The sequence below is a fragment of the Protopterus annectens genome, chromosome 3.part1 (genome assembly GCF_019279795.1).
Source record: "Protopterus annectens isolate FY-2018-M chromosome 3.part1, PAN1.0, whole genome shotgun sequence".
In the NCBI taxonomy this organism is placed as follows: Eukaryota; Metazoa; Chordata; order Ceratodontiformes; family Protopteridae; genus Protopterus; species Protopterus annectens.
The window spans coordinates 383,795,283-383,867,371 of NC_056732.1; positions in this window are offsets into that span (position 1 = coordinate 383,795,283).

Consider the following 72,089-nt stretch of genomic DNA (forward strand, 5'->3'; position numbering starts at 1 on the left):
ATGGCTTTAGTGACTGCTTCAAAGAAGTCCATCAGGTTCAGGAGACATGATCTGCCTTTTACAAACCCGAACTGTGTGGGGTCCAGAGTTTGGAGATCTCCAATGTCTTTGTTTATGAGTTCCATGATGATACGTTCTATGGCCTTGCAGACCAGGCTCGTCAGGCTAATGGGGCGGTAGTTCCCAGGGTCTGTTGTGGCCCCCTTTGTGGAGTGGGATAACCATCACGGTGTGCCATTCAATAGGGACAAAGCCTGAGGTGAGGCTATGATTGAACATGGTATTTAGGTGGGGTGCCAGTTCATTCTGTAGTTCGTGTAGAAGGCAGCCTGGGATGTTGTCAGGTCCCATGGATGCTGTGTCCTTGGCTTTGAAGAGTGAGGTTTTTATCTGTGCAGCCGTGATTACAGGAACTTTGCATTCTTCCAGTATAAAGATGGGCCCTTTAGGGGGCGAGAGGGGGATAAAGTTAGCACTGAACCTATCTGCCAGGATGTTGGCAATATCAGTTGGTTCTGTATATTTAGTATCATTGTGCTGTAACTCAGAGCAGATCTGAGTGTTGCCATTGAGATTCTTGACATAGCTATAGAATACTTTGTGGTTGTCTTTAGAATCCGTGGCAATTTTGTTTTCATAACTAGCATTGGAGGATTTTATGACAGATCTCAGCTTCTTACTGAGGCTGACCAGGGAGTTCCTCCAATCGTGGGATTTTACTCTTTTTTGCAACAGTTTCTTTCTTCTGTTGTAGAGTTTGTTTATGGCAGAAGACCACCAGATTGACTTCCTTTTTTTGGAGTATAGCATCTTGGTTCTGTTAGGGATAGCACGTTCCATGCACTCATGTAAGTGCTTATAAAGTGCATTTGTGTAGGATTCAGTAGTCGTACCTCTATTGTCCATCTGCATGGGTGTTGTGAAGTTTGCCACTTCTGTCTTAAGAAGCGTGAAGTTGGCTTTGGAGAAATTTTTTACGGTTGTTTTCCTAATGTGTATTTAATGTCCCCAAAGCAAACAAACTACCACCAAAAGCTTATAATGAAGTTGTCTTTGCAGACCACTCTTTTACCCAACAGACTTTTTCAATGCACAAGCCAGCATTAAATGAAACAAATTAGAAACACCTGCCAATATATATATATATATATATATATATATATATATATATATATATATATATATATAACAATACATCTTTTGAATGGGTAAGTCCACTTGACTCGGGTGATTTGGAAGCACACTGGGTGGTTAAGTGACTTGCTCAGAGTCACACAGTAGGCAGATGGAGATGGAATGAATCAAACTGTACCCTGGAATAAGGAAGACGTTCATTAATAGTTCAGAATCTTAGTCTTTGCACTAACTACCAAATTGCTTTGTGCTATAATTTAATGTAAAATAGTTCCTCCACTCATTTTAACTAACTGATAGCTGTGCAGGGTTATAACATTTTAATTGTGAGGAATTTCTGTCTGAAATTTACATGGTAGCATGTAAGGGACTCTTGTTAAAGTGCTGTTTGTTATTACACAGTCCAGTGTAAGAACAGGTGCTAACACTACACAATACCTCACTTGAGTTCTAGCAGATGAATGAGTCCAGATAAGTAGGGTAAGATATCATTACTACAGTGATTCCTGAATATAGATATATTGCTTTCTAAGTAACACAGCCACAAAAACAGTCACAAGAGGAAAGATTCTGCTGACAACTCCAAGATTTGAAAGACGCATAAATGCAGGCAGTCATGCTCTTCCCCATTACTTTTTGTCACTTCAGCTAATGACACACTTGATGCACTCTAAAAATATTCACAAGGATAGTAATTTGTGTGGTAATTCCCAAGAAATGAAATATGTAAGCAGCAATATTTTCTCCACTCCAATCATTTTCTTTAAGTTGGTTTAGTTGATAGTTGAAGTTCCTATTATTTAACTGTTTTTATGGTAATTTTTATGCTTGCTTTACTTATATATATTAATATGCACTTGCATTCTTGTGGTGTACCTTCAGATTTACCTCTTAGTTCAAACAATGCCTGGCAGATTCTTCATACTGCATTTATGGGTGTCAGTCTGTGACTCCTGGGTTAGAATAGCTGTTTTCTGTTGTTATGGTGACTGTTTTGGCCTTAAGTTATTCACTTTCTGTATGTTTCCACAGTGTTTCATTTTCATGTTTGTGGAGTTTATGCTTTTACTTTCTTCAGGATATTATTATAGGTTCATAGGTTCATGGGTGTGTACTAGGCTAATGACTCTGGAGCCTATATAAGCCTACCCCAAGAAGATTCGCTGGCATCATGCCGCCCAAAGTTAGTTCCCAGTACCCCTGTCAATGAAGGCCACTAAAGTGATCCCTGGGATGAACTTCCTATTGCCCACCCACTCATCAAGATTTCTCTTAAAGAGGGCCAGTGAAGTCCTCTGCTTGACGTGAATGGGAAGTTTGTTCCAGAATATGGGAAGTCTCTAGGTTAGGAACCTGTCCCTCCAGCATGTTCTGTTTATTGTGGTAATGAGTTAAGGTCCCTGGAGTGTGTGGCACAGAGGGATTGGGATTTCTTTAGGTATAGCATATCTAGCAGCTCTGGGTCAGACATGGCTTTGTAGGTCAAGCAGAGATCGCCTCTAAGTAGGCGATAAGAGACAGAGTATAGCTGGAGTTTTTTGAGTCTGTCCGTATAGGGCATGTGTCTAAGGCCTAAGATCATCTTAGTGAGATATTTTTGTGGCCTTTCCAGTTGTTGTAGGTGTCTAGTGAAGTACATACCAAATGGGGTGTTGTATTCTATAATAGGTCTAGTGAGTAGATAGGGATTATGACCTCTTTCTTCCTGGATGAGAAACCTTTTGTAATGAGATGTGCCACATAGAAGGACTTTCTGACTACAGTGGCAATGTGGTGATCAAAGAAGAGGTTGCTGTCAACCTGTGTCCCCAGGTCTCTTATCACACCTTCGGTGTTTAGTGGACTACCGCCTATGTGGTAGTTCATGGGCACAGAATTTTTCCCAAAGGGAATGGCAATGCACTTTTTGGCACTGAGCTTAAAGCCATGGTTCTGGCACCAGTTATTGGTGTCAGTGAGGCCTTTTTGTAGAATGTCTACATCCGATGGAGAATCAGTAATGGCTCCCAGTTTGTAATCATCTGTGAACTAGGTCAGCCAGAGTCCCTTTGTGTTGGCTTGAACTTAGAGAAGTAGATGCCAAACAGGAGAGGACCTAGGACCGATCCCTGTGGGACACCACTTGTATCTCGTCGGTAGTCAGATTTGGAGTCCACTACTTTCACAGTGTGAGTTCTATCAGTGAGCCAGTTGGCAACCCATCTTATTACATAGGGGTTTATGCCTAGTTTAGTGAGTCTATCTATGATTCCTGTGTGAGGGATGGTGTCGAAGGCCTTGGCAAGATCTAGGTAGGCTGTGTGAACTACCTTGCCCTCATCCACAGCTCTGGTGACAGACTCAAAGAAGTCTATCAGGTTAAGCAGGCATGATCTACCTTTCACAAACCCATACTGCATGGGGTACAGAGTTTGGAGATTCCCTATGTCCTTATTTATACGGTTCATGATGATGCGCTCCATAGCCTTACATATCAGACTCATCAGGCTAATGACATAACTATAGAATGTCTTCTGGTTGTCCTTAGAATCTGCAGCAATTTTGTTTCATAGCTAGCTTTAGAGGATTTGATGATGGATCTCAGTTTTTTGCTGAGTTTTTCCAGTCTTGGGACTTTGCCCTTTTTTGCAACAGTTTTTTCCTTCTGTTGTAGAGTTTGTTTATGGTGGGGGACCACCAGATTCGCTTCCTTTTTTTTGGAGGAGCACGTCTTGGTTCTGTTTGGTATGGCCCATTCCATGCACTGGTGTATGTGCTCATACAGTGCATTGGTGTATGAGTCAGAAGTCATAAACCTATTTTCCATTTGCATGGGTGGCGTGAAGTTAGCCACCTCTGTTTTTAGAAGCCCAAAATTGGCTTTGGAGAGGTTTTTTACGGTAGTTTCCTTTGGGGGGGTGAGTGTGGGATGTGGATATCCATGGTGATTAGCTTGTGGTCAGATCTGACCAGGGAGGAGTTGATTATTGGTGTAGAGCAATGGTTACTCATGTTAGTAATGGCCAAGTCAAGGATGTTCTAACCCTGGTGGGGGTAAGAATGAGTTGGTCCAGGGCATTGGAATTAATGAATTCCAGAAAACTTTGAGCAAGTGTGTTGGTACATGAGTAATTTTCCCAGTTAATGTAGGGGTAGTTAAAGTCTCCCGGTACAAGGGTATTAGGTTGTACCCTAATATTTTCCAGTGTGTTTAGGAATGTGGAGTGGGAGTCTTGGGACATGGTGAGGGATCTATAGTAGGCTACAACCTGGACTGCAGTTTTACCCAGTGTTAGTTGTACCTGAAGTATCTCTGATGAGTTATGTTGGGTGACTAGCCTGGAGGTGTGCATATCCTTTATGAATATGGAGACACCACCACCTTTAGTGCTTCAGTCCAGGTTTAGGGGCCGAAAGGTGTGGTATGAATTATAGCCTGGTAGTGCTTAGGTGCTCTCCGGAGCCTTGAGCCAGGTCTCAGTCACTGCACAGATGTCGATGTTCTCCATTTTATTATTATTATTATTATTATTAGTTATGGCTTACATGATGTTGTTTACTATGCATACTCATGTACTGAAGAGTCTTTAGTGATGTTATTATCATAAAGTATGTTTAATCTGTGATTTTGGAAGATGTTAATGTGTCTTTCAAATCTTGGAGTTGCCAGAGAGAGAGAAAGAAAGATGAAAATAGCACAGGATGCTTGGAAGGCACAGATGCTAGAAAGGCAAGGGAGCTAATGAAATCTGGCCATCTTCAGATGTGAAAGAAAAGAAGTTATGCATGTAAGACAGTAAACCTATGGACAGAAATTGATTCTTTTTAATGTTAGAGCAAATAAAAGAAGTTGAAGGTGGGAATTTGAGAAGAATTTTTAAAACCATTGAGTCGTATGGATGGATGGATGGATGGATGGACATATGGATATGAAAATACAAATGCTTAAGGAATGAAAAGGTATCACAAAATTAAAGGGGAAGAACACCAATGAGGAAAATGTGAAAGAAGAGATAGACATTCACCCCTGGCTTGGCACTTACATATGTCTCTAATGGACACAGGCAACCTGTAAATGTTTAATTTCTCAAGCCCCTGCTTACACTTATCAAGAGTACCAGAACTTATCAGAGATATGTGATGCATGGCTAGGCTTAAAAAGGCCCTTGTGGTTGTTAGCCTAGTAGACACTTATGAACCTATGAACATATTCATATGGTTATTTTTATGAACATTTGACAGGATGGTAGGCATATTTCACAAAGAAATATACGAAAATGTATGTTGTGCTGGAATTAAGTAGTACAAATATAGAGAAAAAGTGCATAATAATTTTAAAATGGAGCTGGAAAGGAGACTAAAAAGTGATATGGAATATACAGAGAAAGAAGCAGAACTATAAGAAAGACATGGGAAAAATGTTGAAAATTGTTACATAAGCAGTGTATCTGAGTTGCAAGCTCTTATGTTGAGTCAGTCCTACCTCATTTGCCACAACGACATGGTTTCTTTGAGAACTAATCCTTCTTTTATGCGTAAAGTGGTAATTGAATTTACTTTAAGCCAAACTATACATCACTCAGTGTTCTTCCCTGAACCTAAAATGAGGCAGACAGCTCAGGTCCTAACTTGACAGAACTAAATATTTCGACAAATGGTGTCAAAACAGATTATTTTCAAATGTTTTTCTAAGCCTGTTACCTTTTGTTGTACTCACCATGACACATTTATTCCAGGCAAGGTCAAGGACCATTCTACAAGGTCCTTGGCTTCTAATATGGCTTTTTGGAAAGGGTTGGCTTCTAGAAGTATTTTAGAAGTTGCTACTTGGTCCTCTGTACATACTTTTATATAAGCTGGATTCCTTCTGTAAGTCCAGATCATGCTTTGCTAGGACCATTTTCCAGGGGCTCCTGGACTCTTCTCCTTCCACCTCCCAAATGTAGTTGGTTAAGGCAATCTACCCACATAGCTAAAGTTACTGCAGCAGTGAGCAACATGAAGAACATAGTACAGTTGTGTAAGCTGAACTTACTATAACGGTAGATGTTCAAATGATCACTGCTGCAGTAGCCGCTCCATCCTTCCATTCCCCTTGTTTTTTTTTTTTTTTTGCTAGGGTGTGGACATTTATTTTTGTTATTCCTAGCATCGCCCTTTCAGGGCTCAGCCTCCCTCTTTCTTCTGGCAGGAAAGCTCTGAAGGGCTTCGTGTCCAAACTTGTCTTTTAGTCAGTTCAGCTTGATATGCTTGACAGTTTGGGTGCACAGAAGGTGCCCTGAAGCTTTGGAAGCTGGCCAAAAGTAAAGTAAAAAAATAAAAATATATAAGAGGAAAATAAGATGCATCACCATCTTTGGTTAAAACAGTAAGAAATATGGAACATTTAATAGAATAAATAAAAGATGAAAAAATGATGGAGTAGAAATACATAAGCAAAAGGCATTATGTATCTAATGCTGGAATATGTAAATACACTTTATAAAGAGGAGTGAGTAGGGGAGGTATTAAAAAAAGTTAATGATTTATTAAGTATGGCTGGTTCGCATTTAAGTAAAGAAAAATGTTTGGGTGACATGGTCAGGACAGAACATATTTAGTTCTCAAAAATGAAGTGTCATCATTAGGAACAAGATTTGAGAAAGGAAAACGGCGAAAGAACAATGGAAATGTGTAAGTGATAAAGGACACTAGTGTACTGTACAAGGCTTTAGGTTATCCTTTAAAAAGAAAGCATGTTTAATAAATTCAGTAATTCAAGGGAGATAATATATCTAGGAAGCATCTCTGTGATAGCAGATATAAAAGAAAAAGAGTTGTTGCAGCTTGTTTTCAATATAATATGGAGTTCAAGACTGACCATGGTTAAAAGAGGAGTTTTATATGTAAAGGAAAAGGAAAGGTGTATAGGGTTAATAGACTATGTAGAATCATTACAGTTGTACTGGATTTGTGAAATAAGAAAATATGAAGAAAAAGTAAAATACAGAGACTTAGAATAAAATAAAAGTTTTAAAAATGGAAAATAAAGTGGAAAGTGAGGAAAAGACGGGATATCATGCTAAAACTTTTCAGTGGAAAGTTAAAGTAGTGTGCATTGTGAAAAAAAGAAAATAATTGTATAAAGAAATTATGAGGGCATTTTATAAGGTTAGCCCTTGACCAAAATTTGGGGGTGGGAATATTATTAGGGCATGTAATAGAAGAAGACAAAGTTGTAAGAGATTAAGAATGTGTGAGAATTTTTTAATGGGGGCAGAATATAGATACGGCTACCTGTCAAAGAAAATATGTTGCATAAAGTAATAGGAGAATGCTTATATATTTTGCATGTAAAACAGAGGAAACATCAGAACACATATTTTTGCAATGTGACAGAGTTAGAAATATGGAGTGAAGTCTTTAAATAGAAGTGGTTAGATGGTATTGAAAATCTTGATTTGAAAAATGGTGCTATATGCATTTCATGAAAACAGAACAGATGAGGAGGTTAAGTTCATAGGTTAGTACTAGGCTAACTGCCCTTGCGAGCCATTTTAAGCCTAGCCAATTATCCATTGTGAGACTCAAACCCTGCACCTCGTGTGTGTAAGGCAGACACTTTACCCATTAGGACACCCTCCTGTTTTATATCATGTGGGAAATGTAGAAAGAAATGTGAGTTGGTGAATACTTTTAGAAAAGTAAAGGATGTGGTTATGGTGGAAAGGATTCCACTACGAGTGGCCCAATGACAATTTCTTTAAGTCACAATTCTGCAAACTCAGTTCCTAAAAAAAATATAAAACACCATTTTAATTGTTTTTTGAAGGGCACAAACTCCCCATACCCCTCCAAACTAATATTTATTTTATTTGACATTTATTGACCGGGAAAGTCCGACTGAGCTAGTGCCCTTTTTCAGTGGAGGCCTGGGGAGAAAAGCTCCTCAGAAGAAACAAACTGCATAATAATGATTCATAAGCTCACAAAGAAACAAATAAAAATGCAAAATTACAATTTATGTAGTTCATAGAAAGAAAATGATATGTACAAAGTGTCAGGTAGTATATCATACAACTGAACTATACAGAAAAGGGAAGGAGCTCACGGGCATAATAAAAATCTACAATGAGATTAAAATGACAAAAGCATGCAAGCATATGGAATAGGAGAACAGACAGGGTTTAATAGCTCACAGTCAAGTAACTATGTATAAAAATTATGAGAGGAAGTTGGTGGTAGTTCTGGTTTGACAAGGCTGGTAGGATGAGAGACAGTATAGTGCTGTGTCTAGGTTTAGAGAAGTGTAGTAAGAGTTTGTCGCTAAGTGAATAATGAGAGCATTATTCAGAGTAATAAGGAGGGTCTGGTAGATACTAGTAAAGTGAAAGTGGCACAGATAATGTCACCATGGTTACACAGTACAGGGAAAGGGTGCAAGCACCAGGAAATGGCACTTTGTGCCCGCATGATTCCTCAACCATGCTTTTCAATGGAGATGCCACTACTGTCAGGGGAATTGAGTTTTGGGAAACTAACATTCAGGGAATTAACTTTCACAGAGCAATAGTGAAGCCAGTTGTAAGAGTGGGAAAGTAAATAAAAATGTTATATTTTTAATATTCTGCTCTGATCTGTTGTTTTAATAATTTGAAATATAATGTAAAGTAATAAGTTAGAGAACTGTATAAGGGAAACAGATTCTGCCACATCCAGCTCTGACTCCTGCCTTTTCGACAATTTGAAGAATATACAGAACAACATAAGCATGTTAACCTCTAAATATGTGTGTGTGTGTGTGTGTGTGTGTGTGTGTGTGTGTGTGTGTGTGTGTGTGTGTGTGTGTGTGTATATATATATATATATATATATATATATATATATATATATATATATATATATAAAATACAATACTTTTTTTGTTACTTGTATATATTTTATATATACCTCTACTACAGGATATGTACAAGGGTAGTGTGACATTGGTGAGGACTGTGGTGGAAGTGGCAGATACGTTTAAGGTGGAGGTGGGATTACATCAAGGATCAGCTCTGAGCCCTTTCTTATTTGCAATGGTGATGGACAGGTTGACAGATAAGATTAGACAGGAGGCCCCGTGGACTATGATGTTTGCAGATAACATTGTAATATGTAGTGAGAGTAAGGACCAGGTTGAGGAGACCCTGGAGAGGTGGAGATATGCTTTAGAGAGGAGAGGAATGAAGGTCAGCAGGGCTAAAACAGAATATATGTGTGTAAATGAGAGGGAGGGTAGAGAAATGGTGAGGATGTAGGGAGTAGAGTTGGTAAAGGTGGATGAGTTTAAATACTTGGGATCAACAGTTCAGAGTAATGGTGAGTGTGGAAGAGAGGTGAAGAAGAGAGTACAGGCAGGGTAGAATGGGTGGAGAAGAGTCTCAGGAGTGATTTGTGACAGACGGGTACCAATAAGAGTGAAAGGGAAGGCCTACAAGAGGGTAGTGAGACCAGCTATGTTATATGGGTTGGAGACGGTAGCATTGTCGAAAAGGCAGGAGTCAGAGCTGGACGTGGCAGAGTTAAAGATGTTAAGATTTGCACTGGGTGTGACTAGAATGGACAGGATTAGGAATCAGTATATTAGAGGGTCAGCTCAGGTTGGACAGTTTGGAGACAAAGCAAGAGAGGTGAGATTGCGTTGGTTTGGACATGTGCTGAGGAGGGATGCTGGGTATATTGGGAAAAGGATGCTAAGGATGCAGCCACCAGGTAAGAGGAAAAGAGGAAGGCCTAAGATGAGGTTTATGGATGTGGTGAGAGAGGACATGCAGGTAGTTGGTGTGAAAGAGCAAGATGCAGAGGACAGGAAGAAATGGAAACAGATGATCCGCTGTGGCGACCCCTAACGGGAACAGCTAAAAGAAGATGATGATGATGATGATGGTATATTAATTAAAACAATTATTTTAATGTTTATTACTTATACATTTAACCAAAATGTTAATGCTAAACTGTAATGTCTCTCATGTATTGTTTCTGGATGCTTTTATCCCTGTTTTCTCTCTGTTATTTTACTGTGGATGGCCAAACTGCAAAACCTAGAGCATCGGAATGCCAAAAAATAATGCTTAAAACACAGAACAAACTAAGAAAACTTCAAGTGTTTTGGGCAGTTGGGAAAAAACCCATACACCTGACACCCCCCTCAAACTAATATATACCAACTACACAGTCGCACCAGCTTGAAAAAGAGAAAATATCCCAAAAGACAGAAATCATTGTCACTGATATTTGTGCAGTGACAATGATTTCATATGGAAAACAGCAGGTGACATTATGTTCCTCACCATCTTTTTCTTCTGCAAATTGCCACTGCCCAGTAAGGCTAATAAAATTTAAAAATGTGTGTACAGAGCATGTGTGAGAGCTTTCAGATAAATTTAATGCACTTTCTGCAGCATAGCATGAGAAGACGGACACCCTCCTCAGCAGTGTCAGTATTAAGTAATAACAGCAAAGCATTTGCACTTGGCTCTTTTAGGGGAGATGTCATTTAGGGCCTTCATAAATACAAAAAATGAAGCAAGACCCTTTTTTGTGCTTTGAGATTAAGTCCAATTCAAAAAAAGCACAAAGGTCAGCAGACTGTGGTATAGAAATGCTTTATTAAAGCATGTATGAATAGAGCAGTAACAGCTAATCAGGTTAAGCAGCCTTCATCAGTGTTAAATCAAAAAGCCATTAAAATCCATTGCCCTTATATATCACAAAGTGGGAACAAAATTCATGCTCATTGGTTGTTTAGAAATTCTCATTAAGCCCCAGTGGGAATAAACCACCCAACTTAATTATCCATTTCTTTTTTTTTGTATTTAATATTCAATGCCACCCAACTTTATTTGTTCTATTCCCCACAATCCTGTCTAGTCCTGAGACCCAATTACTGGTGGTGAGTATATCCCCAGTTTTATAACTCCTATTTTTAAACCTCATAGTCAGGTCCTGCTTGAAATGTTCGTAAGTAGCTGGATGTGAGCAGATACACTTCATCCAAAGAAATTGAGATTTGGGAATGTTCTTTGTAATGCGTGGTGGGTAAAAACTAGATGCATGTAGAAGGGAATTGTACTGTGGATGCTTACGGTAAACCTCCGTATGTAAAGTATGATCCATGTTTCTGCTAACACATCCAAAAAAGTTATTTTTTGGGCATCATAGTCGACTGTAAAGTGTATTCCTCACTTATTGCTGTTCAGGTATTCCACAAACTCCTGAAGATATTCAATGTCTGCTCTCCACACCATCCAGCAGTTGTCCACATGACGCCTCCATATATCAATTTCCTCTAAATATATGTTATGACTGGTTTCATAAATGAGATGTTCTTCTATGAATGCCATAAAAAGATCAGCATAAATGGGGGCAAAGGATGCCCCCATAGCAGTACCCTGAACCTGTCAGTAGCATTTATTTTGATAATAAAAAACATTTTTGGAAAGAACATGTTTTGCTAGACAGATCAGAAAGGTATTAAACCCTGGTGGATATAGTTCAGATCTGTCTAACCAATACTCAAGTGTCTGTAACCCAGCCCAATGGGGAATATTGGTGTACAAAGCCGATATGTTCAAAGTGCATAATAACCAATCTGGGTCTAATTGCATATCTGAGATGATTTGTAAAAATTCGGTAGTATCCTGGACCCTGGAGTGAACCCATTTAAATAGAGGTTGTAAATGTTTTGTTAAGAATTGAGAAAGTGGTTCTATAATGGAACCCTTACCTGAAACAATGGGTCTTCCCAGTGAATGATTAAGATATTTATGTATTTTTGGGAATAAATAAAGATATTGACTCCTGGGATCAGATACTGTCAAATGATATATTACTGAGTCAGATATGATGCCCTCATCCTTAGCAGACAGAAGAAATTCATCAATTTGTTTCTTAAAACCAGGACTGGGGTCTAGAGGCATATGTAGATAGTATCGCCCATCATTCAGTTGCCTTTCTGTTTCAGCATTATATTGCACCCAGTCCATAACAACCACAGCCCCTCCCTTGTCCGCAGGTAGAATCACCAAATTTTTATTATTTTCCAATCCCTGTAAAGCCTGTTGTTCGATCTCTGAGAGATTGTTGGGCTTAACCCCAAATTCCCTAAAATGAAAATGTAGATCTTTGAGAATGCTTGTTTTCCACTCATTGTATTTAAACAAGATCAGAGTCACACACACACACACACACACACACACACACACACACACACATATATATATATATATATATATATATATATTTTGCATCTCATAAGTGCTATAGAAAAAATAAAGCTGGGTGGCATTCAATATTAAATACAAAAGAAAAGAAATGGATTATTAAGTTGGTTGGTTTATTCCCATTGGGGCTTAATGAGAATTTTTGAACAACCAATGAGCATGAATTTTGTTCCAACTTTGTGATATATAAGGGCAATGGATTTTAATGGCTTTTTGATTTAACATTGATGAAGACTGCTTAATCTGCTTAGCTGAAACCGTTTTGTTACTGCTATATTCATAAAGCATTTCTATATCACAGTCTGCTGGCCTCTGTGCTTTTTTGAATTGGACTTATCCTTTTTGAGGCCATGCAGTTGCCATACTTGCAAGGGTTCTTTTACTTTAAGATTAAGTTCCAAATTGTGAATCCAGCAATACTGAAAGTCTTTGCTACAACACAGTTTGTGATATGCAGTCTGTAAGGAAGGAAAGGATGAGGAATATAGGGTTCTACACTGTGTTTTTAATAAGAAGGATTATGCAAAAATAGTCAGAAAATGAAGTTTAATTAAACAACAGTCAGTGGTAGAATTGAGGTTTATGCAACAATTACCCATAAGTGTGACAGATAAACCATGAGGGCAGAACCCAGCAGAAGCCTGATTAATTGACAGCAGTCAATCAAATTGCATTAAGGTAAATCCACATAATGGAAAACTATTTTTAGTTGCTGTTTTCCTCATTTGTTTGTGAGTATGGAGTTAGTCTATAGAAGCTAGTGGGTGGGGGGATCTCCTTCCACATGGGAATGTAGAGGGCATGTCTCCCTTACAAAAAAAAAATCTTTCTTTATCACTGAATGTTTTCAGTGATGTGGATTTGCACTAATAGCAAATACACATCATGTGATAGGCAAATCAAAGCTAAGTGATCTCCATCGGCAAATCAACACTAAATCCATGCCCAGGTTCTTTAATGAAAGCACAAGTGGTAAGATACTGCATAGCCCTCATCTCCGCTTATTGCCATTATACCTTTTAATCTTTTTTATTTTATTTTCATTTAAACTGGGCTTTCTGTACAGATTTTAATACAGGCTGTGGATGTACCCTATTTAAGAAATAGCGGTACTCATAATTTGCCCCTATATATCAGCATGACTAATATATTTTTGAAGACATTACTATTTATTACCACACAGTTTTTGACAGGTCATGCCCTTTCTATTCCCACCAAACACATGTACACGGCATGCATTCCATTAGCTATGGTTTCATGACCATTGTTCTTATAATTATGATATGACATGGTAGTCACTGCCTCCCCATACAACACATTAACACAGATGCCATTCTATTATGCTTAAGTGTGAGTGTGCTCTGCTTTAATCAAATACTATACACCTGTGTAATTTTTATATCTTTATGAATATGTGCATGTGATTTTGCATATGAATGAATGTGTTTTGAAAGCATTTGTATGAATAACTGTGTGAGTAACTGTTTGCTTTTTTAAATGCAGTCAGCTATTTTCAAGATAAGCTAAACATTTTTAAATATCATCAAAATAAATATCAACAACTGAGTTATGTACAATTCATTTATTGCATATGGCTTTTACTGTCTTCAAGCTAATTGTTTCTTAACCTTTTCACTCCCTTATGTGGTTGTGATCCTTTTTACAAAAGCTGCTGTTAAGAAACGAGGGAACTGAACTGAGGCGAAGTTGATAAACATCACTGTCCTTGTTACTGTTAACATTTCACTTTGTCATAATTTACCAGAGTTTACAATTTCTGTGAGGTAAATTTAATGAAGTGAACCAATCTGCAATATTACTGGTAGCAATTCAGAAGAATTGAACTATTTTTTAATGTTGCACTGTCAAGGATTGTTATTTTGTTCATTGGATAGGTCTTATATTAGTAGAGTTATAAGAAATGTTATCATAGTCATAGTCAGCCACTGCCTAGATGATTAATATGATCCATGGTATAATACTTTGTATATTAGATATTAGGTTGCAAGAATGGAACTTTCTGCAAAAGGTAACAGTTGCACTTTGCCAACAATATGCAGTGATGTTCTTTATGGATGATTGAAGAATGAACCTATAAATCTTGTTTTCAATGACTTGGAATCAATGTAGGCAAGGGAGACAGTGCCTATAGTAAAAACGTGAAGGTTCTTTCAGTTACCAAGAATAATGCATTTCCAAAGTGCTTCCTTGCCTCTCTTTTTAGAATATATGCAATGTTACATAATGAGCAAATTAAAGATAAGATTATGCTTTGGAATTTGCCGAGATGAAGGGAAACAGTAAGAACCACAGCTAACTACTTTTCAAGGTATCTGAACTTACGAGATAAATTCTGATGTTTTGGTGGGTGGTGATTTAACCATCCAGGTGGCTATAACATTCTGAGAAATTCATAGCCTCCAAAAACATTACCAGAGTTTTTGGTTTGAAAAGTTGCTGGTTATCTGTTCAGAAAAACAGTTGCAGTCAAGTATAATGTATTCAATAAGCATGGAAATAAAGAGAGGAATGCAATGGTCTGATTTTTTGGATTATCTGCATACAGATGTGACACTTGGACTTAGAGTAATGATGGTGAAGGTGAGGACGTATAGGATAAAAAGGAAAGCACCTAGTATGAAAACTTGGGATTCACCAGTTTTTAGTTAGCTGCACGTGACAGTGCTGAACTAACTGTAACTCCAAATTTCTGTCTGTTAATTATCAAGTCAACTAGTTGACAACAATGCTAAGACCACATTTGTTGAATGCTAGGGTTAGAATGGAGTGTGGGACTAGGATAAAGTTATTTTTAGTCCAATAAACACATCCTAAAAGGCTGCTGTCCTCTGTGTTGTGGTATATAGCACTTGTGAGGGTAATAGCAGCAATGATAAAGTTACATCCTCCCTAGAAATTCTACTATTCACCAACACAGCATCACATACATTTTGGGGTTGATTGGTTGGTTGAGATGCTGCAGATGTTTTATGGAGCTAAGATATTGCATGCAGATGGGGCATGGGCCTGAAGTTGTAAACCGCATGGTTTAATGATGACAATCACAAAGTTCCAGAGGAGGGGGAGAGAGAGAGAGAGAGAGAGAGAGAAAGCTTAACAAGATGTCTAACAATTCCAAAAACAAAACACACCAGAACCATCAGTGTAAAACCAAAACTAAAACCAAAAAAGCATTGAAAAGATGCCACCAAAGATCCACAGAGAAATGCTGTATTTAGCACTTTTGTTAAACAAAACTTTCTCAGAATACATCTCAAATGGAAATGATATATATATATATATATATATATATATATATATATATATATATATATTTTTTTTTTTTTCTGTAAAAGCTGTAAAAGTAACACCACCAAACCAATATACTAAAACATTCCTAAAAGAAACATGCTAAAAAAGACTCTACAATACATATAATAAACTTAGACTACTATATGTTTAATTGCTATCCAGTTTTAGACTGCAAAACACATTTAATATTTATATGTTCATTTAAGCCTGGACGGCTGACTACTTGACAATATAATTGCCATTTAACTTCCAAATTCTCTAGTCTATTATTAATATCACTCTCATGTATATCCACAGAAATCTTTAAATTTTAAAACATGCATAAAAGGAACATTATTCTCATCCTTAGTTTTGATAGCTGTAAGGTGTTCACAGAATCTCTTCCATAATTTTCTAAAAGTCTTACCTATATAAAAACTTTTACAGGAAATATATTCAGCTGTATACACTACCCCTGAGGAGTTACAAGTAAAATGTTGGTTTGCTTCTATAGATCTATTCATATGTGTTGGACAAAAATAAGAGCTGTTAGAAATAAATTTCCAATATTTGCAAAAAATGCAGCTGTGTGTGCCCTTAGGATTACTACTCCTGGGAATTAAACAATCAGTATTCACTCTTTCTAAAATAAACTATAAATTGTATCCCCTCTTATATGTAAAATGAGGGGTGTTGCTCAAAAGCACATTATTATCTTTTGTAATTTTCCACTGATCTATTTATATCTTCTTAATATTTGGACTATTAATGGGCATATTAATAGGCACAAACAATGAATCATCTAGATTATCGTTACTGTCGGCTTTACTGACTTGTCCTCCTAATAAAATAGGTTGAAAATTAGTCGACCATCTAAACTTAGCTTCTTCTATACCTTTTCCAGAGGCCCATCATGAAACCCCCTATCCTAGGGAAGCTGTTTAACCATGAAACATTCATCCTCAAACATGGTATCATTAGAAATAATTCTTAAAAGCCTAATAAATTGTGCTTAGCCACATTAAGTTTCACATGGAGAGGATGGGCATTATCAAAATGAATATAATTATTCACAAATGTAGACTTTTCATAAATAGTAGAATCAAAACATTTGATTATATCAATAGCAAGATTAATATCTAAAACATTCACATTACCTAAACTGTCCTAGGTAAAAATTAGAAATTCAGTATCTGAATTTAAAGATTCCAGGAAACCTAATATGTCATCACTTCTTCCCTTCCAGATTAAAAAAAAATAAATAAATCTATATATCATTTTTAAAAAGCTACATTTATGAAGAGAAGGGTTATATATAAAAATACATCTTCCCACCAGCCTAATCCAAGATTAGCAAAGGCTGGTACCATATCCGCATCCATAGCTACTCTACTTTTTTGATGAGCATATTGTATTCTGGTTCACTCAACCCCAATATCATGTGGAATCACTGTATATAGGCTATTAATATCTAATATAAAAAGAAAAGTTTCATCCTCAGTAATACAAGCATGTTAAGCAGTTCTAAAATACCCAAACATGGGTTAGTGACATGCAAAGATTTGTATAATTTAAAATCAATGAAACTATGTTCTACACGTTCTAATAAAAATCATGAACATACTTGTATAACTTGTGAATAGTAGGCAAATCAAATTGCCTGTAAAACTGAACATCATTTAACAATTATAAAATATTTTATTACCAGGTGGCAGAGGAAGCAAGGACCTGATATCCTGTTCACAAGCCTCTATAAAAGACTTAATGGTCTCTTTCAAAGCTAGATTAAAACAATTACATTTAACAAGGTTAGTATTCCCATAAAATAGCTTGAGAAATTGTCAAAATATATAATGTAAGTTCAGCTTCAAGGTATATAGCCTCAATTCTATATATGTGTTAACCAGGGTGATAAAGTAAACAAAACCAACAAACAGAAAAAAACAGCGGGTATTCCTGCTGTTTTTTCTGTTTGTTGGTTTTGTTTACTTTATCAGTTTGGGAATATGGCTTCTGGCAGTCAAGTGGGTGATTCTCAAGTGCTATTTTCTCAGGACATTGGAAAATCTATCAGCAACTTGACCTTGCTTATGCAGGAAATGTCACAGCGGCTCAGCCAAATTGAACGGCAGTATATACTTCAGGCTTAGCCGGAAACTGTTGCCCCAACTAGGGAAGTGAATCTAAATAGGGAAGTGAATGCAAATGATGGCATGCATCGTGCACACACTTCTGGACAAGGGCATAATTTGCAACAAAGCTTGGAGCATCTTCCTTCCTTCAATATTGCTTCCAACAATCCAGGGGCACATTCTAACCACTCATTTTCTAATGTTGGAGTCTACACAGATGCTCCTATTTTCAATGAGTGGCTGTTTTCTAATGTAAGGTTCTCTGCAGAAAAATGAGTAAGTGAAGCAGATTATCATGACAATTTAGTTAAGTCTGACCATTTGCTATTAAAAATTAAAAAGTTACAACTTGATAATGTGTATTTCAGGGAGTGCCTGAAGTTAAAGATTGTGCCAAAAGGACTTCGCTTATGGCAGTTTCCTATGGGTTTAATTTTAAACTTGTGTTTTCATAAAGAACTTTTACAGATGTTTGATTGACATGGGTTTGAATATATGGAGCTTGTCATTAAGTATAATGACAAGTTAATTGACTGCTTAGGTAAAGAGGCAACATCGTTGGATATGTCAATTATTAGTGACCCATTGCATAAAGTTAACAAATATGATTATGTTTGTGTGTTTAGTATTGAACAACAGGTGTTGAGCATTAAAAGCAGGAAACTGAAAAAAATTGAGAGAGATAAGACTGAAAGTTATTATCAGGTAGGGCATATGTAAGATCCTCATTGAATGAATTGAATAGGGCCTATAAGAAGGTGAGGGAGGTACTTGCAAGATTTATTTATAAAAGGAAGTATTTCTATCGATGAACATACTTTTTTGAATATGGTTCATCCGAGGACCCCCATTATTTTTGGATTGCCTAAGATCCATAAGGACCTTTCATAGTCACCAATGCAATTGTGGATGCAAGAGGGTCAATTACATACCCGTTGGCTAAAGTCCTTGATGTTAGGGTGGAAAACCTCATTATGAGTGAACCCAACCTATGTAGGGACTCATGGGATTTCCTTAAGTGATTGAATTCTATGGGATATTATGAACAAAGTATTTTTATTACAATTGATATTAAAGATTTGTATACAATCATACCTCATAGCTTGGGCATTGAATAGTTTTGTGAATATTTATTTGATAAAGGGCTCCTACAGACCCTAATTAATACCTATGAGAATTTAATTGAAATAGTATTAATGAACAATTTTATTTTATTTGAGAAGGAACTGTTCTTACACGTTGAAGGGGTGGCTATGTGGACAGCATGTGGGGGACTGTATGCAAATAAAGTGATGCTACAATGGGAGAAAAATATTTATATAATTCCCCATTTTTTAAATGCTGCCAGATGTATATTTCTTTCTTGGATGATATTTTTATTTTTTGGAATGGGCCTGAGGGGGAGATGTTCATAAAATTTGAACTTAAATTTTCTAGAAGGAATAAAAAGCGTGTCTTGTCAAATTTTCTGAACATTTTAAATGTGGAACAAAAGGAGTGGTCTACTTGGAGTTATGCACAAGCTGTTTGAGTTTTTGTGTGGAAAACAGAACAGCAACTGAGGAGAAGAGTTTACGAGCATTTGTATGACGTCTCCAGGGGCAAGGAAAATAATGCCTTTTTTAAGCACTTAAATTTTCTAGAAGGAATAAAAAGCGTGTCTTGTCAAATTTTCTGAACATTTTAAATGTGGAACAAAAGGAGTGGTCTACTTGGAGTTATGCACAAGCTGTTTGAGTTTTTATGTGGAAAACAGAACGGCAACTGAGGAGAAGAGTTTATGAGCATTTGTATGACGTCTCCAGGGGCAAGGAAAATAATGCCTTTTTTAAGCACTCACTAGTTTGTAAGGACATGAATTTAAAGTTCTTAGTATTAGAACAGGTGACTAAGGATTTGAGAGGTGGCAATTGGGAAACTAGGCTCGAGTACTGTGAATTATTGTGGCAACTTAAATTAGACTCAGGGAGGGTCCCTGGGTTGAATGACAACATCAGCATTAGTAGTGTTCTCAAACTTAGAATGGCCCGGCTATAATGTACACATTTTTAAGACCCCATTTTAGTGTTTTATACTAGATCAACTTGAGGGGACAGTTCTGGATGGGTTTTAAGACTTTTTTGTAAAGACACTCTTTCAATATTGGTCTTTTGTATATTTGTCTTTTAGGTCAGCAGTATGTTAGATTTAAGGTTGTACACAAATATAGAGGTGTCACTTTGATCTTTCACTCTTTGCCTCACTCTAAATTATTTACTCTTGTCGATATTTGTATTACACATGACAGGAGTTAATTTTAAAAGAGGGTGGGGGTAGAAGGGTCATGTGATGCAATTAGAACTATTTAACGATCGTAAGTACAACTGCAATTTTCAATTCTGAAGAAGCTCGGTATTGACAGAGCGAAAGCGCTTAAGATTGTTTTATTTGTTTTTACTGTGATTTGACTATATTAAAGTGTCTGGAATATTTGTACTAGTTTGGACTTCCTTTTGTCATCTGGGTCCTGTGGCTTTGGGCTTCACACATGTCCTGGAGTTAGATGAAAGAGGTGGCCCATGGTCACTTCTGTTGGAAAGAGAGGAATTATTATGGCAGATATGTTTGAATGCATCACAGTGGCCCAGATTAAATGAATTTTTATCCATTTCTTGTCTCTTAAAACTAAAGGCACTAGGGAGATAATTCTGTATATTAGTGTTTTTTGGGTAAGAATGTATATATTATTGCCACTGAAGTATGGGATTTAGTATTTACATGTATATACAAGTGTAGGTTTCAATATATTAGTTTAAATATATATTTTTTTATTTATAGACAGGGTAATTTTAATATATATGATATATATTTTAATAGTGTGTTGGCTGTTTAATATTTGGTTTAGTATGTTTTTATTAGTATAAATGTATGTGGGGTGTTTTGAATAAGGGGTAATGTTTGTTTAAATATGTATGTGGCTAATTGGTTTTTGATTATGGTTTTGCATATGATTGAGCGGAGGGAGTGTGTTGATTTTTGAAATGCTTTAAATGGTTGTATTATGTATTAGGTTTTATCTGATGAAGTCTCTGAATGAACATGGACAAAAGCGCTTATGTGTGTTTTGCCATTAAATGCTCACACTTTATTTGTGGATTTATCTGTTTTACTTGGATTCATCTGTTCTACTTGTTTCATCTGCCATTTGCTGGAATACCTGCTGTTGTTTCTGCTAACCAGGCTGGCCAGTTCTGAGAGAAAAATAAGTCAATCCTTTAGTTAAAATATTTAAATGTGCAGCAGAAAATACATTCTTACACAAATTATAAATAGGCATGGTCAGCTCCTTCTTTTGTCCCTCTGCTGTGATTTGCACCTTTGTGTTCCTCCTTGGTTTTCTGCTGAGGAAAAGACTCATCATGCTCCAAAACAAGGTGCTCATCTAGTAATGGTGCTGAAGAAAAGTCAGGACCATTTAATCAGCTGATTTCTCTAATTTTCTAGAAGGAGGGTTGAAAAAGACATTTGCATTTTCACTGACCAAACCACTAGAGCTAGTATGTTGGTTATTCTTAAAAATATTGTTATTGAAAACTGTGAATCCAGTCAAACCTACGTTTCTCCTTGCCTTAACAGATATTGTGTCCTCTTAGCATATGCTGCATCATCACATGCTAACATTTTGGCTTTATGGTCAATAATGGTCTTAACATGTCTATTAAGCCATACCAAAACAAGATCATGGTCTTTTTAACAAGATAAAAACTGTTAGATTCTTTCAACAGTTAACTGAATTTTTAATTTCCATAGAAATTGCATTTGGCTTGATTTCACTTTCTCTAATAAGTGAACACATCAAATCCAACCCAGTGTAGTTGCATGATTTACAAAGATCTCTAGAGAGTTGCTCTAATTTATCATGACCATCTGGAAGTTCTGAAACTCTTAGATGTTTTAGAACATGGTCTCTATTAAAACAATATTAAAAATCATTATCATACGTCAAAGACTTACAGCTAAATAAGCTTTTCTCAAACTTACACATTATTTCTTTCATAGTAGTCTCACCTGAATGCTCAAATAGTCTATCATCACCAGTGAGGCCTGGAATCTTGTTACTGACTAACTTAGAATTAAAAATGTTATTAAGCTTCTTCAATAGATCATCAATATCATTCCTGACACAGGTGTCTCCATTAACTATAGTAAAATCATCAGAAATATTCTGGTTGCCATGTTGACTAGTATGTTTAAAATCATAATCATTTTGGGGGCTAGAAAGCACCTGAGTAGCAGAATTCATCCCCTTCAATGATTTGTTCATGCTGCCCAAAATCTTATCCAGACCACCTGGAATGGTATAGAACAGTAATCCACTCAAATTATTGGAACCTATGCATACTCCATGGTCAAAAAGGCATAACCCAAACAAGGACTGGAACAGTATCTCAAAAACTAACTCCAGAAGCAAACTGCACCAGAATCATCAGTGCTAAACCAAAATTAAAACCAAAAAGAATTGAAATTTTGTAACTTTTGTAATTAAACATCAGCCCCTATTTGCCTTTGACTATGGCATATCTTGAGCAGCTTGTTAGCATTAACATACCAGACTGGCTGGAAACTGAATTCTTAAAAGGACTCAAGAAGAAGGATTATTGCTAAGAAGTAGAAAATGGTGGTGCAGAAAAGCAAGAGGAGGTATGGCTGTTAATGGAGAGGGAGGATGTTTGGTGTTTTTTGTACTAGTCAAAAGGTGGTTCGTCTTTCCCAGTGGATATTAAGTTACAAAGCCTTTCTGTCTGCCTATGTTTGCTTTTAGTGGTCTTTGCAATTTCTGCAGCTGTTTCACAATAAAGTAAATTCCTTAAGTATCTTCCCAAACACTATGTTTGTTTTGACCACATAAAATGGGTTATTATGTTCATATATTGCAACATGTACCATATGTATAGTATGGAAGGTTGCACTTCATATACGTGTAATTTATTTTCCACTAGTAACATGCAGTGAATAATCAATTAGTATGTATTAGCAGAACAGCACAGAAGGTTAAGTGGCGGACTTCTAATAAACATGATTCTGTACCCCCCCCCCCAATTAATTCCCTTGTACCTGTATCTGTACACTAACACTGAATTAAAGTCTTTTATCCAAACAACTTTATCAGATTGGCCAGAGGGATTTGTGCTAGATGAGCATATATAGTTAATAAATGAAGAATAAATAAACTGATCACGTGTTACAGATAGGGCTTGTCTGCAAAATATCATGACTAAATCGACCATTTGGGCACAGGAGAATAACATGTTAATAAATACATCAAAAATTAAGCGTATAAGATTTGGGAGATGTAAATTGAAAGGTGAATATTTAATACAGCACACAGTGATTGAAACTGTAGATTCATTTAAGGACCTGGGTATATGGGTAGATCCAGCTGTGAGTTTTTCTAATCACATCAACCAATTGGTTAATTATAGTTCTAGAACTATATATTGTATTAAAAAGATTTATAAAGTACTGGAAATCTAAAATGATAAAGTCATTGTTTGTTAGTTACATTAGACCCAAACTTGAGTATGGAATAACAATATGGAAACCCTATAAGAAAACAAGCATGAATAAACTGGAAAGAGTACAGCGGAAATATACCAAAGGCATCCATGATGGATGTGAAAATTTAAGTTATTATTGAAAGACTAAAATATCTGAACTTATACAGTGTCTCTTATAGATATCTAAGAGGAGATCTTATTCAGGTATATAGGGCATTTAGAGATAACTACCTCTGGGAATGTTTGGCGTTATCAAAAAGTACTAGAGACTGATCAGATAACCTATGTACAAGATTCTATAGAAATGAGAAGTGTACTAATTGGTTCTCTAAAAGGGTAGCTGATGCATGGAACATACTAACCAAATTACATTAAAGCAAGTACTAGTTTAGACAGTTTTCTGAACAGCTTGGACACTTATTATGGGAACAAGTGTTGTGGTATATTTACAAGCTAGAAGGGCATTAATGCCGGTGCTTGAAATATTTGTATGTATGTATGTGTGTGCGTAGTTATTTCATCTATACATTCAAGGAGAGAAATTTCTGTACCTAATTGCTCTGAAATAACTAATTAATATATTATAAATAAAATATGTGTTTTCTTTTTGCTACTGGACCTAATAATAAACCTCTGTCTTTCCGCATATGTTTTGTTGACCTACAATTTCTATTTAGTGTGACAAATTATTTCTGATGCATTCTATTTACTTTGATAATATGGGTCATTTTATAAAATGACAAGTACCACAGTCTGGTGTTTCAGTAATTTGTATAAAAAGATTATGCACCCGACCATGCTACCACATTATTAAAACATGATACTTCCCCACACATCCAGTTTTCATTTCTCAATCCTGCAACAGAATAGGGAAATTGGAAAAGGGGATTTGGTACTTGAATATGCTGGCTTTCTTCTGTATTTAGAATGCTTGCATAATTAATATATGGAGATGTTACAGTCTTTGGCGGATTCGTCTCATCCTCCTTTATCCCATTTTCCTCTTGTGTATGGCATTTATCCCTTAAAAAAAATCAATGAATGTGGATGGAATTTCTGTAATTCCAGTCCTGTCTGTCTATGCTACATGGGATCTGCTGACCTTTTAAATTAGTTGCAAACAGCCTGGCATTTTGTAGGATTTGTAGACATCCTCTTTGCCCTTCTACCAATTCTGCCAAAGCAGCTATGTAAACAATCCAAGACAGCGGTGCCAGAGATATCAGTTTATGTGTAACATTGCCGTAAACCATAATTCCCTGGATCAATGCAAACAGGTAATGCTGGTACACTTTCATAAATGCACCTTGTGTGTAAAATCCTTTGAATAAATGCCCATTGTTCAGCAGCCACTACTTAGCAGCAATGGAACAGAATTTATATAACACTTGACACAGACGCTGGTGAGGACCCAGCCTTTTCTGCATAGTTTGTAACATCAGTTCCTTCAAGGTTTTACCCTCCAGCTTAACTATGAAGGCTGGCTCCACACTAAAAATGGGCATTCTTAGAGAAATTACTGACACCTGGTGTTGAGCCAAAAATTTATTTAAAAAAATAGCTCATTTAACAGCAAATTAAAATATATCCTACATGCTGGTCTCCAAGCCACATTCCTGGTTTCCTGTTACTGAATGGGACTGCAAACATTGGTTCTGCATTGTTCTCATTGTTGATATAACACCCCAACTCAATTTGCATAAAATGGGGAAAAAGGGGTTGTTAGTGGATGGATGGATGGATGGATGGATGGATGGATGGATGGATTGTACCCAAATGTTATCATTTTCTACTATAGTGACCCTCCACAAAGTAAGACTGCAGATCAGCAAGATGTACTCAGTATAAAAGAATGCCTTTGAGGACAGATTGCAGCAGGAAAAATACCCTTCATCTTCAATTTTTAGTTGGAAAGCATCCATCTAATAGTGGCAAGTTGTACCTAACTCCAATAGCGACCACAAGAACAGCAATTACATAAGTGAAGCAGATTGCTAGGAGGCTTTTTTGGTCTATACCTGTATTTTGGAAGATATTTTCATCATTTGGAATGATGATGTGGAGAAACTGATGGAATGTTTTGATTATATCAGCTCTATGACTACCTTTCTTAAATTTGTTCATTCATTTAGTCGGGAGGATATGGTGTTTTTCGATGTATCAATTTTCAAAGATAATGAGGGTAGCTGCTTTAAATCTAATATCCATCGGAAACCCACTTTTTCTAATAGTTATCTTCACTTTGATAGTTATCACCCATTGTTTCAAAAAAAGTCTGTGTTTTAAAGCCAGCTGGTAAAATTGGCCAGGATGGTTTCAGATGACTGTTTGAAATTGAGTGTGATAAGTTATTGGAAATGTTCCTGAAACATGGGTATCCCATTGAATTTTTGACCCCTATTAAGGATGAAGTAGTCAAGAAGAGATATTGGAATGTGTATTCCCCTCTTTTGTGCTAGAATGTTAATGGTGTACAGAGGCTGACTATTAGTGCTAATACTAGGACAGGTTACAATGTTTCACCGCAAGACACATTTAGGTTGACTAAGACAACAAAGGATTTTTCTAAGCCATGTGTACTAACATTTTCATTGGACTCTTACAGCATTGTCAGAATGTTGAAACACAACTGGTTATTAATTTCATCTAACCCTCAGTTACACAATATTCTGGGGGACCAACCAGTTATTGTTTATAGAAGAAACACTAGTTTTAATGATCTGATGGAGAGGGGTAACCAGTATAGTGTCAAAGGATATTGCAGGATTGATATTAGGGGTATGTCCACATGTGGCCATTGTAGGATATGTCAACATATTTTGGTGGGAGAAACAATTAAGCTGAATGGCCACAATATTAGAGTTAAAGGAAGGTACAATTATGACACTAATTGGGTAATATATACGGCTTGTTGCCAAATATGCCCTGCCTTTTACATCGGGAAAACTACAAGGAAGGTGAAGGATAGAATATATGAGCATGAGAGAGATAGTATCACGTGCAAAGAAACTAATGCCCTTTTCAAACATATTAAGGGTTGTCCTTCCCATTTTTTCAAATATATTGTTATTTTATATATATATATATATATATATATATATATATATATATATATATATATATGTGTGTGTGTGTGTGTAAGGTTTCAATAGAAGGTAAACAACTGAGCAAAATGGAAATACATGGGAGGCAAAGACAGTACAACATGTCTATGGGATTGGAGAGGAAAAGAATAATACAGGAATGCTATTCAATATGCATTAACATATATACAACAATATTCAATAAACAATGAAAAAAGCACAAAATTATTACCATGGCAGACAATAGTTACAATTCTGAGACTAATTACATCATCAGTTAGTTTGGTAGTATTTCCGGACTGTGTAAGGTAAATAATGGCAGCTATCTGGAGAAGGAAGAGAAAGACAGAAGAGTGCAGGTTAGGTGTGCTATGGTTTAATAAGCTGAAGGGGAGTAATGATACCAAAAAGAGAAATTTGGTGATAGTTAAGAGGAAGTAGTCATCCTGGAGTGTTACAGTGTTACATCCCTCAAAGGTTTATAATTATGGTACATTCCAAACAAAACTGAACAATTTGTTTTTTTTTCCTCAACAAAGGTCTCAACTCATGAGCAGAGGGATCTTCACCCAATAATTCGAGTCATATCAGATATATCAAAAAGCATTATACCCTAAGCACTCTTTGGCACAGATAAAGGTTAAATTGGATAAATGTAAATATAAAGAAATAACAGCTTACAATACAAAGGGGGAGCTAAAGGCAAACTTAGGCTTGGAATGAACAGCTAGTAAAAGTATATGGAGTAATGTGTGTCTCTTTTCTGGTAATATAAACTGATAAGAGTTTCCCTGGAATGTAATTGCCAGATATTTATGAATGCTTGATGGACTAAAAGCATGAGGGCGGCCGCGGTGGTGCAGCAGTTGGCATTGCAACCTCACAGCAAGAGGTTCTCAGGTTCGATCCTCGGCTGGGGTACCTTCTGTGTGGAGTCTGCTTGTCCTCCCTGGGGTTGTGTGGGTTTCCTCCGTGTGCTCTGTTCTCCTCCCACATCCCAAAGACATGCTGTAGGTGGATTGGACACACTAAATTTGCCCTAGGCGTGAGTGTGTGCATGTGCGTGCCTTCTGTGGAAGGTTGGGCACCGGGCTGGCAACTCAACACCATAAATCTCCACTGCCAATCCTGAGCTGACAGGTGATCCGCTATGGTGACCCCTAGCTGGGAAAAGTTGAAAGAAGAAGATGGACTAAAAGCATGCAGACACTCATGTACCACCTGCACGCTGAAGGAGCTCTCTGGGTCCTGAAGTGCATCACCATATCTTTTGAACTTGTTCCTGTTACTAACATTTTAGGAAGGAGTAACTCTAATACATAGAGAAATGCATTATGTCAATTCTGCAATTTCACAGGTATAAAAGGAAGATACAAAATTTCACTACAAATAGAATTTGGGGTGTGGCTACTTCAAGCTCTGTAAGGAGCATCCAACAGTTGTTAAGAAGTTTTATAATGTCATGCTGTGGTGGTTCAGTGGTTAAGAAGATCTATATTTCATAACTGCAGGGTTCAGTCCTGATCTTTGCTCACTGTCTGTATGCAGTCTCCATGCTCTCCTTGTGACTGTGTGAATTTTCTCTTGCTATTATAATTTTTTCCAACCTCTAAAACAGTTGCAGGCTGACTGGCTACTCTAAAAACTGTATATATTAAATTTAGTCTTCTCTTAGCTACTTGGGTCATGGCTATAAAGGAACTGTGATGACTAGTTAAATTATCTAGTTAAACAAATGAATAACATGAATAAATTAAAATAAATAATGTTGCTTTTCTGTTAGTGCTCTTTCAATGCTGATTATTTAGACAACATGATTGGACCCCTACCTTTCAAGTGTCCTTGATTTTGCTCATATTTTTGCTATCTCACATAACTTATTAATTTTCTGATAAAGCACTGAGGATTACAACCAGTCAGTAATGAAAGATAATAGAGTTTCACACTTCTTCTTGTTCAGAAAGTGCATTTTGATGCAAAACATGTTCTATTAACCTTTATGAGTGAAACAGAGCAATAGTTCAACATTATCCCTGATTTGGGGTCTTCATCTCCCCATTAGTTTGGATTTTTCCCTGATTCTTGAATAAATAAGTTAAAAGCTGTGAATGGGCTAATAAAATACAGATAATAATTAATAATTTACAAGGACTTACGTATTTCCAATACTGTAAAGTTCTGCTGTTTTGGTGTTTAATACACTCACATGCAATACAGCAGTGCCCAGCAATGAATCTTTGACAGTGATTAAATACTGTCCTTTGGCATAGCTACAAAACCAATATTTTTTCTCTTATCAACACTTAAATTACATTATTAGACTACTGAATTTTTGACTTTTACTTTCTGTCAGACAACTCTATCTCTGAAAAGCACAAGTAAACATCTACTTATGACTCCAGGTCCCTTCAGCCTTGACATTATTTTGGGTGTATTCCATATAGATATCACTGCAAATAGCTTTGGCAAAAAGGCACATGTTGGAGCCCCTTTATCTTCTTTGTTAGAAATCTCTGAGGTTTCTCCAGTTGCTGCAGTTGCTTTGTATGGTATACTCAATTATGGGCCAGATTAGTGCTGAGTATATAGAGGGGTTCTAACCTCTTTTGCTCTCAAGGCAATACCGTTACTAATCAAGTGTGCTACATAGAAAGCATTCCTTACTACAGTAGACACATGGTGGTCAAAGTTAAAGTTGCAGTCAACGTGTGATCCCTGGTGCCTTACCACTTTGTGTGTACCACTTTGTGGGTACTTAGGGTATTGTTGTTGATTTGATAGTGTGAAGGGACAGTCTTTGTACTGAAGGGAAGGATGATGCCTTTCTTTGCATTCAGTTTGAGACTGTGACTAATACACCAGTCACTGGTCTGCATGAGATCCTCCTAGAGTATGCTGACATCATTTGGGAATTCAATGACTGCACCTAGTTTGCAGTCATCTGCAAACTTGGTCAGCCACAACCCCTTTTATTTTACCTAAACTTCTAAGAAGTATATACCAAACAGTAGGGGGCCCAGTACTGACCCCTGTGGCATCCCGCTGATAACAGTTCTGTTGGTTGATGTGAAGTCACCCACTTTGATAGCATGTGTCCAGTTTGTGAGTCAGTTGGCAACCCATCTTACAATGAAGGGGTTTACATTCAGTTTGCTAAGTCTACTGGTAATACCTGAATGTGGGATTGTGTCAAAAGCCTTTGCCAAGTTGAGGTATGCTGCATGCACAGATTTGCCCTCATCAATGGCCATGGTCACATTTTCAAAGACGTCACCAGATTTAACAGGCAGGATCTGCCCTTGACAACACCTAATTGGGTTGCATCCAGGGTTTGGAGGTCACCTGTGTCTTTATTTACAGATGAGGCTGCTCAGGCTTATAGGTCTGTAATTCCTGGGTCTGTTCCTAGGCCTCATTTGTGGAGGGGAATAACTGTTGCTGTTCTCCATTCCACAGGAACAAAGCCTATGGTTAGACTATGATTGAAAATGGTACTTAATGGTGATGCTAGTTCATGTTTTAGCCTGTTTAGAAGACAGCCTAGGATGTGGTCTGGTCCCATAGAAGCTGTGTTTTTTGCCTTGGACAATGCTTTGAGGACCTGTTCTTCATATATATAGGGTGGGTGTGGAGTTTGGGGGAAGATTTGTTGTAAGTTAGGAGGTGATAAGGGAGTGAAATTTTTGCCAAACCTATCTGCTAGCAGGTTTGCTATCTCTGTGGGGTCAGTATGTGTGATAGTGTTGGTCACTAATCTTGCACATGCTTAGGTCCTACCTTTTTACGCTATGTACGTAGCTGTAAAAGGCTTTATGGTTACCCTTGGCTGTACTTACTAAGTTTTTCTCAAAGGATCCATAAGAGGATTTGACAAGTTGTCTTATTTGCCTGTTGAGGCTGCTTTTCATTGTTGGGACCTTGCCTTTGTTTTCTTGGACAGCAACTTTTTTCATTTATTGTAAAGTGTGTTGATGTTGGATGTCCACCATGGCAGCTTGTTTTTACTTTTGGCTCTAGTTTTTTTCTGGTACAGCCAAGTTTATTCACTTATGCAAGTGATTGTATAAGGCTTTAGTGTAAGCTTTGGCATAGTTACCACTTCCAGCCTGGGGTGGGGCTTGGAATGCATTTATACCTTTGGCTAGGAGAGTATAGTTTGCCTTGGTGAAGTTTTTTAGTCTGACTTCGCCCTTTGTGAGTTCTGGTGTTAGTACCAGCTCAAAGGTGAATGATTTGTGATCAGTTTTAACTAATGAAGGTCTGATAGTTGCGGCAGTGCATCTGTTTGACATGTTGGTGAGGACCAGATCCAGAATGTTTGTTCCTCTTGTCAGGGTATGAACAATTTGTTCCAGGGAATTTGAATTAACAAAGTTAAGGAACATTTGTGCTAGTGAGTTGGGGCTAACGTAGGTTTTCCAGTTGATGGTGGGATAATTGAAATCCCTCATAACGAGAGTGTTTGGTAAAATTTGGATTATCTCCAGTTTGGCCATGTAGGCTTTGTGGATGTGATGACCCATGGATGGGGATCTATAACTGGCTATGGTTTGAATAAGGGTCTTACCCACTGTGGGTCTATATTACAACATTGAAGTTGCAAAACTTTGAATGTTATAATATCGAACCCACTACATCGAAGGCTGAAAATAGTGAAGCTGCGGAACATCAAATTCTTACCTAGGGCAAGATTTTGGTGGGCCGTTCCATAGCTTCGCTATTTACACCACTGTGGTGCGATAGTTACAGACATTAGGGTGAGGGTGCAGGTTAAGGTAAGTGCACAGGTAGGAATGTATGTATGGTTTAGTGTAGGGTTAGAAGTAGGGTTTTGTTAAGTGTATGTGTGTGTGTATTAATTTGTTTGTGTATAGTTTCTTAGGGTAAGTGTGCAATAGTTACGGACCTTAGGGTTAGGGTGCGGGTTAAGGTTAGTGGATAGATAGGAATGTATGTACGGTTTAGTGTAGGGTTAGAAGTAGGGTTTTGTTAAGTGTATGTGTGTGTGTATTATTTATTTTGGTGTACTTGTGTTGTGTGTATGTTTCTCGGAACAGCAAATTTTTTCCCTGGGAAAAAAATTCGCTATTCTGAGTGTTCGATGTTATCACATTTTGAAATTCTAAGTTCGAGCTTATGGTGTTTAATATTTTGGAATTTCAATTATGTGATATAGACCCCCCCCCCACTGTAACTTGGACTTGGAGTAACTCTGTGGAGTTGTTCAGTCTAACTAGAAAGGAGGTGAATTTATCTCTAATATAGAAAGAAACACTGCCTCCTTTGTTTTTCACACATTCATTTTGTAGTCTAAAGGTGTGGAAGGCATTGTAGCCTTGCAAGGCTGGGGTACTGTCTGAGGCCTTGAACCAGGTTTCTGTGACTGCATAGACATCTACATCTTTTAGTGATAGAAGTGCTTCCAGGGAGTACAGTTTTTTGGTTTAAACTTCTAGCATTTAGCAGCATGACCCTTATTTTGTTCTGACTGGCTAATTTCATGTCAGTAATGTTGTTTTCAAGACCTTGCCTAAAAATGACACTATGAGGGAGGGAAGAGCCTTTGTCAGCAGCCAAAAGCCTAGAGTTGCCAGATGCAAACCATCTCTGGCAAAAGCAGTGAGGTTTATTGACCATGGCTTCTCAGGCTGACAGGAACTGGATCCTCTTTGAATTACACCAAAAACTAAGCCAATTATTGAATTCACTCATTTTTGTTTATATTGCGGCATCATTCTAGGAGATGGCAATGTGCTGCTCAAGGCTAGGGACTGCCTGGGACACATACTCAGAGAGCTCAACCATGGCTCTCTTCATATAGTCCAGTGAGGTACATCTCAAGTCATTCACACCAACATGAACTATGACAGAGTCATAATGGTACTTGTTGCTGAGAGACCTGAGTGCATGCGTGATCTGATGAATCCTAGCAGCAGACAGGCAGCTGACCGTGACTTTCTCCTTGTCCAACCTGGTGAGTGGGACATCGATGTGTCTCACTAATGAGTCTCTAATGACAAGAAAATTTGGTTTTTGAATGTTACACCTTACGGGCTTGGTGGGTGAGACACTGGTGTTGCTATGTGTCATGGGTGCTGTGGGGACTGTGTTAGTTGTAGCAGTCTTGTGTTTTGGAGGTCTCTGGTGTTTCAGTAAGATTTTTGAGAGAACCTCTGCATATGTAGATTTTTACAGTGTGTATGAGTAGTGGTACTATGTGCATGTGTAGTGGCGGGCGACTTGACAACCTCTTCTGTTTTGAGTTCAAGAGAGCATGGATTCAAGATTCTTGTTGTAGATACATCTCTCACACTCTGTACTAGAGTGAATTATTAGTAGAGGGTTGTTGGGGTATATAAGACAATTGCTATACTGCTTTAAGAGACCCAAGTCAACAAGGTTGGCAGGAGAAACAAGGGTAGCCCCACTGTCCATAATGCTAGGTGGAAGACTGTTGTCACTAGTGGTGGCTTTTTAGAATCATTCGTGCAGGAGCTCAGTGGTTGAATACTTCTGCCTGGGGTTTTATTTATTTATTTTACCCCCTATGGTTAATAGGTTACAGCTCACTGGCAGTGTTTCTTTCACCGGGAAAGCACTAAGGATGAGGGCTACACTAGTGAGCTACAGTTGTATCTAAGGGAACAATTGTCGAATTTAACTGTCCTGGCTTTGGCGCACAGTTGCGAGGGAGTGCATGGTGCTGCACAATGTACAAACAAGTAGAAACCTGCTCAAATGCAGAGCCTAAATCCAAGAACCTAAAAACTTGAAAAAAAAATTAAAAAAATTCAAAAGGACCAGTGAGGATGCTTATTCCAAGCCCTAGACCGACCTCCCTTTACCACACAGGGTCCCAATCAACACAATCCTCTCACTGCCCCTTCCAATCCAAGATGGCCTAGAAAATGGGTCTACTTTATAACATTGAAATTTCATAACACAATTTCGTAACATTGAGACCAAAACATCGAAAATTCAAAACACTCAAAACCCAAAACAGTGAAAACTCATAACATTGAAAGTGTGCTTCATAACATTGAAAACTACATTGCACAAGTAAATAAGATCTCCTCCACCTACAACATCTAACTAACAAACACACTTTCTACTATGTTTCTGCAGGGGAGCAAGCCCCCATGCAGCTCCCGTAAATTAAATATACCAACTCCAAGATCGCACTACAGTGGAAAAAAGTAAATTTCCTAACTTCAGTGTGTGAGGTTAGGAAATCAACTTTGTTCCATTGTAGTGCAATCCTGAAGTTGGTATATTTAATTTACGGGGGGGTGGAGGATGGGGGGGTGCAAGGGGGCTTGCCTCCCTGCAGAATGTAGTAGAAAGTATGTTTATTAGTTAGGTGTTGTTATAGGTGGAGAGGATGTTATTTACATATGCATTGTAGTTTTCAATGTTATGAAGCACACTTTCAGTGATCTGAGTTTTCAATGTTTTGGGTTTTCAGTGCTTTGGGATTTAGATGTTTTGGTCTCAATGTTACAAAATTCAGTGTTATGAAATTTCAGTGTTATGAAATAGACCCTGGAAAACATGCTCAGAGCAAACAGACCGAGACTCGGCAAGCCTGTATTTGGACTATGCAGCTACTATCTACCCTAGTTTCAATGGGAAACACTAGATAATGTTTAACACAGCAGAAAAGAGATCAGTTACTTAAACACTGCTTGGCAGGAAAACCAGAACAAACAGAACAGATACCTTTAAAACAGTGAAAAATACCAGTAAATACTTAACAGTGAAAATAGCAGAAAAAAGCATTGTAAACAGTGAGAACAGCAATAAAATGTGATTTAACAGGCACAGTAATGCAGACAATTGCAGTAGAATAGCATATGCATAACCAATTGCATTACTTCTGACAATTATCCTTTGAAAATCTAACCCCATTTTTGTGTCCCTTTGAAAATTTCTGCAGCAGAATAGGAAAAACAAAGGTATGAAACAGTACATTTCTGAAAGCGTAATACAAAGGTATTGAATCATACTGAGTCCATTTCAGCTACTGTAAAGATAGCCAGCAGAATGCCACTGTAAATAAAAAGTAGAGATGACTTGTGACCAAGAGAAAGTATAATTAAAAAAAAGTTACCAAACAGTAATTCAAGTTGATTTACTTAGCTTTCATCATTAAAACTTATCAGATTTTTTCTCATTTAAAAGGGGATATTAGAAGCCTGTGATTCAGTCTGCAATAAATAATTTCAAACAAAATGTTAGAAAAGCCATTTGCGAAGTCAGAGTTGCTACTGATAAATGACTACTGTGGATCAGTCAAGGACACTGCATCCCAAAAGGTTTGACTGTTGTAGCCAGGTTTTTCAAAATGGTAAACAATTTTATGAACTACTTGTAGAATGACAAGAAGACTGCTACCGTATTTATAACCCCCAACTTGTTGGGCAACTGTGCATATGTTTCATTTAATTGTACAAAATCCTGCACACAGTACAGTCAACACTGACACACAAATACTCTTTGTGACCTTCCTTTAGAAATAAGAAAAAAATGAAGCTGAAGTCCCTAGACAGCAATTAAAATATGCATGCCAATTAAATAAACAGCAGCTGAGCAAAGGGGCTATCATTTCCTGCTCATAGCAATTTAGAATAATCTTTATGTGGTAATTAATTCTTTTCTATGCAATTCATAAAGTGTTTGAGCCTTTTTATATTTTGTTTTTGATCATAACAATCATGGATAATACAGTAAGCAGTGATTAGTTCTTTATCGTGAATGTGAATGATTTGGTCAGTCAAGTGAACTACAAATATTTCAAGTATATTAAAATGTTTTTTTACACCTTCATATCTGTTGTAATTATTAATCCTTATCTGTTCAGAAAAATACTGTGTACTATAGCAGGTAAACCTGACCTACAAAAATACAATAAATATGATAAATGTCTTAACTACATGAAATATCCTGCTACTGCTGAGAGAGAGCAATTCTGTCTGTGACTGTACGTAGCACCCCAAATCTGATATGCCTGGAGGCAGAGGGCTGGTAGAGGATGGAGAGGTAGTAATGAATCTGGTGTTCTTTGGTAACTCACAGCTTTCCAGAGAAAGGGCAGGGAAAGTGGCTCCCCACTTTTGTGTCAGGGCAGGGGAGGAAAATGCTTCATCAAGGCATGAAGAGCATTGATGGATGTCTAACATGCGTGCATAGCAACAATTGTATGGCTATCTACTGACGTCATTGCATATTCTGTATATAAGGTAGGAGGACTGAATATGACATTAAAAGCATCTATTACCCCATAAGGATGATGGCAACAACTTCTCAGATCTTATCTAGACCCTCAACAGCCAATGGGCGCTAAGGGATAAGCAACTGGGTCACTCAAAGAGAATGCTTCTATGAGCAAGACAGAAAAAGATAACCTTGCTAAATGATATTTCTTAATGGAATAGCCAAGTCATACTTGGTTTGATTACAGGTTTTATCTTTTTTTTTTTTTTTGTAAAAATAAAGGCAATGAGGTAACAAGAAAGGTTTATGGCAGATATTCAAAGTGACAGAGTAACAAATATATAATCAATAGCGGAGCTCAACAACTTGGGATTTTTAGTGTAAAGCAAAAGGTATTGGCATGACTAAATGATGAGTATGAAGACTGGCAACAATGAAGTCTGAAGAATTATTTAAATAAGAAATATAAAACACCACCCAAATGAGGTGGAACCCACCATGAGCTGCTATAGCTACAGTTATTTGGGTGCTTCTGGGGCCTGTCAGTTAGTCCCCCCAAACATCTTTCAAAGACATTCAATGAGCAGAAGCTGCTGAATCCTTTTTAACAGAATCTAATTTTGGTAATCTGTGGTAGGCCCATACACATGAATGAAAAATCTCACTCTGAAATAGCACTCTTTTAACAAATAACATATCTATCAGAGACTGGAATATTTAACATAACATACTGTTAAATACAATACAAGAACTGTAGCAAAACTCCCTAATGAAGCATTGTTAGAAGCATTCAATATGTACCTGAGAATTAAGGCTTCATCAGCACTGCAATGAACCACATATACTCACTTCTTACAGAAAAGTACTGTGACAGGGTTCAGGCATGTTCCTCTTCGTGTTTCTCACTGGATGGAGGCAAGTACAGCCAGACAAGGACAATAGCTCAGTCTTTTTGTACTGGATACCTTCCATCTTTGTTCAAAGACAATCTTCTAAACACAAAATTTGCAATGTTAAATAAAGTGTTATGTAAATATTTCAATGGGATTAGAGTAAACCTGTAAATGAAAAATTCAGTATGATATTGGATAGACTAAACAAACAGTACATTTTTCAGAAACACTAAAACAACTTTATGGAATAAAAGTGATTGGAATGCAAATGTTATATTATTAAAGGGAAGCAACGCACAATGTAATATGTGCAAGTCATAAACTGAAGTACACTTGGCAATTGGACAATATTAAAAGCAAACAAGAAGCACTTTACATGTAAAGCAGGCATGGCTGCTTTATTGTTACAGCAAAGATACAGCAAACAATGCTGATGGCAGGCTTCATCTAGTTAATTTTGGTGACTATTTTGAGTTTCATGATGGTGCTTTGCTTGCACTGGAAGCTCCAGGTTTCCATTCTTGCTGGGGCACAAGAGGGTCACAGTCTCCAGCTGGTGAGGTATTGTTGGACATCTGTAGACCAATTAAACATTACAGTATAAAATCCATGGTAACAGTTTACTCAGCAATCTACTGTAATCGTGATATACCATTTCCCTATATTTCCCTATGAAAAACAATAAATGTCACTGTCTAATAATGTTTTCACATATTTTACATATCATTGCAATATGCACAACACCGACAATAAACAAATTTGTTGTGCTGAAGGGTTATGGTTTGGATGAAGTATTAGTGTGCTACAGTGTATCAAATCAAGTTGTCAGTTAACATTATAACAGCAGTGGTAGTTTGGCATAAACAGATCTGTGCTTCAGCAAAAAGAGAAAAAAGAATTTCATAACACAAATTCAAGAGCAGCAAGTAATACCTGTTTTGCACTGATCAGAGATTTGAATTTAATTTAAAACTTATTTCAGATTTCACAGCAAAAAAATGTGACAGCCATTTAAAAAAAACTCTTCCATTGAAAACTGCCCTAGCATGAGTAAGTTTAAATGGTTATTCCCTTGAAACTCACATTTATTGAAAATATGACTGACAACCCACTGAAAGTCATAATCAAATAGCATATAGTGAAGCACTATTTAGTGGCTTTATGAAAGTTACAGAAATTAAAAAAAATGTTTAATGCATTTGCTAACAGCATGGGACAGCCCACAGGACACAAGTGTCCCTTTTCAGGAAGGTACCAGGAGTACTGTCTTGTGACATGTAGTGGTCAGAGTCATATAGAATACAAATGAAATCTGACGGAATCAAACTTGTACTACAGGAAGTGGCTCATTAACAGCATATAATCTTACTTATCTGCACTAAGTACCAGACAAAGTTTTGTAGCCCAAACACAGTAAATTTTACACCTGCATATCTGAAAAAAAAAGATAAATTAAAAATGCATTCACATTTAAAATATTAATAATAAACTGGTACATTTCATGCTGTCAAATTTATTCACAGTTACATAATAAATAGACTGTCAATATTCAACAAAACAAGGAAACCAATAATCATACCCAGAGAACACGGCTCATTTGAGAATGCTCCTGTTTATTACAACCCATTTCTTTTTTTAACCAAAACAACTCTGGGATGCAAGAAACAAGTATTTGTACATACGGAAATATGACCATTAGTTACAGCTTCAGTTATGACTATGTACACATCAAATGTTTGCTTGCAATCAAATGAACAAATGCATAATGGCTTAGAAGTGTATTTTAGCTTACTGCTGTGAGGACCATACTGTACAACAAATTGCACCCCACATTCTCACAACCTCTTAGTTCAAGAATCAGAAATATGTACCCCAAATCAGGAGCATATTTTACATACGGGTATTATATACTTAGAAAGTTGATAGCATAGCAGATTTCGCATTAGCAATCATTTTCTAAAGGACAGTTGAGAATTATACCCTTTGCTCACATGTGTGCGAGCACACACACACACACACACACACACACACACACACACACACACACACACACACACACACACACACACACACACACACACACACATACACACAAAACCAGCAATTATATCCACTTGTATGACTATACACCTCAGATATGGTTTGAGATCAAATGAATGAAAAATGTCATATATAATGATCCAGAAACGTATCTCAGCTCTCAGCTGTCAGAACCATACAGTACAACTCATCTTCCTAGCTCAAGAATCAGAAACAGACACAAAATCAGGAGCACATTTTAAATATGTCTGTTATATACTTAGAAAGTTGCAAACATGACAAGCTTTACTTTAGCCAACTGTCTAAAGGATACAAAGTTTGAAACGCACATACCTGTGATTAATTAATCACTGCAAAATGCAACATAAGTGACCATAACCCATAACAATTTCCCAGAAAGCCAAAACCTTTACCAGTAACAGACCAAAATATGTCTCAGCTTCTTTGCTGAAGAATTCTGAACAAATCCATAAATAATAGGGGGACAAAAAGAACAAATGTTAAATATAATATTCTGTTAAGTATATGTTAACCAGATAAATCCACTGGACAAAGTACCCCTTTTCAGGGGTGACTGGGCAGCACTGTCTGGTTAAGTGACTTGTTCAAAGTCACACAGTGGGCAAATGGAAGTGAAATATTCAGACCCCTATACTGTTGACTACAGGAAGCAGTTTGCTAACATTTCAAAGCCTCAAGTGACAGACAACTCCAAGTCACTTAAAATGTTAATGGAACAGTAAAGGTTGACAGACATGCATTTTCTGAACAATAAAAACTATGAAACGGTAATGACCGGCTTTATGACTGACTGTAATCTTCAGTGATTTACTTAATAAAAAGAAGTTTATGAGGAACAGGGCTTAAATATGAGGCAATATCACACATGTTCTGAAAAACTGGAGACTGATAAAAGGCAGATTACTCTAATTCACTTCAAAAGATAACAGAATGACTTTGTATCAACATGCATTTTCTAAACAGATGCTCTAATGATTGGTATTATTGACAGAGTGTAAACCTCAGTAACTTTTAACTTTCAGTGATATATCAGAAAATGAAAAAATGAGTAAAGGTCTGACAGTTTGTGCAGAGGATTAAGGCACCAAGCTCTTAATGAGGTGCTTCCTGAAGTCAAGGGAGTAATCAAGGGTGCCCGCAGGCAGGTGCAAGGGGGTGCACTTGCACACCCCTGGAATTAGCTGGCCAGAAGATTAATTTACTTCTAATTTAAAAAAAAATTAAATTTTAAGGGCGTTCTTCTTTAAGAATGCCCTTTGCATCCAGTCATACAAACAGAACAGGTGCTTATGACCTGTTTTCATGTTCTCCATACATGCGACCGATGGTTTACACCTTCATTTTCCACATTTGCGTGCGGAATTTGAATTCCAGAAGCCGTTTGGACTTGGGACGAGCGTACAAGTGAAAGGTAGGTGTGTGCGTGTGTGTTTTTAAGTGTTTTAAGAGGTGTGTGTGCGTTTATATGTATGTATGTATATATATATATATATATATATATATATATATTCATATATACGGTTTTAGGGGAGTGTTTGATATACAGATTGTGAGCTCTAAGCAGTTGAGAGTGCGTGAGGCATTGTGGTAATTCAAGCTCATTTAGTTGTTTTAGAGACTGTGGAGCATTCTGTTTACTGTAGCTTGCTGCAGATTTTGATGTTTTGTTGTAGCATGTCTCTAGGTTTAGTTTTTGCGTGGCCTGTATGTTTAGAGTTATTGATGATGCATAAAGGAGTGATGAGAGAAGATATGATAATGCAATAGATTTCCTGGCAGCATTTGGTAGGTAAAGTTTTGCCTTGTAAAGGAAATCAAGCTTTTGATGTTTTTTTTTGATGGATTGCTGTGTATACCAGCCAGATTTTAGATTGTCATATGTAGTAATCCTTAGTAACTTTGTATGAGATAGTATTTAAATTGTGGTATTACTGGTTGATACGATTATAAATTTATGTTTTTTTTTTTGTTGAACAGCTGCTTTGATGTGAAAAGCATTAGCTTGCTTCTCTTTGGGTGTAGGAATAGGTTGATAGTTAATATTTAATTAAGGAGAAGGATTCTTGGGAAATTTCTTGGAGTTTTTGTTATACTACTGGTATAGCAAATGAGAGTGGACTTGTCTACATTCTACACTTCAGCAGTATGTTTAGACACTTATGGCTGCTATTTATGAAATATGTTAAATAGCAGTGAACCAAGTAAAGAACCATGGAGAATGCTGTCAGAGACTGTACTTATTTATTTACTTAACATTTATGTACGGGGAAAGTCCACTAGGGCATAGTAGCCCAGTTTCAGCAGAGGCCTGGGGAGAAAATCTCCACAGACACTATACAAAAATATGAATTAAAATCATTGACATTTGTACATTACATACTTATGTGACATTGCAGACATTGTATTACATACTTATGTGACATTGCAGACATTACATTGTTTGAACATCCTTCATATATACAAAACAGCTCAATCAGTCAGAAGATCCAGTTTGTATTTTTGTACAATTAGAATAACATGTCATTTGTTATACAGTGGTTGTATTACTTTAAAGCAGTTATAATACTTAGGGTCAAGAAACAGAAGGGGTAGATTAAAATAGCCATCAAATACAGGAGATAGGAGGAGAGATGACAGAAATGGATATCTATGGTGGGACAGATGAGGTATCAGAGGCAGAGGGGGTGTATGGAACAGCAGCATAGGAAGATGGGGGTGAGAGTAACAAGTGTGGGAGAAAATCTATAAGATTAGGTATTTATTTGTTTATAGGAAGGAACTGGATAGGTTAGTTAAAACTTGTGAATAAAGGGTTTAGTCTGGTAGGAATGATCAAAAATCTGTTTGTCATTTTAAAGCCTGTTGTCTGTTGCTAAGATAACAATGGAACAAAGTGAGTGACAACAGAGACAGACCAATGGAGACTAGTTCAGTTTGTAGCTTTTGGTGAGAAATGGTATTAAAAGCTAACTCAATAAATAGAGTATTCCTATGTAAGCTGATAGTGTCACTTAAGTTAAGGAGAACAGTAGTGGCACCATGATTTGGGAGAAGCTGTGTTGTGTTAGTGAGAGGAGTTTATTTTCTATGATTTTTGGCAAAGTTGTGTCTGTGTATTTTTCTAGGTTTTTTGATAAAGGAGGTAACTTAACTATAAGACTGTAGCTGGGTAGATTGGTGGACTTCCCACCTTTTTGCAGGAGTATAATGTATGATTTCTTCCACAAGGTAGGGACATAGGTTTCTTTAATGGAGTAGATAACTAATATGGAGAGTAGGTAGCCAAGTATGTCTGCTGCCATGTTGATATATTCTTTTCATAGATTGTCTGCAGCTTAAGTGTTGGCTTCAGATTATGGAGGTGTTTTCTAATGACTGAAGTAGAGGCTAGCTGGAGGGTAAATGTAGGTGTCTGGCAATTTACTTGTATGGTTATAGTAAGTGGAGAGGAGCATCCTTGATTAGGGAGAGAACAGTTTGGAAAAAATGATTATTGAATTGAATGGCAATAATATCAGGGTAATTGTTTGTTGAACGTGCTGGTGTGGCTGATTGGCCAGGCTGCAGGAGGTTCTTTAAGAACAGCCAAAACATTTAATGGCTATTTTGAATAGTATGCTTTATGTTAGTGTAGCTGGATTTTTTTATCTGCTTATAGTTGATATTTGGCACAGTTTCCAAGGTGTTTTGAATGTTTTTGTTGGTATTGCTCAGTGTCCATTATGTCGATGATTTATCCCTTAACAGAATTAGAAGCTTGGTGTCCTTTGTTAACTATGGTGCTGGGTTTTATTTTATGTGTTTTATGCACAATAGAGATAGGTTGTTTAGGATTACAGATGGTTACTATGCTTGCAGTCTAGGGGACTATTGAGGAGCCTAGTCCAAATTCCCAGTTACCCTCAAGCACTTTCTGATTACTTGACTTACTCAAGGTCCTTTGTTAACTATGGTGCTGGGTTTTAATTTATGTGTTTTATGCACAATAGAGATAGGTTGTTTAGGATTACAGATGGTTACTATGCTTGCAGTCCAGGGGACTATTGAGGAGCCTAGTCCAAATTCCCAGTTACCCACAAGCACTTTCTGATTACGTGACTTACTCAAGGTCAAACAGTAGACAAGTGAGGGGTAAGGGAATCAAACCCTCTACCCCACAAGAACTACAGCTCACAGACTTAACCTCTATGCTAACTGCTAGATTGTTTAGAATACTTAGGAAAATAGAATTAAATTGGTAGAGTTTTTAGAATATTCCAGTTATAAAATTTTAAATTGATAGTCAATGTATCTTTACGGAATGTACTAAAGTTCTGAAATTGGTTGTAATATAGTTATTTGATAATATTGCTTTGTTGACTCAGAACAAATGTTGGGAGATGGTCACTGAAAGTATCAGGCAGACAGCCAGCAGTAGCTATATTGTTTGAAGCAGCTGTAAGAATCTAATCCAGGACTCATTTTTTTAATACTACTTTATCACATCTTGTGAGGGTTGTAATCAATTAGGAGAACTTATACAAATTTATGGAGTATACTGACTGCTTGTAAATATGAAATAAACATTAACTCTCTTTTGGCAGTGTTGTAAAGTCCTTTTTTCATATTGTTACTATTGTTGTGCAAATGCCGATGCTCAAAGTTTCAGGTTAGTATTTACACCACACCATCTCTTCTTTATAAACTAATGCCAAGTGTTGCTCACCTACATACACAGTCATTCTATTTCAAACCAACAAGTTAGAAACATTTTCAAACATTAAAGAAAATAGATTTGCTATGAAACATCAACTTTAAAATTCACAAAGAGTCTCATTACCTGTGCTAATTGGCCAATACTATTTGGACGATTCATGCTATGGAGAGACTATCTGATTCAAAGATGTGGTAAAGCCACACAGAGACAACCACACTAATGGTTCATTACAGTGTCTGTAAATCAAACACTGTGCTTTCAGACCTGACAACACTAGTGCCTTCCTACTTGCCTGTGCATTGCAGCATCACACACACACACACACACACACACACACACACACACACACACACACACACACACACACACACACACACACACACAAGCCCCCATCAACCCCACACTCAAGGAATGACTCATCAACTTACTCACATTATACTAAAACACACACACATGCCCCTACCTACCTAATTCCATTGATACAAGTATTTAGACAGACATATTCATTCAGCTGCATTCATGCCCTCATAGTTATGCGCATGTGCACCCACACGCTCACCAACTTACTCACATATGTGCAAACTACAACACACACACACCCCATCTACCTAACTCCCTTGATACAAATACCTAGACAGACAGACATATTCATTCAGCTGTTACATATTATGTGAACAGAAGTTACATGAAAACATAGCATTAAAACAAATACCAGAACTATATTTACTTTTGCATTCAGACTAGTCTACTAGTCTGAAGACAAAGTACATTCCCATCGAGTTTTTGACAGGATACAGCACTGAATATGAGCAATTCAGTTTGAGCATTCATGCCCCCATAGTCATGTGTGCACAAACACACCCACATACACACATATGGTTTCATTATATTTACCAGTAATTAGTCATACGATGGCATTCACTTTTCTTGTTTCATTCAGTAGAGGCAGTGTATCATGTTTTCCTGTATATATTATCGCATACAATAGCTGGTGGTAGTAATAAAGAAAAGCTGCAGCCTGACAAGTGTTTAAGGAAAGTGCTACAGAGAGAGGCAGAGCAACAAAGGATTGATAGGAGAAACAGTATAGTATATCTTGGGATTATTCCTGATAAGAGAAGAAATGAGTGTTGTACAGTGGATATTTGAGAGAGAGAGAGCATTTGAATATTATAATGTTACAGATTAGTAAATTACACTGGGTCATGGGCATAGCCATGTCTCTGTCAGGAATTGTTCTAGGTGAGATTTGAAGTGTGTCATTTTATCTTGTCTGATTTGAGGGATGTTATATTTTATTCTATATCTTAGATACTTGGTTTGAATATAAGGATTGTCACAAGCTGATGTTTGATTTAGTAATTATTAATAGTTTTTTATTACTTGTGCTTAGGTTTTAGGTGGAGTACTAATGACGGATATTCCTTTGAGAAGGGCTATTATTTAATCAACCCCCTTAGTGTCAGTACTGATCAAGGTTCTGGTTTAGATGCACCTTTAGTTAAGCTAGGTTTAGCCATTATAATTCATGCACCCACAGAAATTAAGAATAAAATCATTAAAGCTGAACACATTGGACATCTTCACTGTCCACTAATAAAAATATGTCAAAGTCTGACAGATGCAGACGTTTCAGGTAATAGGGACCTGGCAGTGGCATTGGCAGTCTTCGGGAAGGTTTGAGTTCATAACTGGGAGAACTGGGTGTCTGGAGTTTTTATTTTATGTCCACTGTACTGGAAAAGGATGCCAATATGGCATTGTCATTGTTCGCCTATATCCTGGTGCTGCTATGCCCATAAGTTTAGGAAACTGAAACCTATGGACAGGATGCTGAGATGGAACATGGACATGATCAATAAACTCAGGGTTTCGATATCGGTGGGTACTGATGAAGGCAAGAGCAGAATTAATACCTATTGTGCTTAACAACAGTGGGGCTTGTACATTACTTTTTTGAATGTGCTTTCACACTGTGGAAAGAAGCAAGCAGTGCCCAGTTCTTGTGCTAATGGACAGCAGTGACATAAACTTCTACCTGAGGTAGAATCTTATCTGCCAGCTTACTATTATGTGACTGCCCTGTTCTGCAGTAAACCAGACCCCTGAATTCAACACTAGACTAGCTGCTCAGAAGTGCAACCATCCCTTAATGTTTGGTAGTTTTCACTGACAAAAGCAGACAGATTTGTTCAGATTAATTTGTCAGTGTGGCTGAGTATCCAGGGCTTATTAATAGTTTTTTTTATTTTAAGAGTAGTTCTGAAATTTCTGTTCTACCCAACTAAAACACCCTGGTTAATATGCATCAAACAGTGGTGTGTTTGTATTTTATAAACCAATATTTTGTTAGGAAGGATTTTTGTTATTAAAAAGCTTCTCCCCAGTATTGAATACAAACCATTGCTGGATGCATAGCACACTGACCTTCCATGGACAGCGACTGTGTTTATTATGTTGTTTTATAATAGAAGGCTGTCTCTCTGTGAGCAGCATGGACAGAACAAGAGTTAAAAAGTAAGGGCTGAAGGAAAGTGTTGTGTCCAGGATGAAGGCTGTGGTTCTCAAACTGAAATACGGGATTGAATAACTATGTGTTGAGACTTAGAGATGAAGATTCTGTCTGTATCATGCATCTGCAGTTCCTGGCATGTATGTCTACAAATGACCTTTGCCTCTCTTTCTTTCTGCCTGTTCTGCAGTGTGTGTGCGTGTGATTTGATAAAGCTTTCTCCTCAAAAGAAAGACATACTCATTAGAGATACAAGCTTAGTCTTGGAAAAAAAATGGAATGCATTTTAGTTTTACTTAATTTTTTGAGGAGAGAGTAGCATTTGATATCCAAGAAAATGCTAATGTGGAGTTTTTCTTGATGGCAGAAGCATTCATGCAGCATAAGCCATTGCTTAAAAATACATGATGTCTTTAGATTCCGTACATGTGTAGGTTGTCTAAGGAAAATGTTACTGTAGAGTTTGTCCTGATAACAGAGAAATTGTTTGGTGATTTGGGGTGTAAGAACCCTGTGAGAATGTTACTGACTGCAGTGACAGAGAAAGAAGGATGTGTGTGTGTGTGTGGGGGGGGGGGGGTTCATACCGTGCAATTATCCAGATTTTTGCCTCATATTTTCGGTTTCTTTCTCATAAAATTGTGTTTTTCTGGCAAATCATTGAGGACTGAACTCAGAAAATAATGGCAGACATTTAAGCTTTAGACTTCATATCTTTCAGAAAATGCATAGTAATGCAAACCATGTTGTTCTATCCACTTTCTAAGGAGGTAGGGGGATGAATGTGTTGGACTCATAACTCTCAACTGTACAGATTTTCACAGACTGTCCAGATTTTTGCATTATATTTTTGGTCTATTCCTCATAAAAATTCTGTTTTTGACAAATCACTGGGATGAGCTAAGGATTAAAGTTACTAAATAAATGACAGGCATTTGAGTTTCAGACTTGATATCCTTCAGAAAATATATTCTTACACAAATCCTGTTATTCTAGCAACTTTCTAAATCTGTCCCTAGTTTGGGGTCTTTGTGAGTGTGTGTGTGTGTGTGTGTGTGTGTGTGTGTGTGTGTGTGTGTGTGTGTGTGTGTGTGTGTGTGTGTGTAAAAGGGAGGTAACATATCCCTCAGCTGTCCAGGTTTCTGCAGAATGTCCAGATTTTTGCCCCATATTCCTCCTAAAAAGGATTGAAGTTGCTAAATAGTTTTAGACATCATATCCTTTAGAAAAATGCATACCAACACAAATTATTCTAGCAATTTTATAAGATCATGAAAGCAATATTTATAATTTGTCCCTGTTTGTTTTAGGCTTTGTACAGATTTCTTGCACTAAGAAGTTGAGGTGTGTGTGTGTGTGTGTGTGTGTGTGTGTGTGTGTGTGTGTGTGTGTGTGTGTGTGTGTGTGTGTGAGAGAGACAGAGAGAGAGAGGGATACAGACAGTCAGAGAGAGAGAGAGAGAGAGAAAATGCCCTAGTTAGATCTAGCAGGGGGAATTTATTTTCAAGTGCATTTTCAAGGAATTGTGAGCTTCAAGGGAAGCAAAGGTTACTGCTGCTCATGCTAAGTCTGCTTAAAATGTGCAACTGTTTTGTTTAGCAAATGGTATCATTATTGTGGTATAGAATTTTAAAGCAGTGTTAGCACAGCAGGTAGCATACTTGCATCTTGATGCAAAGGGCTGTATGTTTTATTCCTACAGCATGTACATTTGTATTTTAAGGGGGTATGGTACTGCAGTCCTTAGTATGTCCTCCTTTGGATGAGACACCTAATAAATATGAACCTGTTTTTCAGCTTGCCACCCATTCCCTATTGCAATATACCAGCTTACCATTTCTTTTAATGTAACATAGGCAATTTATTATTCAAGGGCAACAGGTACTGAATTTGTAAATGAAACACTGAAATATAAATTTGTTTTCTAGCAACAACCTCTTCATTGGTTTCAGATCTCTTTAATGTGGAATTATTCAGATAACTTTTACTTCTGCAGAGATTATGCATATTGATTGATATTGGTGGATTGTATGATAGGAGTTTGAGTGGCCCTTTACGGTTGAAATGTTCTGAATTGGACAGGTTGTCATTATTGGTTCATATGATTTGTTTCATTGCTTAAAGGAAAAATGTTGAGAACTATAAATTTAAAACACAATCTAACAAGTGGTGCTGCATTATACAAGGGATATAATTCAATTATTATATAGTATAATTAATACAGTCAGGAAGGTGAATCAAAGAACTTTTGCATGGTTCTAAAAATGTGTGCAAGGAGCCTATGATTTGGAAACAGGCCAAAGGTAAACTTACCCTGCCACTGGCCACATGCATTTTCTTTAAATGTGGTTTTCAATGCTGTTTCAGTGAATGTGGGTTTCAAAGGTAGAGACGTTTTAATGCTAAGTCTGTTTTCATTGTCAGACTATTGCTTTGTTTAGGTTTAGTAAATGTCTATCAGTATTTGTGCTATAAAATTTGAAATAAAAATTGTAAATGAAATCCAAATATCTGTAATCACTGTAGAAGTAAAGCATAAAACAGTATGCACACTGAGAGAGATTTAAACAGTGTCTATGACAAATGGGGAGAAATAGCAAAGTAATGGGACACTGGAATGGGGGGACTCCGTGGGCTGAGGGGGTGGGGCTGCATGGGCAGGGCTCTGGGTTTGCACCCCCCTGCAAAAAATCCTGCGGACTCCCTTGGGTGTAATGCTTGATTCTTTTTACCTGCTTACTGTGTGACTGCAGAAATCAATTAAACAGGCAGTGCTCATGAAAACCAAGTTTACCTGATAAACAGGTGTAGTAAAAAGATACTGAAAAGTATTTAGTAAAAATTATTTGCAAGTCTAGAAAGAAAGAAATTTATACAAAGTCTAATGGAAGAACAAATGTAAATGTTTTCTGATTCGTACCTGTAAGCTGACCATGTTCTTTGAATACGGATGCCCAAGTTAGGTTTCTAGCATGTCCCTAAGTTAATGGCAATGTGTTGTCTGAGACAGGTTTCTGGGATATAAGCATCAAAGTAGACCACACATGCACACAAACAAAATGCCAGATTTATTCTCTTCTACAAAAAAGACCATGATTACTGATTTTCCACTTCTCTGTTTAGCTTGGGCTCTCTTTTGTCTACATTTGAGCCAATGAAAGTAATGTAAAAAGGACAGCAGCCAAGAGCGAGTGAATTGTAATGGAGCAGACCTGGCTGTTGCTGACTTGTGGTCAAGCAGCTTAATCCAAACTACGTGGAAAAAGAAAGACATTTTTTATACTATTCCAGGGACTGGAGACACAGTTTCAAAGAGAGGGGGATGGGCACATGCCCCAGTGTGCCCAGTTGTAGTGCTGTCCTTGTTTGTGTGCCTATTTGAAAAGATTCCTGCTGTTAGCTGGCATAAAGGATATATGCACAGTGCTTAGTCACTGTATCTGTAAATCAAAACACTTGGGTTTACTCACCAGCAATGCTGTCTATGTTAGTCCAGTAATTTTTACCACAGCTGTTCTGTTCCCTGGAAAAAAAAAAAAAACAACAGCACTGGTCTCAAGCTAATAAAGGTAATAATGTGTGCTGGTGTGACATCTTTTACACACAACTTTGTCACACACCTGCTCGAGTTCTTCTCACTGTTTCAAAACTGTCAGTCTCTCACTATGTTTTGATCTCCAAGTGGCTTATTTAGTCACCAGGCCATTGACACAGCACCAGTTTTCATTATGATAAAATAGTTTTTCTGCTTATTAGTATGTCCATTTAATTATATTCATCAGGAAGGTATGCCTTTTTTAAACACCTTAAACAAATTTGTTTCTGGTACACAAAGAAGTGATAACAGGGAACCAGGACCTCTCTAGTGTACATGCATATCTTTCAAAATGTTGTAGCAGGAGCATAGTTTGACATTCGCTGCCAGTGTAACATTCTCACAGATTCTGGTGGTTTGTTTTGGTTAATTCCATTTGTAAAGAGGGATATCATTCCTCCCAATCATCCCCATTCTTTCTGCTTCTTAAATAAATTCTGGTAATTATGAGGGGTTAAGGGGCAATAATCTTCCCTTTTTATAAACGGAACTAAGAAAATGATCTACCTGTTGTTTTCACCGTAAACCAAACAAATTGCAAAATCAGTGACAGAAATCAGTGTATCTTAAACAGCAGCACAGAACAGTATAGTACAGTACAGTACAGAACAGTACAGTACAGTGCAGGAACTGGTGAGTACTGAGAAAACTACAATGTCATTTGTTATTCTGGACCTGCAGTTATGCCTAGCCTAGTGCTCCCCATTGCCACCAACAAATAGGCCTCCCAAAGATTTCCATGTTCAATGACTATTTTATTTAAGGCCAAGTCATAATATATACATGTGGGAGTATTATCTTTGTTTAACAAAGACACTAGAAAAAAGAGGCTTAAGGTTTTCATTCCTACTTGGCAAAAAGAAAACTACAGAAGTTACAAAAACTGGGCAAGTCTCTTTATGGATCTCAGGATAAAACAAAAGAAAATAGAGATAAATTGTAAACCCAGATGAAAAATAATGGCAGTAACAGAAATACATAAGATATATGAGCACATTTCAAGCTTCACTGGAGCTGTAGCTACTCCGTCAATGGTTTCCACTTTGGTTACAAACCTAGTCACATGGTGTATAAAAAGGAGTCCCTTAGATAAGTCATCCTTTCTTACAAAATAAGATAGATGCCATCATCAGAGCCACAGAAAATAAAATACATTTTCAGGTTTATGAGGTTTCTAAGCCTACAGAAGATTATGAAGGCCTTACAGTGGTGTCTTAAGTGTATGCCTCAGTCTGTATGGTCAAAGGAAACAGTGCAGGCCACACCTGTGCCAGTACCTTCATCTTTTCAATATGTGATACCAGTTTTCCACAAGTGTTTACTTGTGAAGCACCTGAAAGAGAACAGTATAATATAGAATAAGACACAATAAAAATATCAGCTGTCTCAGCCAGCACAAGTGTAGGACCTGCTCTGGGACTTTTTGGGTACAAAGACAGCATGAAAAAAATGAAAACATGAAAAGGCAACATCTTCATCTGTACCGTTGCTCTTAGGGGAGATAAAAAAAAAGTAAGAATTTCATTCTCCTCTATCTGTGCTTCTTCCTACTTTATTACTTTATTTTGCTTGTTTCTGTTTGTTCTTAAAGTGTTCGGTTGCATTTATTACTGCTTGTTAGTAGCCTGATTACATTGTAACTGTTATTCTAAGCCTTTTAGTTTTGATTTAAGCACATGAGCTTCAAACTAGTTATCTTACATAATAAAGGTTTTTGGTCTACACTCTTGTGACAGATGAGGTAGTTTATATCCTTCTAAGGAGGGAATTGCTGGCTGAAGGCTTATTGTGTCTGCTATTCTAAAAATGTCTTAGTTCTGGTTTAAGCATTTGGGCTGCAAATCAGTTATTTTACATTAGGAAGGTCTGTGATCTACACAGTTTACTGGAGCTTTTCAGAGTTTGGGGTCCTTAACCAGAGGTCTGCAGTATATCTGAACAGAAATCCAAGGCATCCTCTAAAATCTTCTAAAAATAAGTATAATTTAAGCTTGTACTGCACTTTGTGAACTGTATTTTATTGAACTGCTGCTTCATTTTTACTTTTTGCTGCTGTGACTGCTTCGTTCTGCACTTTGTATCATTGCTCCTTCTGCCTTAAACAGCATAGACTAGATTCAGACTTGCTAAATCTAGATTGCTTGTTATCATGTGAGCACTATAACCAGCTATCTTAAATTAAGAGGGCCTCTCTGCACCCTTGTGTCAAAAGTGTGTAACACAAGAACCATTTGAGTTGGCAATTGCTGAAATAAGGTTCTGTGTGGGGCTTTCCTATTGATGGTTTGTGTTAAAACTATATAAATTTGCTTGTATTTAAGCCTCACATTTACATGTAGCTGCTCACCACGCAACATGGGTTAGCATTGCCCTGTACAGATGCAAATGCCTAGCTACAGCTTTTTCCCTAGAGAACAGTCAGTGGAACTCTCCCAGGCTTCTCCGCTACACTGCAGGCAACTCAGCAGTGCAGTGAGCAGCATTGCTACACTTTTAATCCCTAATCCTCAATAGAATAAGTCCTCTTGCTAGCCCTAGAGCAAAAGCTGATCTAACTTGCCTACCCCCTAACAGTACTTATGGTTTAACTTGCTGCAATGGACAGTCAGTTTTCCAACATTTCTCCAACCAATCTGATTGACATGGGCATCCTGAGGCAATGTTGCCTCATGTATACTGACAACCATTTGCTCCTACAGCAAATACATTATGTGAGAGATATAACTACACTGTGAAACTGGAATCAATCCTCCCATGTAACAATAAACAAGACATCAAACAGGCTGTACACACACACAGACACACAGACACACAGACACACACACACACACACACACACACACACACACACACAGACACACAGACACACAGACACACAGACACACAGACACACACACACACACAGACACACACACACACAGACACACACATGACAAGGTCAAGACACATACATCCACACATGCAGAGGTACTCACTAAGTCCTACAAAAAGACCAGAGACCTCCCAATGCAAACAATTCACACATAATAGAGCATGACCAAAATTTACTACACATAACAATGCACATACCAGTGTCTGAGCGAATAAGCACCATATGCAGAACACCTCAACACCAAATGTCCTGGTCATAGGAGATTCCATAGTGAGACACACAGCTGTCCCCCTCACCAGGCAGGACAAGAAGAAGGTCTCGGTCAGCTGCCTATCAGGTGCCAGGATCCATCAAATCACACACGTACTCAAGTCACTCAACAACAATTACTGTTATGACTCTGTCATAGTACTTGCTGTGGTGAATGACTTGAGACATACCTCCCTGGACTATATGAAGAGACACATGCCTGAACTCTTAGATTATGTGTCCCAGGCAAGTATATCCCTAGACATTAGCAGTATTCTACCTTCACCCAGGATGATGCCACAATATAAACAAAAAAATGACTGACTTCAATAATTGGCTTAGCTTCTGGTGTCAGTCCAGGGGAACCACTATCTGTTAGCCTAGGAAGACATGGTCGACAAACCACGCTGCTTTGCCAGAGATGGTCTTTACCTGTCTCCTCTAGGCTTTTGAATACTGGCAAAGATGCTTGCCTCCCCTGTAGTGCCTTAATTAGGCAATACCAAAATAACAAAACTTCTGATGCAAAAAAAAATCCACTACAGACAAATTCAAAGTTATGCTGCTTAATGCTAGGAGTCTAAAAAGGAAATTCCACTCCCTGAACGTTCTCCTTCCTCACCTTGGAAGAAGCTGATGTCTGTGCAGTCACCAAAACTTGCTTCATGGCTGCAGACAGCACCCCGGCCATGCAAGGCTACAATGCCTTCCACAAGTTAAGATCTCAAAACAAGTGTCAAAGAACCAAACGTGGAGGTGTATCCATCTTCATTAAACCCAAATACACCTAAAGACTGGGTAAACATTACAACTCTCTTGAGCTACTCCAAGACTGAATAACTATAGGTAAAACACCCTACCACAGCATTGCTAACTACAGGTCCCCCACCATGAACCATGAGAAGCATACCGCCTACCTGGACTTGCTTGAGTTACTCACTGTACAGCCAAGCACCTTGGTCATGGGAGGTTTAAACTATCCTTCTATTGAGTGGGCAACATACATGAGCACAAGCTCAATCTCCCTGAGGTTTCTGGACTTTGTTAATACAAATGCTCTAGAACAGTTAGTCTGCACCCCCACAAGGGGCTCAAATGTTTTGGACTTAGTACCAATATGGGGGGGGGGGGTCACTGCACTCCCCACAGAGTTCTGCCCTCCCTAGTAAGGTCAGATCATAAATATCTATTTTCGAAGTAATGATCAGACCTAACACCTCCAAAGGAACAATAAAGTTGAGAAACTTCTCCAATTCAAATTATAACCTACTAAGCAATAGTTTGAAAAGTTTCAACCCCCTCACACTAACACAGCCAACAATGACTCCTATGCAGAGGAGTACACAAATGTCCTGTATAACCACTTAAACAACTGTATTGACTCTACTGTACCTGACAGGATCAAAACCAAGTCCTTCCATAAAAATAAGCCACCCTGGTGGACCTCAAGTATAAACAGGTATTATAACAAAAGAAAGAAACTGATATCTAAGAACAAGAGGGAAATTAGTCAGCAGAGAAAGAATACTCTCCATAGGTTCATAGGGTAGTGCTAAGCTAACTGCCCTTGTGAGCCATTTTAAGCCTAGCCAATTATCCCTTGTGAGACTCAAACCCTGCACCTTGTATTTGTAAGGCAAACACCTTAACCATTAGGCCACCCTCCCAGCTTGAACCAGCAAATCAGATATCTAGTAAAGCCCTCAGAAACTAGTTATGATGCTAAATTAGCTTCCTTAGCTAAAGACAATCATAAGGCATTGTTTAGCTACATCCAAAATCTAAAAGGGAATATGCAGCTATATGATGAACTCATAATGGACAGTACAACTCACATTGACCCTGAGGAAATTGCCAACCTGTTAGCTGACAGATTTTCTGCAAACTTCACCCCCCTCTCCCCACCAGCCATACCCAAAGCATACCTGACACATGACCTCTCTCCAATATCTCCACTGAGCAGGACACATCTGTGCTCTCCATGGCCAAAATTACTATGGGACCAGATAACATCCCAGGCTGATTACTAAACAACATAAAACATGACCTAGTGTATTCACTTGGCGCAATCTTTAACCATAACCTGAGCACTAGCTTTGTTCCAACAGAGTGAAGAACAGCAACTGTAATCCCCTTGCACAAAGGGGATCCATCAACCGACCCTGGGAACTATAGATCCATAAGCCTAAGCAGCCTTCTCTGCAAGGCAATGGAAATAATCATCATGGACCTTATCAAAAAGGACAAAGGCAACCTTCAAATGCTTCACCTGACCCAGTTTGGCTTCATTATGGGTAGATCATGCTTACTAAACCTAGCAGATTTCTTCAAGAATGTTACCAAAGCCTTGGATGAAGGCAAAGCAGTACATACAGCTTATCTTGACTTAGCCAAGACTTTCAACACAATCCCCAAACAGCTATAATTGAGAAACACTCCCAGCTTGGAATTAACTCATATGTCACTAGATGGGTAGCCAACTTGCTCACCAACAGAACCTAGAGTGTCAAAGTTGGGGATTCCACCTCCACCAGTAGAACAATTGCCAGTGGGATACCACAGGGTTCTGTGCTGGGCCCTCTACTGTTTGGAATATATTTTTCGGATATCCAGGTGAAAGTATGTGGCCTGTGGCTTACCAAGTTCACAGATGACTGCAAACTGGGACCAATCATTGAGTCCCCTAAAGGTAATAGCATATTACAGGAGGGGTTAATACAGACAAGTGATTGGTGCCAAATCCACAGCCTAAAACTAAATGCATAAAAGTACATCTTTGTCCCCTTTGACAAAAAGGTAGCCCCTGCAAATTACAATATAGGCAGCAAACCCCTAAGCTTGAACCCAGTGGTGTATGACTTGGGAATAAGTTGATAGCAGTCTAAACTTCAATCATCATGTGTCCACAGTGGTAAGGAAAGCCTTTTATGTTGCATGCCTCATAAGTAAGGGCATCGCATCCAAGACCAAGGATGTTATAATTCCACTATACTCCACCCCATACCGCTCAACCTGGAAACATAAAAAATCTGGACAAAGGCTCATGAAAAAAAGGTACAAATCTATGCACTGATTAACTTAAAAGTTGCATGCATAATCATGTAACCCCGCCCACTTCAATGGAATTGTGGGATACCAACTTTCAAATGCAACCTGAAGAACAGTCAACCAAAATATGACCCCAGCCTAGACCCTGTAGTAAATGGCAACATTTTTTTTAATGTGTAGCAATGATGTTCACTGGGAAGGGAAAAGATACTAAACCTTAGGATTTTGTTTTTGGTGACTTGCAGTATGTCAGTTTTGTGGTAAAAGTAGGGCATATAATGGTAGGCAATATTCTAATCTTAACAAAAGAAGAGTATAATTTGCTAGGATCACCAAAAGTCATTCTCCATGGCCTACTGATCAGTGGCATGGCTTGAGTTTGTGCCGCCTGGGGCAGTCTTTGATGTTGTCACCCTTCCCCCTCAAAAAATGATGGTTGAATGGGGCCTCCTATACACAGCCCTCCCCCCTGCAGCCATTCCAGTGTCCCATTACTTGGCTGTTTTGCACCATTTACCAAAAACACTGTAATATGCGTACTGCTTTACTTCTACGGTGATTATTTGGATTTCATTTAAAACTTTTATTTTACATTTTATAGCACAAACACTAATAGACATCTGCTAAACAAAGCAATACAGTCTCACAATGAAAATAGACTTAGCATTAAAACATCTCTGCCCTTGAAAGCCACATTCATTAAAACAGCATTGAAACCCACATTCAAAGAAAATGCATCTGGCCAGTGACGGATAAATTACCTTTGGGCTGTTTTCAAATCACAGGCCCCTTGCACACAAAACATACATGTGTTTTTTGATACACCTTCCTGATTGTATTAAATAATTTTTCTTGTATAATACAGTACACATGTTAGAGAGCATTTTAAATTTATTGTTTTGAACATTTTTCCAGTAAGCAATGAACAAAATACATGAACCAGTAATGACAAAACTGCCCAATTCAGAACATTTCCATCATAAAAGTCTACTCAAACTTCTACAATCCACCAGTATTAGTAAATATTTATGATCTCTGCAGAAGTAAAAGTCATCTAAATAATTCCACATTAGAGAGAGCTGTAAGATCTGTAACTAATGAAGAGGTTGCTGCTAGCAAACAACTTAATATTTCATTGTTTCATCTACAAATAAATGCCTGTTGCCCTTGATGAATAAATTGCCTATGTTACATTAAAAAAAATGATAAGCTAGTAATATTGCAATAGGGAATGGATGGCAAACTTGATAACAGGTTCATAGTTACTAGGTATCTCCGCCAAAGAGGACATTCTCAGGACTGCAGCATCCATCTCATTTAAAAGTGCAACACAGTACAGTATCAGCAATCCATCTACATACTGTGGGAGTAGAACCCACAGCCTTCTACCTGTTGTGCTACTAACAACACAAACAGACTTGGCAGCACTAAACTTCTCTGTCCCTGAAGAACTATGCATCACAAGAAATCTGGAAAAAGCCAACATTTATTGGGGAGGGGGGGTCAAAAGCCTAATGCCAGGGGACACATTTTAAACATTACAGTCAGCGAGGTACTCTGAAACATTACAGTCAGCGAGGTACTCTGACATGTATGAGAAGTCTATTCCAGAGATGGGGCAGCGTCTGGGAGACAAATCTGTCTCTCCAGCAGGTTTTGTTGATGTTGCATATTAGATTTAGGCCTATCGAGTGGATAATGCAAGAGGAGTTAGACTTACGGATATGGAGCATCTCTAGTAGGGTAGGGTCCAATATTGCCTTGTAGGCGAGACACAGATGACCTCTGAGCAATCTGTATGATACTGAGTAGAGTGATAGCGATTTGAGCCTGTCCGCATAGGACTGATGTTGGAGGCCATGGATTCTCTTTGTGAGGTATTTCTTTGACCTTTCCAGCTGGTGCAGGAGTTTAGAGAGGTACACATAAAATGGAGCATTATACTCAATTATAGGCCTAATAAGGGAGGAGTACAGAGAGGTAATAACCTCCGTTTTTCTGGAATGCAATCCCGTTACTTATGAGATTATCCAAGTAAAAGGCTTTTCTGACCACTGCCGCCACATGATGGTCAAATGTGAGTGTTGTCAACCTGAGAACCCAGGTCTCTCATCACAGATTGTGTGGTTAGGGGGTTGCCATTGATGTGGTAATCAGTAGGGGGCCGTGTTTTTGCAGAATGGTATGATAATATATTTTTTTGCATTTAACTTAAGGCCATGAATTTGGCACCAGTTATCTGTAGCTGTGAGAACCTCTTGCAGTATGTTACCATCATCTGGGGAGTCAATGACAGCATGCAACTTACAGTCATCCACAAACTTGGTCAGCCACAGGACCTTTGTCATTGCCTGGACCTCTGATAAGTAGATGCCAAACAGTAGGGGTCCCAGGACAGACCCCTGGGAAACACCACTAGTGACAGGTCTATTGTTGGAGGTGGTGGCACCTATTTTGACCATGTGGGTCCTATTGGTGAGCCAGTAGGCCACCTACCTGGTGAGATAAGGATTTATGCCAAGTTGTGTTAGTTTTTCGATGATGCCCATGTGGGGGATTGTGTCAAAGGCCTTGGCAAAGACAAGGTAAGCTATATGTACTGACTTTCCCTCATCCGTTTCCTTGATGATAGTCTCAAAGAAGCCAGCTAGGTTCAGTAGGCAAGATCTGCCTCTGATGAATCTGAATTTGACAACATAATCTAGACTTTCATCTTAAATTACTCTTTCTAGAATTTTAGCCAGTGAACAGAAAGTTTGTGGTGGGTCAAATGTCAACTGCATTACAGGGGACTTTAGGCATTGGAATAATCACTCCACATATTGAGTTGTACGAGATTACAGCAGGTCATAAGTGTAAGACTGTAACTGTAAAAAAGTGCAGCATTGAGGACATTTGTACCAAGTTTTAGGATTTAGGTGCAGTCGGGTTTATGTAAAAGACTCTAAACTTGTGATACAGTGATATATATTTTTTTCTTTTTATAAATGTAAAATGGTGAGTATTCCAGAGTCTCTTTTTTTCCTCTATTTTTTGGCACCTAGTAATTGACCATCATCTGCCCCCATCGCCTTTTTTCATCCAGCAGGTAGACCAAGCACTCCTTCCTCCTCTTGACTAACTTCAACCCATGCTTGGGGTCAGGCACCTGGGGCAGCTTCATATTCCCACTGAGGATTTTCCTCCATGCGCTAACTTTTCCCCTCCTCTGGTATGCACTCATAATGCCCAGGACTGAATGTGAAATGCGGCATGCGGCCATCTTGCCCCATCTCCAAGGCAACTTAGCCATTGACCCACCACTCTAAAATCAATGCCATCTGCACATTCCTTGCCCCTGCTAGGTGCTAGAGACTAATTATAAGGCACACCACAAGTGCATGCTTGCCTATCCTTTCTTTTACCATCACCTCATCTAACCTAGTTGATTATCAATCCCGAGTAGCCTACTGCATAATCAGGGCTTTATCCCTTTATAACACAGTCCTGGTGAGTTTTTCAGACACTTGTACCAGAGGGTGGAAGGAGTTACTATATGTGTGCTATTTAACAAGACTGCTTTGACACTGGGTGGGTTACTAACATTATCTTTAATGTTGTTTATTAGGCTGTTGTTAAGTAAAGCAGATGCTGTCCATTTGGAAATAGCTTGTTAATGGCTGTTTTTCACTGTCTGCCAGGAACATCTGCATGGACTAATGCGCACTTCCTGCATTTCCTTAACATAGTGTTAGAAGACAGAAGTTTGATACGTTTTGTTAGCGGTATCAAATGCATTGAATAGTTGGCCCAGCACACAAATAAGTTAAAGAAATAAAATAACTCATTATGTTGATACTGACCAGTTAGGTAAGAGTTTAAATATGAACCCTGTACAATTTTGTAAGAGGATTGTTCAGATTAATAATAGCAGAAGAAATTATGGTTAAAGTATCCTGAAGATAAGTAGTAAAATTAATTCTGGTAATTGAGTGATTTCTATTTATATCACAATTACAATCTATAATATTTGGGAAGTATTCATGGTGTATGTTTCCTTTATTCAATCTGATATAGAATAAGAAAGAAATAACATGACTGAAAAAAGAATGTTAGTGAACTGGATATTAATGGTTTCTGGTAGGTGAGTCAAGTGGGGTATTATGGTGAAAAAAGTATGGGAAGTTCAAGTATTTTAGTATAGAACATTAAAATTGGATGAGGGAAAGAGAGTGGAGAACAGCTTGTATAAAGGAAATTGTGCGAGAGTGTTGTGCAAGATGTAGGAGAGAGAAGTGAAGTACAGCCAAGCATATTGATGCTGTAAGCAGCAAGTTTACTCTCCCCGATTTGAGCCCAGGAAATAGAAAAATGTTGACTGAGACATTCCATAAAGAGGGGCAAATGATGTTTGCAAAATACATTTAAGTTCCTACTCAGCTAACAGCTAAATAAACAGTGCAATAGTGACTAGAGAAAGAGGGTCAGGGAGGTTTTCCGATGTGGAAAAACTATCCCAAATTATCACTTGAGAATGAAACATTAGAGTGAGGGGTGGTGAAGGGGAGGGGGACTCCTACTAGAAAATGCAGTCAGGATAGCCCTTAACAAAGTATAAATGAAATTTGCCAAAACTCTGTTTACTTACAGGCAACCTGTGCTTGCTTTTTAGTGTGAGGATCACAGAGTCTGTTTATTCTATGAGGCAGCAAGTTCTTTCAGTCATTTGTCTGCAGGCTGGCTTGACTTTCGTTGACGTGGTGGCCATAAACTTATTAAAACAGAAAAGAAATAACTCTCAGTTGGTAGTCACTTTTAAATCAGCAGCTGAAAAGTGGTGATGATCATACACACATAAAATAAATATAAATATAATGTTATTCTTTTAGAAGAATAAAATAAGCGTAAGGTTGTTTAGCCTAAGGAACAATGCAAGGCTTTCACTGCATCATGCTCACATATCTTTTACAAGCGATGAATGCCATTAAAGGTATTATAGGAGGAAAGCACAAAATACATGAGGCAATATAGAGAGCAGAATTAGTAGAACAGCCACATGCAGGAAACTCAACTGCAGAAATAAAGTTAAAGGGAAATGTGGGCTCCGCTATAAAAGGGAACCAGAATGTCCCTAACAACATCCTACAACAGTATTTAGAGGCAGAATCTCAGCTGTAGTAGTCATACAGTAAGAGGCACTAAAAATCATAATAGCCTTGTGACTTGGTCAGTCATATGCAGCACAATAAAATCAGTATCAGATAGAAAAATGAGTCTGTCATTATCTGGCACTATCCATAGGCTATTTTTAAAGTATCAGTAGCTACTGATAAATATAGCATAAATGCATATGGGCTATTACTAATAACACACACACACACACACGTGTATATATATATATATATATATATAGATAGATAGATATAGATATAGATATAGATATAGATATATATATATATATATATATATATATATATATATATATATATAGATTACATATATATTAAATGTAATTGGTACAGTAAATTATTGTAAAAATTCATACACAGTATCGCTAGTAGTATTAAATACTTTACAAATTCACAGACCATTGCATACCTTTATGAACAACAGCGATCAGATCCAGCATAAACACAATAGCATTTGTGTAGCTTACTGCTGCTGATGATCATACTCCCCTAACGGGAAATTCTTGAATGGGGAATGAGCATGGTACACATGGAAGTAGTAGAAAATGCAGGCGTGAAAAGTCACCTGGTTTGTGTAATCATTGTTCAGTAGACCTGCAGTCATTCTGCTTGGGGCTGGTTTATCCTCCCATAATATTAGCCCAGAAATCAGCAGTCTATTCAGAGAGTCAACAGATAGAAACAAGTGCAGTGCACCAAATAAAGGTAAGTACACAGTCAGCTAGCAGCTAAATAAACACTGCAAGAGTGACCACTGGAAGGAAATTAAAATATAGAACCAGACTTCACTATCATTCAAAAACTACATGTGAGAGCGAAGGATGGGACACCTAGCACAGACCCCAGTTAGAACACCCCTTAACAAACAGTAAGTGAAATTTCCGGGAAACTGCATGTGCTTATGTGTTTACTTAAGGACAATATGTGTTTGCCTTTTGGTAGGAGGGACACATGACCTGCTTATTCTGAGACAGAAAGTTATTTTAGCTGTTAACTGTAGGCAGGCTAGCTTACCTTAACTATACCTTATTCTGTGTATTATCTGGCTGCTGTCCGTTCATGGTCCTAGCGTCTCTGACCTCGTACCCTGCTGTCCAACTTGCTGATCCTGCACTAGGCTCTAGAATCTACCCACCTGGTGATAAAGGACCCCTTCCAAATACCAGCGGTCTCATCATACTGCCTTCTATTCCCTGTATCCTCACACTAAAGGAAGCAAGAAAGTATGTGGTATCCTAAAACCTGTTAGTAAAGCTTATAATTGTAATTACTGCTTCTGAGGTTATAGAGCATGCCCCCAACCAGGACATCCAGAAGTCTTTACCCACTATCTACCCTGTAAACCACCATTTACATTCCATAATTGTAACCCCCCCCTTTTTAACTTTTAATATCTCCTTCCTTAGTCCTAGTCCAGCTAGCTCCCATATAGGATTGCCTTGTAATAGACTTTCTCTCCACTAGGTAGCACCCTTCTCCAATCCTTCCTATCTCATGCTTATCCCACTGTCTTATACTATCACTGAATTACACTTCTGAAGACTTTTATTTGATCTCAACATTATCATACTTCACCCTGGATTTTAACTGTCAACACCTACCTATCCTCCTACACGTCACTACCATTGTAGTACTTATCTCTGTACTTACCCTCACTTAACTTACCTTCAGTAGTCAGCGTTTTGCTGATTGTTTTTCTTCAGCTGCTCCTTCACTTGTCTCTGACTCTAGTATATTGCTTCTAATAACCACCTCCACTCCCCTTTACACTTTCATCCTTATCCTTGCCCTGCAGCTCCATGTCTCTAAGCTTCTATCTGTTTCTCCTTCCTCCTTTTCCTACTTGCCTTTCCTTGGAACTTCTCTCTCTTCTTTCCCATCCACCAGCCTTCTTAACTATTGATATGCTTAGCCCCTCCCGGCTGTACCTGTTTTCACCTTTTCTCCATCCCTCTCTGCCTTATATCCTCTCATATCCCTTAAATACCCATGGTTCCTTCTGATGCTATCTTTATTATCTGGATTTTCCCCTGGCTGCTGTCCGTTCGTGGTCCCAGCATCTCTCATCTCGGTAAGCAGTAACCTGTAGCATTTCTTTACTTAACCTGATGTTTAGCTGCAAAACATAGTACTGTGTTTAAACAGTAATTAACTCGGTCTGTGCCACTTGTTTTGTTTTTGTTAGTTCATCGTAATCGTGGAACGCCTAAATTTAATAGCGCTACCCACGTGGAACTGCTGAGGCCTCCTAATCATCTAGCAAGTACTCAACAGCCAAACGCTAAAGTCCAACAGTTCCTTTACCAGATAAACAGCAAGAAAGCCTAGCAGCTCTGTAAATGTAACAATTTCTAAGTACTCAATGGCTAAATGCTAGAGTACAACAGTTTATTTGTATGTAAACTGGGAACAGGCCTAGCAGTTCTGTAAATGTAGTGCTTTATAAGTCACGCATCACCTAGTTATTTATATCTGATGATCCTCCGTTTTGGAAGGTATCTTATTTAAGACCCTTTGTATTGGAAGGTATCTTGTGAAGAAACCCTATATTAGTGGCATTACTCGCCATTCTGTGTAACCAGCTACAAGCGAACTGCCATAATATATTACATTGCTGATATTGACTGAACTATTCAATAGAGTCCTCCATAAGGCAAGCGTATTCCTTTATTAAGAGAAATAGCAAATGGGCATATAAAGCAAGTAACCGTCCCAGTTGACTGTATGAATCTGTGAAGTTAAACGCTTGTTCAGTGTGTTAGCATTGGTGTTTATTCTAGGGTGCTGTACTTATTTGTACTGATGTGGTAGTGATTATTCCTGTACTATTGTAAAATACTATAAGAAGCAGATATTACTGTTCAATCTTGGTGCACCTGCCACCTGGCCTACATCATACCTCATTTATCTGTTCCAGATACTTGTAGAGTTGCTGTGATAATTGTTCTGATAAAATGACATTTCCAGTAGTACTAATGCATTATATACCATGTATTCAGCTTAATGTAGACTAGTGACTCACAGTCCTCCTGAGTCTTCAGGCAGTGTCTTGCTTAAATAATAGGTATCTACATTATAGTGCTACAGCACTATCTAGCTGTTATATATATCCTCTAGCTTCTTCATTGCTGAGAGAATGAATAAATGTTTAACTGTTTTTTTTTTTAACTTCTTAAGAAATATTGCTAGATCTAAATTACGAAGGACTAACTGTTTTTTTTCTGTCTCTCCCCACTTTGTATGTCTCTCCCTTAAGTACCCTGCTCTCCAACTTGCTGATCCTGCCCTAGGCTCTAGAATCTACCCACCTAGTGATAAAGGACCCCTTCCAAATACCAGTGGTCTCATCATACTGCCTTCTATTCCCTGTATCCTCACACTAAAGGAAGCAAGAAAGTATGTGGTGTCCTAAAACCTGTTAGTAAAGCTTATAATTGTAATTACTGCTTCTGAGGTTATAGAGCATGCCCCCAACCAGGACAGCCAGCAGCCTTTACCCACTATCTACCCTGTAAACTACCAAACATTTACATTCCATAATTGTAACCCTCCTTTTTTAACTTTTAATATCTCCTTCCTTAGTCCTAGACATTCTCTTCACTAGGTAGCACCCTTCTCCAATCCTTCCTATCTCATGCTTTTCCCACTGTCTTATACTATCACTGAATTACATTTATGAAGACTTTTATTTGATCTCAATGTTATCATACTTCACCCTGGATTTTAACTGTCAACACGTACCTATCCTCCTACACTTCACTACCATTGTAATACTTATCTCTGTGCTTACCCTTTCCTAACTTACCTTCACATCCCTTCCCCCATCAGTGTACTACTGTTCAATTAAAAGTGCACTGGAACTTAAAAAATTGCCACATTGTTTACATGACTAAGTGTATTTTATTTTATTTTTTTCTACAAATTGGTTTTAAATACCATTTTAAATCATTTGAAATGTAAGTGTATATTTTGTTTCCGTCATCATACATATATTTTTTTACTTTTTTTTTTTTTTTTTTTTTACTTTTTTCTGGTTCTCTTTTTTCCACTTTATTCAAAATGATGGTAATAACAATACTAACTAATTATACAATTATATAGGTTTTTAGGGTTCTTGTACACAGACCTGAAGATGTCTAGAAGGACGAAAGCGATCTTTGTTAACAATAGATTATGAAAATAGAAACTGATTTTTACATGCAAAATGTATATGTACATATTTATATATAATTTTTGATTGCAAAATGAACTAAGGTTGATATATTTCCAGCCATGTAGTATATTGCCTTGTATAAAATCACAGACTTAATAATTTGGTTAAATAAGATGTACCATTAAAGTACATTAGGGCTATATATTATTATGACAGCTACTAGGTAGGGCAGGACCAGCTCGAACGTCACACTGATGGGAGAAGGGATGTGAATTTAACATGTGTACCAATAACACTTTGTTTTACAGCACAATAAACCACTCCCATGCCTGATAAAAAGCATATATATATATTTAGAAAGCTTGTGAGGAAATTATTACTCTATTTTTGTTTTACTTGGATCGCTTGTCTGTGTACTTAATAAAGGATTTTCGACTGGAAACAGACTGCCTGCCTTGCTTGGATTACTTTCGAATACTTAGTAATGCTGTAGAATTATATATATTTTCTATTATTACTTTTTGACTTGACGAGTTTACGTTCGCTACTTCTACTACTATTGTCTGATCTGATTAATATACAGTGATTAACTAGAAATATATGGACTGAAAATCTTCCACACAGAGAAGTTTCTTACACTGTTTTGTTTTTAGACCCACTACACTTTAGTGGGTTGTTTTGAGACTTCGGGGATACCACGGAGATTACTTGTTTTTTATATATGTATGTGTCATATCTCTCGACCTCTTAGAACAAGAAATCTGGGCAAATCCATAAATAATGGGGCACAAAGGCCAAAAAATTGGGACATCTTTTTAAATATTGCTCTTACAAACTTAGAAAGTTGATAGAATAACATATTCTGCATTAGCATGAATTTTCTAAAGGGTATGAAGTCTGAAACTCAAATGTCTATTTTTTTCTGGCTTCGACCTTCAATGAATTGCCAGAAAACCACAATTTTATGAGAAACAGACCAAAAACATGAGGCAAAAGTCAGGACATTCTGTGAAAATCTGCACAGTTGAGAGGTAACTCTGTGTGTGTGTGTGTGTGTGTGTGTGTGTGTGTGTGTGTGTGTGTGTGTGTGTGTGTGTGTGTGTGTGTGTGTGTGTGTGTGTGTGTGTGTGTGTGTAAAATGCATGTTAATAGAAATCATGTTATTCTAGTAAGTTTCTAAGTTTCTAAGAGCAATATTTAAAGTCCATCCCTATTTTTGTTCCTTTGTTCCCCTTTATTTGTGGCTCTGTCCAGATTTCTTGTGATAAGACTTTGAGAGACATGAGAGGTATGGAAACCTTTCAGGAAATGATGCTGCTGCTGCCAGGGGATCGCGTGATCGCTCTCAGTGCGTGTGGAATGCATGACAACAGAAACCGTGTTATTCTAGCAAGTTTCTACATTTATAAAAGCAATATTTAAAGTCCATCGCTCAATCACTTTGTGTGTGTGTGTGTGTGTGTGTGTGTGTGTGTGTGTGTGCGCGTGAGTGCGTGTGTGTGTGTGTGTGTGTGTGTGTGTGTGTGTGTGTGTGAGAGAGAGAGTTGTGTGGTAGAGTGGTCATTATTTTTCAAAGCTACACAGAGCCACTGCAGAGGGGCAGAAGAGCCACATGTGGCTCTAAAGCTGCAGCTTGTAGACCCCTGGCCTAGACATAGTAAGGCTTGTTGAGTCTAACTATGGTGGCTTCCAAAAAAGCAATTACTAGGAAATGGAAATCAAAGTCTACATCAACTGTACTAGAGGTAGTAAATACAGTAACAGAGATAAAAATGAATTGGGATCTTTAGAAAAGAGTAGGAGCAAATTACACAGACAAAATGGTAACTGTGGGAAGAATACATGCAGAATAACTTTTGGAAGGGCACAAGATTAAAAAGTAGTTGTTTAACAAGTGGAGAAGAATGAGGGAATACATTTAAATATAATGTGGAAATCAAATCTAATTTCTGTGTGCTGATTTCAACTAAAACAATGACAACATCAACATTAATGGTCTTTCGTGTGATGAATTGGGTCTATTTCAGAATGTTGAATGTTCATAACATCAGTGTTCATAACAGCAAACCTAGAAGATTTAAATGGCATAACACTGAAGTGCCTCCACAGCCCCTGCCCCACAAGAAATGGTCCCATACATAGCTCTCTACTTCACATATGTGTCTTCTCGGCAGACCTGATTTGGTCCAGTTGGGTATACAACGTCATTGTGTTGTTGTCACCCATCTGTATTGTGGTAACAGTCCAAATTCATCAAATTTTGTCTACATGTGAAGAAGTGGAGATCTATGTTTCTTTCTTAATTTCCTCCTGCAAATTCCTTTATTGCTTCTCCTTTGTTCTTCCCCTTGCTTGCCCCCATTTCACAACTTTCCTATGTACCTCACTTTCATACCTTTAATCTGGTAAAAAAAAAAAAAATAGAATCACACACAAAACACATGGCCAGAATTGGTCCATAAAAAAGCCTTTACTTTTTGTCCTCAGCATTTGCACAGAGTTTGGCATTGCACACAAATGCCAAGTGGCAGCGAATGGCTCTTCATGTACTATGGCAAAACCTGTTGAGCTTTTGCCATCATCTGCACTAGTCTGGTTACCTTCTCACAAAGGTATTTAAACATGCTTTGCTAGAGGAACACAGAAGAGTAAAGCCACTACTTTGAAAAAGTTAGTCTGACAGTTCTGCACACTGCTGGATGTAACAAAGTTTAACTTTCTATGTGGAGTGCTGAAATAAATCACTCGTACATCACTTCTTACAGTGATGTTATATGTATATGATATGTTTAATCACCCACATCTTAACATTTAACACAGTTATGAGTTCTCATGGAGATATATGAATACTGGCTAAAACAAATTATTTGCATTGACATCCATCCCCACAACTATTACATATTTATCCTACCTTGTTCTGCTTGTCATAAATCTGTTGTCCCTCTACTAACCCTTCTTTACCCCTATGTGAGTCACTTCGTGCTGCAGAGCATGGCAGCTTAATAATTAAAACAGACCAGAAACATATCCATGAATGTTACATTACAATACACACATTGTTATATGTATGTACATTCCTCCTAATATGCACCCTTCACTCCTACCCTTATGGGTGTGCATCTATTAGGCTGATGGACGTACAGGTCATCTCAGGGTGTCTGCATACTGGCCTGACTCTACTGGTGGATAATACAAGCATGTTATCTTGATTCAATAGGTTATCAGTGCTCCTGTAGAGTGCAAGGTTTCAAACTCTGCTATAGGATTCCCTTTCTGTCATGTTCAGGTGATGGATGAAATGTTCATCTAATATAATGTGGAAACTATTCTTACTGTGAAGAAGCATACTGCGCACACTTTCAGGATATCCAGCCCTACATAAATAGTTAGCACATCTGCTCAGGCATAATAATAATTTCAAAAGATGTACCACACCTTGTCATTTCTAGAAAGTTGTACACTCAATTAACTTGTGATTTGCAATGAGGTCTGAAAAACAGCTACTAGCTGTACAGGTGTATTAAGGTGGGTATTACTGATACAATTTGGAGAAGACACCCACTTTAGTGTAATCATTGATTGTTGCCTTTGTATTTCTGATCACATTTACTTAGCTAATAACATCCTAACACCATTTGTATAAACCAGAATCATCTGGATTTGAACACTGGCTCACCTGTGCTCTGACCAGGAGGTCACTGCTCTACTCTGTGCCATCGACAAAGCGAAGCTGTAGGTATATTTTCCACACTCACTACTGTCCAGAGTGTTGACGGCCACCCATTACCACTGAACCTGTTTGCATAAAGGAAGGTGAACAAAATTAAATGTTATACTTTTTACCTTAAGCAGAGAAATGTGTTTGCTCGGCACTTAACTTCACACAAATAGGAAAGGCAAGGCCCACAGTAATTTATGTAATAAAACTTTGGCCCCAACATTTCAATGATAGACTGCAGCATGCACATTATACTAGCTGCCAGCAATTTCTCCCATTACATATCTTGCAAGCCTGATGCATGAAACATTTACAACAAACAGATGTATTCTGCAGTTAACCCCCAGTCAGGTAAGTTACTGTATGTCCCTATTTACACACTGTTTGGCAATGAGCACCAGTGGGCACTGCTACTTTACAAGTCCAGGTTGAATTCCTGCTATTTGAATCATGCAAGTGCTAATATTTTGCCATTATCCATGCAAATCAGCTTCTCAGAGATGTGCTTTGTGAAGATGTGTATAGCAAGTCAAACTAAGGTTACTGGGCTGTAATCCTCTAATACACGGAAATGCATTCATAAACACAAGAGAAGAGCAGTGACATGTTTTCTTCACTGAATATACACTTTGTGATATTCATGGGTGCTTTGCAGCAACACACTTCCAAATGATATATCAGGACTTAGGTCATTGTCAAACGGACAACAGCATTACAGAGCATAACCACACTGTTACATTTGGTATGGGTTTATAGTGACACTGGACATCCATGATCATATCCCAGTGATATTGTCAGTAACCTGTATTAATGTGGACGTACCTTCATCTGAATGTGAAGACACATAACTCCATCATTGTACTACTGCTATTTCCAAAGTGTGTGTTTGTGGGAGTGTGTCATCTACACAACATCCTGAAAAACAGGTACATGTCTGTCTGACTTCTGCAAAATGCATTCATAATAGCTTCTTTCACCTAGTTGCCAAGATGTGTTTATATGTACTTTTGCATACTGCTGTCACACAATCATATCACAAGTCCTGGCTTTGCAAACAAGTCTCACAACAGTATATGTAACCTGGAACACAATGATGATGTCATCCTCTATAAAGTGCACTTCAACATTGTTAAAGTCAGATGTCTGTGGTGGCATGCTTGTTAAGTACTGTGTTCTGTAGCTTGTGTAATTAGGCAGGTGTTCTAATCTCACAGCAGTTAACGTGTGTGTGTGTGTGTGTGTGTGTGTGTAGGTATAGTCAGAAGAGCATAAGTCCAGATCCTGCTACATGACTCCACATCAATTCCATACACCTCTCCCAACATCCTCTTTTCAGTATACACTGATGATGTCTTCCTCTATAATGTGCACTCTGACACTGTTAAAGATAGACTTGTATGGTGGTGCAAGCATTAAATACTGTGTTCTCTAGCTTGTATAATTAGATAGGTACGGATTCCATTCTCACAGCAGTCAACATGTATGTGTTCATTCAACTATCAGTCTGGAGACAATTTTACACCAGGATGCGAGTCCACAGCTATGTCAGACACTCCTGCCAACATCATCTTCTCTGCATACACTGATGATGTCATCCTCTATAAACAGCACCCTGAAACTGTTAAAGAATGACTTGTGCAGTGGTGCGAGCATTAAGTATTGTGTTCTGTAGCTCATGTGTAACTAGATATGTAGGGGTTCTACTCTCACGGCAGTGTGTGTGTGTGTGTGTGATTTTACAAAAGGATGTGAGTCCACAGCTATGTCAAACACTCTGTGCTTCATCATCTTTTCTGCATACGCTGATGATGTCATCCTCTATAATGTGCACTCTGACACTGTTAAATTCAGACATCTGTGGTGGCACTATTCTTACATTGTATGGCATACAGCTTCTATACCTACACAGGTGTTGGTTCAAATCTGATCTCAGTTAACTGGTGTATGGGGGGTTGGTGGTCTATTACGGTCATTGTATGATGCTTTGAATGTGTTTTCATTTGGCTCCCACTCAGGAGAACTTTTTACACAGCCCCCCTGAATCCAACATCCCCTTTTTCCCTCTGTCCATATAACATCCATTCTGCAGGACACTGAAGATGTCATCACGGCAAAGATGCATACACTCATTGTGAAGCAGAGCCCCTCCATGGCCCTCTGCAAGCTATCTCCAGACCACTGGACGTGTGATTGCTACTTCTGTCATAGAGTCATGCACATATCACATAAGGACAGAGGGAGTCTGTATTAAATCAAACACATACAGATATACACACACATACTCTTACTATCTTCCTTCACATAGCTTTAGCAATTTGTGTTTAAATGGCATAATAATGGCTAGCATTGTATATGCTCCTGGTCAGTAGCCTAGTAATGTCCTATGACCATCTGAACACTGCACATGTCAATGGTGTTGTCATCCACATGTGCTATGCTGAGGTGTGGATGTAATGTATCCATACAACAGTGTATTCCAATCTATGAATTCAGTTACTGTATTGATGGCTGCTGCCGCCATTTGGTTACATGTTCCTTTCATAACTGCTGTAGTAATATGTCTCCTGAGGACTGTTGACATTGAATGATGCTATGTACATGCATGTGTTCTTGTACTGCAGAATTAAACATTCTACACAGTTGTCATGCAACACACACTGTGACAGATGCAATATGGCACAGGTGTGCATGTGTATACCTAGCATCTGGAAATGTTATCTGACATACAGCAATATTACATCATACTGATTACATGGGCACATATGTTGTAATGCTGTTATACAGACAAATATATGACATGTTGGGATTCACTTGCAACCTTGGGGAATTCATTGTAAGCACTATTGCATTGCTATTCAAAAGGATTATACAGGTGTTCCCCAAAAGCGTTGTGTGAGTTTTAGCATTTGTGTCAACAAATGTTCTGCATGAGCCACTTCCACCTCAGTTGTCATGTGTCCACATATGGTGTCAGGGCCCTCACCCACACATTCCCACAGTTAAATATATAGGCATATGATATACAACTGATGTGACACAGGTAGAGTTCTACGACTGTGTTAACAGTTCCACTGGGTTGTATGTGATTCAGAACAAACATTTCATCTGGAGGTGATGTACAGCCTGATGTCTAGTTGTAGCATACATACAGCTGTAGTGTGACAATACTGCATCATGGACATACCACTACATCACATCAATATTACCACTTGATAGTTTATATGAACACATATTGGTGTATGTCAAGTTTTCATGGTAGTATAACATTTTCACAGGCAATGTCAGGGGGACAGTGATCAAGTGGCACATGTGCTGAGTGTTGGCATGTGGTTATACAGGATGCTCCATGTAGTATTTGGTATGTATACAATATCACAGTGACAGCTTTCATGTTTATTGGCACTATACTTTGCACTGCTGTACTTTCTGTGCACATGGGCATAGTTAATGCATTGCCATCAGTATCACATACAACTATAACATTCTTTATAGCAGATTACTTCTTAATTCACACA